Below are 60,948 nucleotides of genomic sequence, written 5' to 3'. Positions count from 1 at the left end.
GCTGTGCCTGATGTACCCCGGGGCACGGGTGGCCCTCCTGGCTGCCAGGGCACTGCTGGCTCAGATTCAACTTGCCAGTGACCAGGACCCCCAGGTCCCTTTCCACAGCACTGCTCTACAGCCTCTCACTTCCTAATCTACACACACAACCAGGATTGCCCCATCCTGGGGGCAGAATCTGGCACTTGCCCTTGTTAAACTTCATACAGCTGGAGACTGACCATCTCCAATTTGTCAAGGTCTCTGCAGGGTCTCTCTGCCCTCCAGGAAGTTAACAGTTCTTCCAATTTGCACAATTATTTGGAGAACAAATAAATTAACACTCTCCCTGCATCATCCCACAAAAGGTAAATGTGGCTGTTTAGCGAGACTGCACTCATGTATGTGTGTACATTGTCAGGGCCCTGAGGATATTCTCCCTTCACCTCTCCCAGGCTTTTGACTGCCAGACCTCTGGGCCTCCTTAGACAAAGGCTGCAGGTGTCTGGTTTTTAAATGAGCTGTTGGGAGAATCTGCTCTGCAGGGTCCCAGTGGGGCTCCCTGCTTAGCTTGGGAGTAGCTTTTAAGTGCATGGTCTCACTCTCAGTGCCCTCCTGCAGCTGACTTGCATCTGGCTGTTTTCCACCTTGACAGCCTCGGACTTGCCCCATTGCTGAGGACTCATCTGATGGCCAACCCTGTTTGCTGTCACAGGACCTGTCCTGCTCATCCTGCTGAGATGCCATGGGAAGATGCTGTTGTCAGGGAGGGTCCTGTCTGGCCTGCTTTGCCCTCACCCTTGGCTCCTGGCATACAAATAGGCATACACTTATCTTTCTACACAAAGTTACAAAGTGACACTTTTGTGCTGTTCTTAATTTCATTTTCTACCACCTTGTGTTGCCACTCAGGCTATCAGTGACTGTGGATCATTGACTTACCTGTGCTTACATACTAACTATGGAAACCTTCATTTTTAGATGCCGTGGGAGATAACAGGAAGGGGAAAAAAAATCCAAGTGGTCCTGGCCCTGTTTAAAATGAAACTGCAGTGGTGTTTTCACTAGCAAGCAAATTGGAAAAATATCTGCTCAAGAAATTGACACTGCACCCAATCAATTTGTGCTTTGAAGGTCTTGAATAATTCAGTTCCAACGAGCAGACTAATTCTGTTATCTATATTAAACTGCTTGTGAAAAACTTGAGAAACTGAAGTAATTTTTTTAAAAAATACACCAAAACAGAGAAACACAAAATTGTACTGGAGATAGCCACACTTCCAGACCAGATCCAGGCTTAGGGCATAGTACTTTGCAACATCTTAAAAACAGACAAAAGTAGGAATAATGAAAGATAGATACACTGAGTAAGAAAAGGTGCTACAAAGAAGTCATGCTGCATGTACAGAAACCAGGAAGTCTTCAAGGGCTGGGGTAAGATAATCAAATATATTTAGGTCAAGAACTACATAACCAGCGTGGTAAACAGATATTATTTCAGTCTGACAAGACACAGATAAAGATGACCTGTCATTGATTATTTTGATTTCTTTTGATTACAAGGATCAGAATTAATTACAAGAAGTCTTACAGCACCATGCACATGTGGTCTGTGCTGATGACACTCATAATTTTTTTAGAAAATAAAAATAGGCCAATTATAGGGGTAAAATTGAGTTAACTTTGCTGAGCAGTGCAAGGCTGCTACAGAAGCACAGGCCATGCTGCAGGCATGCAGACAATTGCAGCTGCAGCCATGGAAGGCAGAATCACCTTATATCTTATCACCTTCTTAGCTGAAGAAACACAGTTAGCAGAGGAATTAGAGCATTTCAGCAGTGCGTACTGCCACGATAAAAGGCACAAAATGTTCTGATTAGGTTGTTCTTACAGAAGTACCAAACTGGCTTCTGTGGGTTAATGGGTGAATAGAGCCTGACCTAGATATCAGTGTCAGGACTAGTGGGAATTATTCACAGGATTATCTGTGAAGTTTGCACTTGCCAGCTAAACAGAGCCAAGTCAGGTTTAGCTAAGTTGCAGTCATCACAGCTTTACGTAATGTAATGCTTTTCATGTCTTTACTAAGGTTATCTGCAGGGGGCTTAATCATCTTAAAGTATGAACTCTGTCTTGATGCTCCCAAATTCATGACAGCTTGCACAATTATTTGGAGAACAAAATAATTAACATCAACATATACTCTCAGCTGACTGATAATCTTTAATGTGATTTAATGTGTAGCTGAAAATGTGGACTGCAGACTAAAATATGTATGCAGGTACTGGTAGAATGAACAAAAGCAGATCTGTTGTTTTTTATTCTTTTCTTTTTGTAGAAATATCTTGATAGTAAAAGGCACCTGCAAGATAGAATAAATAAATGAATGCCCAACAAGACATTTTAGGTTGCCTTTGTGCATAATGAAAACCACACAGATTATTTTTCCCACTTCTTGTAACTGTCCACATTACATTCCTACCCACTATTCCTATCATATCCTAGCCAAAAGTATGTAGATGTGAGTGGTGCTGATGGGGGTAGCTGATGATTTTTTTTTGTTTCTTCCTCCCCCTGCTAATATTAATAAATCTAAATGCCTCTGCTTTTTCTTCTCCTCACCTTGCTTTTTTCTAGGCTTTGTGTTTCCTTCTGAAAGAATAACATCTTAAAATTGCATCATTAAGCACACAACTCTAGAAGGGAAAATTCTGACCAGAAGTGGGGTTTTCTTTTGACTGACGCTGCATGATCTTCAGTGTAAGGGAAAGATTTAGTGTGTAGTGTCCATGCTTCTGGATTTGGTCACATTTGTGTATTTAGAAGCTTTTAGCCACATCCTGGAAATTGCAGCAGAAAGGACTGCCTGGCGGGGTGGGTGTGGCCACAAGGAAAAAATGTAGGAATCCCAGCTCTTAGCAGTTCGAAGGAGAGACTCCATACTGACGCCACTGTAGTCAGGCCATGACCTCTTTCTGGTACAGAGCAGTCTTCCAGCTGGTATCATGCTAAAATCAAACAAAGCATCTGATATCCAAGCTCTTGAAAGTGGCAAGTCCATTAAAAATTCCAAAAGTAGTCATTTTCAAACTGAATGCCACTATGCCCTGAGACTGACACCTTTGCATTTTAATTATTTTCATGATTTTGCATTTTTTAAAGAATGTAGTCACTTTTTCTGAGATGGATTGAGTGTACTTATTTCCGTCAAATCTCAGTATTTTCTGCAGCAGAGTGGGCTGGCTGGTCCTTCCCAGGGGAGGCTATCTTGGCTCCGTGCTGGGGCTCTCACACAGAAGGGGCAGGACTGAAAGCTCTTGCTGACCCTCACAGGGACTCTGCCCTTGTGCTGCCTTGTAAGGATATCGCTCACCTAATGCTTTGCTCCAGTCAGAACCCAGGCTCAAAAGAGAAAACTCAAATTAAAGACCCTCCAGCCAGGGCTCCCGAGCAGAAGGAACCAGGAGGGAGGGCTGTCGCTGGCCTGCGCCTTCCCTTGGAAGCCCCTCACACCCTCGTCTGCACTTGCTCTAACTCCATTCTTGCCAGAGCCCACGAGAGCCATTGCCTTGGGCTCACAGAAGGGACTGGGGGGTTCGAAACCTCCGTTCTCCTTGGGAGTCCCTTCACCACCAAACAGGTGCCCCAGGCGCAATCCTCCTCCAGGGAGCACGGTTCTGCCCCCTCGTTTTCAGCCCCGGATCCTCTCCTCGCAGTCCCCGGAGCTTCTTTCCCGCGGACGGTGGCGAGACCACAGGGACCGTGTTTCCCTGTTCCTGTCGCAACCCCTGGACCGCCACCCCCACAGCCAGATGTCCCCGCGGGTCCGCCGGTGCCTCCCCATGTCCCGGCTCCCCGTCGACCGCCCAGCCCAGGCCATCCCCGCCCATCTCTGCTCCGCCTCCGCGGGGCGTGCAGGGGAGCGGCCGCCGTCCCATCGCTGCTTCCCGAGCGGCCGCCGCGGCAGCCCGCCCGCCCAGCCCGGTCACCGCCGGTCTCTGCAGGTGAGCGGCACGGAACCCGGGCTCCGGGGGTCGGACAGGGGGTGGCGGCGGCCGTGTGCCCGCCGTGTCCGGCTGATTCACCGCGGGCTGCCGCTCCCCTCCCCCTTCAGCCGGGACGCGCCCGCAGCGCGCCGCCGTCCGCCTTCCTTGGGGCTGAGGAAGGGCAGCATCGGCGGCAGCCGGACGGGCTCGCTTGGTCCGGTTTTAGCCTAATTATTGTTTCCATTAGGTCGAGCACGAAGTTCCGTGGTGCATGTGCGAGTGCGCTGGGCGCTGCTCCCTAAGCAGGGCTTGTCTTTGCTGGAGAAAAGGGTGGAAATGCAGGGAAGGGTGGTGGGCGCGGTGCTGGCGGGCGCTGGAGAGTCCTGGAAAGGCGCGGTGTCCTTGGCATCGTGCTCGCGGTTTGCCCCCGTTTGAGGGGTAGTGCCTTAGTGCTGCAGATAAGGGCGGGGATGGGGGCAGAGGAGCGGTGTGGCACAGGTACACCGGGAGATTCGCCGGGTCTGTGCCGCCGCCGAAACAAAGGTCACACTAGTGACCCGCAGCTTCGTGGGTTTGACTCGTAACCGGGAGGAGTTTCACGGCTGTGGAAGTGTGCCCGCGGCGTGGCAGCAGTGGTGGGTTTTCAAGTGCGGAAGCGAATTTATTGTGTGTGTGTCTAGAGAGAGAGAGCGCGCGACTAGTCTATATGTCTGTGTGCTTCCAGCCTGTGCAACCTATAAAAACCGCAGTCACTACAAACTGCTGGAACTACAAACACAGGAAGTGTAATATCTTGTTCAAGGCGTGACAGGTTTACTGCATGAGAATGCTAACTAGACTTCTTTTAAAAGCTAGATCAAGATTCTTGCAGCATCACGGAATTCCATTTTCTCACCCCATATTCCCGCAAGTTTGGTCTTTTGCGCTATGGTTTAAAATAGAAAACTCAACCTAAAACATTGCTTGGGCTGTGATCCAATTATAATAGATCTGTACTAGTGTTGGTGAAACTGTAACAGGAAGCACCTTTTTTGGGAAAAGTGCAAAGTAGGACCAAGACAAACGTCTCATTCTTCCTCTTAACCTGGCAGTTTGTCAGCACTTAGAGGACAATCTGCAGTCTAAAGGAAATTACAGTACAGAAAACTGCTCGTTTCCTTTCCACGTGTGTGTAGGGGAGTAGCACTGAAAATAGAGACCTGGTGCCTTCGTTCTTCTTTCCTTATGTTTTCCCGAGTATCTGACGCGTTCAGTTTCCAGCTCTGGTAACTCCTTTACACTTTTTCTGACCATCAGGACTGGATGGTACTTAAAATAAGTATTGTGGGCTAAGTACTCTGGAAAGCAGGTTCTTTTCCTGTTGTAAGCATATCGATATAAACTAACGATTGCCAGTTTACAATAGCACAGGTGGTGTTGTGTGGATCCCTGTTAGCCTACGAAATGTAACTTCACATGGTTACACAGGTATCGGGCTCTGTCACAGCTGTTGACTTAGTTTGAAAGGTAGGTTGATCTGAAAGCTCTTTGAAATTTTGGGATGTTTCAGCCCTGACTGAAGAGCTTCATCCAGGAAGAAATCACTATGCCTTGTTCAAGAAAAGTGTAACCTTGAACAGCTGAGGCTTTTTAGCGCTGAGAACCAGACTAGAAACCTCTCAGCTGCACGAGCTGAGCACACCCTTTTCCCCCTGCTCGCAGTGAGGTGCGCTTGGCTTCTCTCCCTGCTTGCGGTCCTTTTCTCTGGGAACTTTTGTTTGGCAGCGCCTTCCCGGCGCGCGCGGAAAGGCCTGGAGCGGCCGGGGACGCGCGGGCGGCGCGGGGCGGGGCCGCGGCGGCGCGACCTTTCACCCACTTCTCGGGCGCGGTCACGTGAGCGCGCTGGGGCCGGCGGCGGCTGGGGCGGCCCCGCGGCCGGGCCGGGCCGGTGTGGGATCCACGTCTTCCCCCGATATCCCGGGTGAAAGGCGGCTGAAGCAAGGGCTTGAATTAAAAAGACGAACAAATAACATCCCCACTCCCCGAAAAAATCCACAAATAAAACCCCCGCCAGTCAACAAAACTTCAAAGCTATGTATTTTTTTTTAGCATTCCAAACCCATTGTGTTTGTCCTGCAGCATGCTGTATCTTAGTCCTGAACTCCGCATGTTTGGAAAAACAGGATTCAAATGACTGAACCCTATTTCTTCAAGTCTGGGTTGACTTTAATGTGAATGTCAATTTCAATATTTTTGCAGATCTTTAGAACCGGTTCTTCAGTCTTTCAGCCTCGTACAGGCTGAAAGACCTTATTGAGGTCTTTCAACCTTGTGCAGTAAATGGTCATTGGACTACTGTGACTCATGTGGACTACTCAGTTTGCTTTTGATCACCACACATTGTTGTCCATCTTCCAGGATCTCCTAAATCCTAAAATGTGACATCTTTTATGTCTCGTATAAGTCCTGCTGTTCCAGAGACATTTGTTGTCATAGGGAAGATAATAATTCTTGCTTACTGCAAGAGCACAGAAGCTCATTAAGTTCAAAGGGCGAGAGAAGGGATAAACTTGTATAATCTAAATGCCTGGGTATGTCTTTTATAGCAGTTAAAAAGAAATACCCAGGTCTAAAGCCTAGTTTTTATGGAGTGGGGGAGGTTTCTACGTGGTACGGTAACTGTGCAGTGTTTTAGCAGAGTATGCTTCTCTCTTACTCAGTAAGATTATTCTGGATTTCTAGAAGGTCAAAGGATGTAGCTTGCTGGGATGTGGACAATATAACATGTATTGCAATAGAGGCTAGAATGATCTAAGAGGCCTAGGAACAATATAGTATGTCCTGTATAAGGAAAAAAACCCTAGGAATAAATCCAGTTGTAAAAGTTTCTGTTTTGATTTGGAGAATGTTGGTGGTTTGTGTTTGTTGGGGGCTTTAGGAGGTTGTTTGTTTATTTGTTGAAGTGTACATTTTGGAACCATCTTCTACAGGAGCATGCTGTTGGGAAGAGAAGAGAGATGATATGATCCAGTAACTGTAGGGATTAATATTCCTAAGGGTTAGCCTAGTAATTAATTAACAGATTGTTTGCAAATCTCCTGTACTTTGCCTGTTTCCAGATCAGGTGAGAAGACAACTTGCTAACCGTGGGCTTTCTCCTTGAAATGCTGGTGAAAACAGTCTGTTCTCTGAACCCCTCTCCAAGAAATCTTGATAGCATCTGTGCTGAGTCTAATGGGAGTTTAAAGCCTGCAGACAAACACTTGGTTAGATGTCTTAAACTGAAAGCTGAGCCTAGCATTGGAGTCTGGCCCCTAGCATTGGAGTCTGGCCCCTATTAACTTGCTTGTCCCAGCAGCTGGCAGTCACTGCTTGAGCCCTCAGCAATGACCGAGTGGGGAGCACATGATCTTTCTGTCACTCCACAGTTCCTCACCGCCTTGGACATGTGCAGTGTAAACAGTGTCATTCAGTGTAATGGAAAATAGTGTTTCAGAACCTGTCGGTGGCTATTTTCTCCATTGCCATCAGTTTTTCTGAAATGGTTCCAATCTGATCCAGCCCCTCTGAGCAGTTGAAAGCTGTGTGTGAATCAAAGCTCAAGCTGCTTTTCTTGACTTTCTGTTTGAGAGCTACAGCTGTGTGTTTGCCATTGCTACAGTGTAGTGTCTGTTAGGAGCTAGGAGCATTGGAATGAGTCTGCCTCTTGGTGTGTCCTGCATTATTCAGGATCCCAGGGGCAGTAAGCTTCTGGGACAGAAGGTCTGTGCGTGACAAATAGATCTCAAGCCTGCTTTTAGGGAAGACGGCTGTTGGGGTATGTTTATGTTGCATTCATTGGCCTGTTTGTCATTCTCTCTTTCCATCCATATAGACCCGTTGCTCCAGTTTACCGCCTAGAAAGGGAATAAGAAAATTGGCCCAAGACTCCAAAGGAGATATCTGCAGAGGGTAATGAATAAATTCACCCACAGGTGATCTTGGGAAACTGCTGAGGTCAGGACACAAGCTGTCAGTGGGACAGCAAGTTACTGAAAACTTCTAAGCTGTTCTAATTTCAGAGTCTCTCCTGGGGGTGAGATTTGCTGTGGGTCCCAGTATTGCTGTACTTGGGCAAATAGAAGTATTCAGTTCTCCACCTTGGCTTGAACTACAGCATTTGTTCTTCTTTTAGTTGTGAAAAATCCTTAAAGACATTTGCAATTCCAGGAGACCACACCTGTCAGGTGTAGGTGAGGGTGGGAAGGATTGGAGCCAATGATTAGCAATAATCAAATATGAGAACTTGTCCTAACAAAAGCATCATGAGAACACCTGTCAGGTTAACTTTGTTTTCATCAGGGCTATGTTAATTCATCTTTTAAAGGAGAGTGACTCTTTGATTTTTATTTCTATGCCATAGTCATTAGGTTCACCTGAGAAGCCTTGAGTGAATTTAATCCTTGTGGCTAATTTTTGCACAGATATGATTTGGCTTCACTCCTCTCATATTTCCCATAAAGATTTTGTGTCTGTAAAATATGATTAGTCATTGTAAGATAGCTGAGTTATTGGTAAGACTTGGAAGCAGCAAGTATCAGTGTCGTCCGATATCCTGAAGCATGATCAGACATTATTGAAGGTTAGTAGGCAAGGAAGCAATTTAGAAATAAAAAATCAAAAGGGAATAACTGCGTCTGGTTAATCTTTATAGTAAGTTCAGAAGTCAGCACCTTGTGGAATGTCACATGAGCTAAGTATAAGCTCAATAAACTGTTCTTTTTGAGGCTTTGGTATCTTGATACCTTTTTGCATAAGTGCAGTATACAGGAAGGTGTCATTACCTAAGAGAATTTCCAAGAAACAGATATAAGAGACCAGACAGTCTTTTTGTTCATATGTTTAAATGTTCCAGCTGCATATTCTATACTGTTCACTGAAGATTCTATATAACAAGACCTGAATTTCCTTTGAAAGGCATAGAACTCTAGACAAATTTGCTGTTTGTTTAGATTTCTCATAAACTGAATGCTTTTTCCATAGCTTTAGTTTTAATTTTGTTCAACTATGCATAAAAGGAGCACCACATGCACACAAGTAAAAGCATTTTTGGCATCCTTTTGTCATTCTCTGGTTAGCTGCCTTACCTTATCGATCCTCTTGCAGTAGGGCAGAATTTTGGCATTTATGTGAGTGACTGACTCCCCACCACTGTCTGACCCAGGAGTGGATGGGACCTTGAGTTACCGAGTCAGTGCTGGATGCTGCTGTACAGTGTACTTCAGTGCCGGAAATTATTTTATTTATAGCAAACTCCATGAAAAACCTTCATATACTTTACTGAAGTCACATCAGTTTTATTATTGATAATACAGTAGTTTTTAATTTGATAGGAGCAGTCAGTGTTTTCTCTAGGTAGGTGTATATACATGTAACATTGAATTTCAAGCTTATTTTTTTATTAGGAGCTTTCACAGTTTCCCACCATATCGCTGCAAAATACGTGGCACTCAAAGTCAGCTCCAGAAATCTACCTGCAGCCTTAAGACTGGCAGGCTTTCACTGGACAAGGTAGTGGTGTTTAAAATACCAACATGCATTTGAAAACCTTGTATAATGGCACATTGGTGCTTTTCAGCGAAGGCAGAGTTACTGGAATAACATTGAAAATCTGAGATGAATCATTTTCTAAACAGTTTTTCCTGCAAAGTCCAGCTTCTTTTATCCTCCAAACTACTCATACATTTTTGTCAATTGCAGAAAACTTGGCTCTTTTCGAATATTTGGCTGCTGCTACCAATTTGAATTTCAAGGTACGTTATTTATTTAAAGCAATTGAAGCACAAAATTTCTTGTTCAGGCCTTAGTGCTCTATAAGTTTATTTTTTACAGCAGGTGTCTTACGAAAACTCCTACATTAAATTTCTTAAAACATCTCTGCATGTTTGATGGTTCAAGCCCTTAATCCTCTTACTGGCTCTTCACTGGACTCTCTCCAGTAATTTCATTTCTCTCGTTGGGGAGCCCAGAACTGGGCAGAGTTTTTGAGATGGGGCCTCACCAGCACTGAGTAGAAGGGCAGAGTCACTTCCCTCAACCTGGTGGCAACAGTCCTCCTAGTGTCCCCAGGATTCTGTTAGAAACCTCTGCAGCCTTTGCTGCAAGGGCACCTTCTTAGCTCACATGCAGCTTGCTGAGCTTTGCTTTCCAGCCAGTCAGTCTGGTGTGTGCTGCTGTGTGGGGTTACTCCTCCCCACATGCGGGACTTTGCACTTCTCCTTGTTGAACTTCACAAGGTTTCAGCCTGCCTGTTGCTCCAGCCTGTCAAGGTCCATCTGGATGGCAGTGAAAACCTTTAGTTTCTCAGCCACTGCTCCCAGTTTCATTCCCTGTACTTGTAAATCCATGGGCAGTTTCAGTTTGGTGGTTTTTTCTCTGGTGGGTGGGGTTTTGGTTTTTTTTGCATCCACTTCTGGGATGACTGTGTATGTCAATTAAACCGTAGTAAGTGGCAAAGTGTGGAAATAAACGTGCTAAAAAGTTATTTGAGGATGTTGACACTGGCTTTGTAGTGCTTCACTATATATCATTTCATTGCAAGCACAGTCTAGGCCAAGTCAGCTGCCATAGTCTAGCCTGAATACTTTGTGTAGGTGGTACTGAGGGATTGGACTGACAGGACCATCAATAACAGAAATCCAAGTGAAATGTGTAATAATGCCTGAAGAGATTGGATAGACATCTCAGTGTTTGGAATTCTCTTTCTTTTGATTTAGTGCATGATACGAAATCAACACATTTGAGCATGAGAAGTTACTTAGTGATTTGTATAAAAAAAATGCATTAATAGTTTTGGCTTTCTGGGAGATAGAAAATGCAAATTTCTATAGTGATGGCTTACACCCCTGAGAGAAAATACTTGGTCACTGTCTCAGCACAAACACAGTGCTGATGTTCAAGTGTTTAAATACTGGCTTTGATTTCATTAAGTCTGTCCTCAGACTCTTAAAATTCAGTGATCTACCCTAAAGTGTCAAAATACGTTATCACTAAACATACAAAATAAACCTTTTGGGTGTCTGTTTTCTTTTAAAAGCTATAGCAAGCTCACCTCCTGAAGGGAGATCTGATGTGTGGACAGCTAAATACTAAATAAAACTTCTTCAATATTTTCAATATTTAAAGAGGTTTCAGAGTTAAAGCCTTTTACGAGAACTTCTGGGAACTCCCAAGAATTATTTTCCAGTTCTCTGGGGCTTCTTTTAACATTCAAACAGTAACTCTTACTGATTTGCATGTTAATAGAAATAGATTCCCTCCCCCTCGCTTTTCTCTTTTAAATAGACTGGTTTGGGGTCAGACCAAGACTTCGGGGTACTTGCTTAGTTTTCCAAAACCATTCTCCATTCAAGATGTCCACCTTTAAATGGAAATTTTAATATAGTTTTAAGTATGTTTACTAATTAGAATTCGGTTTCATGTACTTTCCTCTGATATTTTCCTCCACTTCCCATCTTGAAAGCTTCCTTAAGCAATGTCATTTTAAATAGTTTAGTGTCACACTTTTTTCCTCACTAGTCTGTATTTTAAACCAGAGTGCCAAGCTAAAATTTGAAGTTGTAAGTTTATTTTCAGAAAGGAATGAAGAGTTCTTTAGGGTCAAGTTTCAGTTGTGGTTTGTTGGTCTTTTGTTTTGGGTTGGGTTTTTTTTTGCTTCTAAGCTTGCCTAGTTGGAACTTTGCAGGAGTCAGAAGACAAAGCCTTTGTGATAAGATGCTTCTCATTGCTTTATTGGTGGTACCTTGTATGTGCCTGAAGTTATGAGGGCTTCCAGGTAATTCTGAGTTCAGAAATGCCATGATACAGGTAATTCTGAACTCAGAACTGCCATCATACCTATAATGCTGCAAATCTACCCACAATCTGTGAACACTCTTGGCCTGGGTGCCAAGGATGTCTGTTTGAGGGCTCTGACAGCATCAAACCTGTGTGTGGTGGTACATGGCCATGTTCTCAGAGACACTGAGATGGCAGCAGCCATTGCTTTTTGTAGAAAGCTGTCGATTTTTGGTTGTACAAGTAGAATAGTTGGAGAGAATTGTTTTGTGAGCTTGGTTTGGTTACTGACAGTCATATGTCCTATCATATATATATATGCATATAAAAGCTAACCTATGAATAGGTGTCAGAAACCTGTGAGGAGAGACTGAAACTAAATTATCCGCCTATCTAGAAAGGGGAGTCATAGAATTAAGTCTTTCATTGAGGTTTTAGGTGTTTGGGATCATGTGAATGAGACCTCTTCAGTTTTCCTCTGCAGTTGTTAATTTCCTTTGCAGGAGCTCTAGATGTGAAAATTGTGTTTAAGTAATATGTCTCTCTTCATTAGGTGTTTAGAATCCTGACAAGGAGAAATGGCAGGGGGTTTTCTATTCAAGAGGAAGAGTAAATGGGGGGAAAAAGTGAATTGCATAAGCCAAGCAATGTATGGGAAGCAGAAGACATCCTCTTAAAGCCGAGGATTTGCTTCTTTTTGAGGTGTAGGTGGTGACTTTACTCTTTTTAGCACTATCCATGTAAAGCATATGAAATCTACAAAAACATAAAAAGATTCATACTCAATAGCATTTCCAAGAGTAACTGCTTCAAGAATTAATACCTTGTTTTGTGCAGTGTACTGTAATGCAGTTAGCTTTTGTGTCATGGCTTGATGCTTTTTAAAACGCACATGGCAGTTCCTTCACTGTGCTTCAGAGAGACACTGCCAACCACAGGTAACTTCTTGCATGCCTGACTTAAATGGAAGCATCCTGCACATGGGACCTCTCTTAGCTTCAGATTTTCCAGAGCTGAAGCCCTTACCTGCTTCTGTGATTGTAGCAACATGTAAGCCCTAACACCGACTGTTGAGTGTCTGCAACCTGAAGTCATAAGGTGTCTGAGTTAAACCTCAGTCTTTGCAGTGTAAATGTCCTGAAACTGCAGAAATAATGTAACAGTCTGAGGATGCTTTATGCATAGTAGATGTAGCAGCATAGTTTTTCAGACCATCAGCACACAGGATTTTTAGTGTGCAATGTATTTTCTTGACTTAAAAGTGACATCCAGCCTAGCAGTGTTTGTTTATAACAATGAGTAAAAAATTGGACTTCGTTTAGTTTGGCTCAAGCAGAGGTATGAAAAAGGAAGCGGAGAAACATCTGCAGCTGTTACAGCATGTTTGAATTTAAGCAAAACCAGATAAGAGCAAGGAACAGGCAGTTTTCTTCTTTAAATAAAAGGAAAAAACTCGCAAACAATCAATAAACCAAACTTTAAGGGGTGTGTGTGTTTTTTTTAAAGATACATTATTATCACGAGAGAACACTGAAAAGAATGAAAATAGCCATTTCCGATCAGTTGTAGAAATTACTGTGCCGGGGTTTTTTTTTCCCCTTTGAGTAAGACTGCCAAGCTGCTAGGGAAGTCAAAAGCTGTTGTTCATGGCTCTCTGTTGGGAACGAGGTTAATTAGTGTATGCTGTGCACAAATATGCTGCAGACCCAAATGCCCGCAGTTAGAAGACGCTATTGTTTCGGTGCTGGCTGAGTGATTGATGTGGGTGCTGCCTTAGGAACAGTGGCAAGTCAAGTTTAAAAGTCCAAGGCTCCGCCTGTGCCCTTTTACCTACTTTGCTGGCGAGCACGTGGCAGCGCAGGAATGCAGCGAGGGGAAGCGTACCGCGGCTTATGATTAAATTGGCCTTTAAGGAGGGAAACAAGTGTTCAAAGAAGCGGGCTTCGGGAAGCCTTTGGTATTCCGCCATCATAATTCAGGGCAGTCTTAAAGGCTTATGGTTTTCTTAAGTAAAGAAAAGGAATATGAAAAGAAACAAGCTGTTTTATTGTTTCACATCTTAATGTCAAGCAGTACAGTCCTAGAACTGGACTGTATTTGTTTTCAGGGCTCGTTTGGTTGATTCAGGATTAATGCTTGCTGGATTAATATTTTTTTTCATTTGGGAGCGAGGAATATTTTCCTTAATGAAGCTTATTTATTTCTATGAGAATGCTAAATCTTAATTCATTAAAATGTCGGGGTTGACTATTAATGCTTAATGCTATTTATAATATTTTTCTGCCTTGGACTGTAAAAAAAGCATGTGCTTAAAAACGAAAGGGTTCCTGAAATTCTTTCCATTCAGAAACAAAGAGGAGGTCAAATACAAATTTCCAGGCTGAGAAGTCACAGGGTAGTTGAAGGGTAACAGAAACTAGTTGATCTTGTACTTAAGACACTGGCATTCCAGAATACAAAATTCCGTGAGCGAACTGAGCAGAACCTGCTGGCCCTTCTTGGGACAAATCCAGGTACCTGATTCTCTGTGTGCAGATCCAGTTAGGTTCGTTGTTTGTTCCGGTTTTATCATCCCAGTCTTAATAGGGCCACTAAACATATGATAAATTCTTAACTTTGAATGCTTTTTCAAACCCTGCAGAGTTCCAGTTAGACCCTGTATTACTGCTGCCTCTGCCTGTTTTATTGCTCACTTGTCAGCTAGTGATGAACAATTTAAATGAATGAATGGACAGCTGACTTGGACTTCCTCATACTTGCCTACAGCAGGGCCCATATAAGTAGTTATTAGTGACAGAGTCATTAAGTACTACAAATTGCAGTTGTTACTAGGGCACAAAGGGCTTGTGTTAAAGCTTTTGAAACTGGTGTTCAAAGCTGCGTTTCCTTCTTCCTATTTTTTCTTCCTTGTTATTTTAATCAGACACTGCACACACATAAATCAGTTGCGTACTATCTGTAGGATACTGTGAGCTTTAGCTGCCTTGATTCACCCAGCACACAGCTTCTAAAACTTGAGCAGTGGCTGGTAGATTTGCGAGATCTGTGAATTACTATTAGGCACTGTAGCAGTAGTTGTATTGCAGAGGTGGATCACTGTAGGCTGGTCCAGGGACAGGCACGTTAAATATTACAAAGAATCCATGCCTGTTGGTCAGCAACCTTAATAGAAGATGTGCAGCAGCACTTACCTCATTCATCTCTGCCAAATATTCCTCCTCTTTCTTTATTGTGTATTTATTTCCTAGGCCTACTGTTATTGCGGCATTCCCAGTGCTTATATTCCCTGGTTGTCTACTCGTACACCTTTGCACCCATGCTTTGTGTTTCAGATGACTTTGATATAGTAGAGTATTTACAGACTAGAGGAGCAGCACTACAGTCACAATAAAGTGCTTTTGAAATGCCCACCTAAATTGCACTGGTTGGTCCTCATGTGCTGTTCAACAGGGGATGACAATCTACCAGAATTTCATTACTAGCTTTAGGTTTGCAAACAAAATGTGAATTTTAGTATTTAGGATTTTAAAAGGGTAAAAGTTGTACTTTTTTTAATTTTAATTACATAGAAATGCCAGTGCAACCTTAGAACACTTGGTATTGATAATGTGTTTTGTACCAGTGAAAATCTTAATCTAAAACTTACCCTTGAATCCTGACCTACAGACGGGGTAATAAATTCCACTACCATTTAGTCACACTTCTAGGAGGATATTGTTTTTATGGCTATGCATGAAAGTTTTAGTAAGCTAATAAATCAAGTTGGACGAGAGACCGACTTTGGAATCATGATGGGCTCTTCAGGAATACATAGTTTGGACCATTTCAACATTATACATAGAGTCTGTCTGCAAAAATTTACATTCTAATTGTATGTGCTCCAACAACATTAGTCTGAATTAATGATTAGTAGGAGTAACTTCCAGGGTGTTCATGTACAAATGCTGGTTACAGAAACTAAGAAAAGCTATGGAATTTCCAACAAGTTTAACAAGGGGAAGTGCCAGATTCTGCATTTGGTTTGGGGTGCACCTTGGATGTGTGCACAGATGGGGAATGAGGTGCTGGAAAGCAGCACTGTAGAAAGGGACCTGGGGGTCCTGGTCACTGGCAAGTTGAATCTGAGCCAGCAGTGCCCTGGCAGCCAGGAGGGCCACCCGTGCCCCGGGGTACATCAGGCACAGCATGGCCAGCCGGGCAAGGGAGGGGATTGTCCTGCTCTGCTCTGCACTGGGGCAGCCTCACCTCGAGTGCTGGGGCAGTTTTGGGTGCCACAATATAAAAATGATATAAAGCTATTAGAAAGAGTCCAGAGGGTCTCTGGATGGTGAAGGGTCTAGAGGGGAAATGATACAAGGAGTAGCTGAGGTCACTTGGGCTGCTTGGCTTGGAGAAGAAGAGACTGAGGGGAGACCTCATTGCAGCCTGCAACTTCTTGTGAGGGAAGGAGGAGGGGCAGGCACTGATCTCTTCTCTGGTGGCCAGTGACAGGATCCGAGGGAACGGCCTGAAGCTCTTTTGGGGAAGTTTAGGTTAGATATTTGGAAAAGGTTCTTCACCTAGAGGATGGTTGAGCACTGGCACAGGCTCCCCAGGGATATGGTTGCAGCCCCAAGCCTGACAGAGTTCAAGAGGCATTTGCACAACACTCTCAGGCACATGGTGGGATTCTTGGGGCTACATTGGGTTTCCATTCCTGTTTTAACTTCCAGTTGTTTTTGTTTGAGTCTTTTATGGCTGCCCGGTATAATTGTCTTCTGTCTATATTGGCATGGTTGTTGATACTTGTTTGGGCAGTTAAACTGAGCTGCAATTCCATGAAATTTCACCATAATTTCAAATTTCTATGGGAAGGTAATTTTTCTGACAGTTGTAATTTGGTTTCCTCAACTCTGCATAGTTTTGATTTTCTTAGTTATTTGCCAGTCACAGCACGGAGCCACAGGGTCTATAGTCTCTTATTGCTTTGAGTAATCAGTTTGAAATTAGGATATGAAAAAAATTTTGGGAGAAGACATGGCCAGCAGCAGCTTTGTTCTTCCAGCTGAGGTGAAAACTTTAGATACATTTTGTTTCAAATAAAACATCTGAATTTTCTTCGAGAAGTAAGATGCTGTATACCTGTGATATGCTTTTCTAAATGCCATGGCTTTCACTTTCTGTTCTGCTCTGATTTTTTTATGTATTGCATGTATTAGGTGATATGCAGCTATCTGTGATGCTGCCAAAACACCCAAGTTATTCGAGTGTTTTGTTTCTGTTTGCAGCTGTTGTGGTTAGAAGAGGTGCCTTAATTAACCTTCAGGACACTCAGACTGAAGCACAAGCATAGCCTGTAAGGAAAAGGCAAGTACTGTACGTAAATTTTTCATATTTGGAGATCTTTGCCAAAATTATGGTGTAGAAAATATCTTGCTAGAAATGGGCTAGGTCCTGGTTCCTTTGGACAAGAAGGAAATACTTGTTTTTAACTTTGTTTTTTGGCAGAACTCTCTCTGAAAATGGCGGAAGCTCATCAGGCAGTAGCTTTTCAATTTACAGTAACTCCAGATGGGATTGACCTGCGTATGAGCCATGAGGCACTCAAACAGATTTACCTGTCTGGTGTCTATTCATGGAAGAAGAAGTTCATCAGATTCAAGGTATGCTAAACTAGTGAAGTCCACCAAACTTCAGGGTTATTTAATGTTTTATGAATTTACTGAACTTTGTTAGGGAAAATAGATTTTTTTTTTCTTTATGGTAAGTGAAGTTCCTCATTGTGAAAGACTTATGTGGGGTTTAGTGAGGACAAGGGGTACTGAGGAAGATAGCACTGGGTGATACTATGTAGACTGAAAGGGTGCATATTTTTGATTTTTTCTATGGAAGCAAGATGAAGCAGATGCAGAAATTAACAACAGCTTTAACTGACTCCATTCTCTTCAAAGTGTGCTGTGTAATTATGTAATATTTTAGCAGAAGTCAAAAATACAACTAGTTGTGACCTTTAGTGTCATACCTCTTAGAGGTACAAGGCTCCACTCTTTATTTAGGCTAAGTAGTATTGTTTCTGATGAGGTATTTGATGATGATTTGTTTGCTGTGAATTTATTGTTTTGTTCATGAGATTATAATTGTAAGTATCTGTTTCATTAGTAGCAAACTACATAACCTACAGGCTGTATTCCACATTTCTTTCAAAAACATAAACATGTTAACAGCAATCTTACTAAAATTTTCTTATAAAGCTATGACAAGGACCGTTTAAATTATATAAAACAAAATTAATTCTGGTTCTCAATGTCTTGTTCAGTAGAATATTTTTGCCATGTATTCATGCAGAAAGGTCTAACTCAGTGTAGGTTGAAATTATTGAAGTGTCATTTGTTTTAGAGTTGTTAGCTTCAGTATTTTTAGTAAGACTTGCAGCAGGATCAGTGATTTCTACAAGAGAATGTAAAAGTTCCTTTCATTGTTGATAACATTGTTACAATTTTCTGTAGTAATCAAACTTAAGCAAATCCATTCCCTACCTCCTGAGATAATCATATGTAAGAAAATGTTGGATAATCTTAAGTACTTGTTTATAACTAAATGACTTAAATGTGTTGATTTTTGTTTCTTTCCATGGTAATATGAAGTCAATCACTTTGGTATGAAAAAATTATGTGAAGGCTTTTCTTTCCAGAATGGAATTATCACTGGCGTTTATCCTGCGAGCCCATCTAGCTGGCTTATTGTAGTTGTGGGTGTGATGTCAACAATGTATGCCAAAATTGATCCTTCCTTAGGAATAATAGCTAAGATCAACCGAACACTTGATACAACGTAAGTAGGCTGAAAGGTTGCTGTTCCTCTAAAGGGAGATCCGTTTTATTTGCAGCTACTCTTAAAGTTCCTGTTAAAATGTATCCATTTTGGAACAGTATGTTTTTGACATGGTAAGCCAAATAAACAGATGTATGAGGATATGAAATAGGAAGGTGGTTGTGCCAGTATTGCTGCATTGTTTTCTGGGTATTTGGGAAGCACATTTAGGAACTTTTATGGCCTTTGATGTTGCTGCATGAAAAGGTGTTTGGAAAGGAATTTATGAAAGCAGGGTAAGCCGGCATAAAGCTTGTGTAAGGCCTGCCTGTAGTAGTTAGACTTCTGCTTGCAATACCAGCTTCTCTTTGGAACTTAAATGGACACTAACTGGCGTATGCTGGCTTTTGTTTTCAACAGTGGCTATATGTCAAACCAAACACAGAACATTGTGAGTGGAGTACTTTTTGGCACAGGGCTTTGGGTTGCCCTTATTGTCACAATGCGCTACTCCCTGAAAATGCTGCTCTCCTACCATGGTTGGATGTTCTCTGAGCATGGCAAGCTTACTGCTGGCACCAGGTTGTGGATGGTAAGGATATGTTGGCTTCGTTTCATCTTAACTTCTAACTGATCAGTATTCAAAGCCCTAAGAGAAAATTTTGTAGTTTTATTCCTTTCTTGTGTTTTTTGTGTCATGGGACAGGAGGCTGTTAGGTAGCTATTTCTACTGTCAGCTTCTAATGCTGTAAATAAACTATTCATTATGGTCTTCTAGAAAGAAGAGTAAACACTTCAAGAATAACTTCTAAATTTGCCAACACCTTGGGCCTGTGTGACTCAATACCTACTTTTTCTCTATGTGCAAGTACATCTTAAAGATCTTGGGCTGCAAGCACCAAAGAATCTTATCCTCTCAGAAAGTGCTCCCCTAATTCTTTGTTGTAGTGTTAGGGTTTCTAGTCATCCATTATAAAATTATTCTCATGCTTCAAGAAAATATTATTGAATGTCCTTTCAATTGATTTATTTGTATGCCTCCAAAATGGGTTAGGGAAGAAGCATAAGATGTAGGTAACATGTTACGCAGTTTTCAGATAAGGATAAGGTGAGAGTGGCATTTCTCCTGTGGGTTGTTGTGGTGCTTTGGAAAAGGATTCTTAGAGGATGTGATAGGTATAAAGTGAGAAAATGTAGGAGACGTAGGTGCTGCAAGAGATGAAGTGGGGTTTTACTACTTGGACTCAGTTGTTCCATCTCACTTATGCCCATATTGTTGTAGAAATAGCTTCATTTCTGTACTGTGCTAAAATTAGTCTCTGCAGCCTCAAAAACGAGCGGATGTACACTAAACTAAGCACAGGTCATGATTTACTATGGGAGATGTTCAAGGGCAGGTGTCCAGAATGGTGTACACTAAAATAGAGTTTAATGTTTATCTGTTACAAATGGAATTTCTAATTGGTGGTTTCTCCTGGAAGCGGTATCAGCCTCGTGACTCGAATTCATACAGTCCAGAGGCTCTGAATGGTAAGGCTCTTTCTGTCAATTGCTTGGAGCTGTAGCTGCCTTGGTTTTCGGCATGTCCTACCAGATAGATACTTTAAAGCTCTTAATATTGCCTTACCAACCTTAAAACAGTACGAACTGTAATGCTACTTACCATGCTTTGTTGCATATTGTATTTATAAATTTTGTCTATCATATATGTTGCATATGTATTTTACTGTGTATTATATATGTTTTAAAAATACAGAACATTAGAGGTGTTTGCCCAACAGTGTCTCATCTATACTTACTATGGAGGTCTATTTAACCAGACCCAACAAAAGAGAAGACTGGCTTCACTAGTGAAACAGCTCCGACTAGCTTAGCTTTCTAGTACTGTTTTCTCTTCAAATGGTCATGCAGATCAAAAACTTGAACTCTGATTTTAGTCACAGTACAAAGTATTTTTTCAGGCTGGTTGGAAGTCTGGTGGCACTTTTAATCAGCATATTTCACCTTGTAAAGTCAGATTTCTTGTATCCGTATTAAGGGGAAGATCCAAATATTAGTTGCTGTTTTAAAAAATTAATTTAAAAGTGGTAATAATGCGTGAACAAATGCAACGTACGTTAGAATGACATTATTTGTCATGTCTGTGTATGAAATCAGAGATGTAACAAAATGTGTGTGTCTGTCAGATCACTTTATTGGTCTCAAGCTATTGTAAGTTCTCTATTACAAGTTTTCTTAAGAGATACTGTGAAATGTGTTTGCTGGTTTTTTTGCAGTTGAGCAAGTACTCTCTGAAAAGGCTAATTTTAGCCTTTTATGGCTTAAGAGTTCTGGAATAAAATTGTCTCTAAGTACGAAATTAGATTTCCTGATGAAAAGCTGAGCTTTTTCTTTCCCGCCCGTTTTCAAAATTATCTTGTCCTGAAGCACAACTAGATTTCATTGGGCAGATCACTGTGGCTTCTGATGGCTCTGATACAGATTCATTTGCAGGGAGGTCTTTGTTGCTGGTAATACTGTGCAATTCTTAGTTGTTTTTGTGCTGCCTAAAATTATCTTCTCTAGCTGTGCTGACCCAGGAAACTGAGAGGGAGGAAAAACTCTGCCTTCTAACAGTTTTGGTAGGAGTTTTCAGAATTTAGTAGTGAAATGACATCCCCTGTTTTATTTTGTCTTGTCTGTTGGCTTGTGTATACTATCCTGTGTATTGGACCAAGATTACACTTTGACAATAAAAGTTCCACTGGATTGTTTGTATAACACTTGACCTTACTTTCATGCTGAAATAAGGTGGCAGTATCAAAATCCTTTTGTGAGTAGCCTGGAAGTTGCATGGTCTAGAATTCCAGCTTAGTGTGTGCTGCAGCTGAGAAGTGGTGGTAGACAGAAATGCTGCTTCTGTTTTCACTCTCCTATGGAACAGGATAATATCTGAAGCTAAGTTGTCTCTGGCTTTTTTGTTTTGTTGCTGGGGGTTTTGTAACACAAGCACTGAGTATAACACTGGCATGCTTGCACAATTTGGTATGTTCAAATCATGCAGTAGACTACCTGACATTGATTCATGCTTGAATTAACCACAGCCCTATTATTGATGTTGAGCTGTAACTTTGGAAAACAATAGACCATGATACCAAAGCATAAGTATTACTTTTAAAGAGTACTGTAGTTATCTAGAAACTTTAGGTGAGTCACAGGCTTGATAATGATTGTGTTTTGAAGCACAATTCAGATATGTTTGTAGTATCTACTGTGTAGTATAGTAAAAGATCAACTGGTAGACTTGGTCTTTTTAATCTTTCCAGAGGGAATGTATGAAGAAGTGCTAAGTAACTGTCCTTATATTGAGATCAAGGTGTGCAATACATGAACAGCAATCTTGTCTGTGACAGGAAAATGACTGGGAAGTCAGGAATGACCATGCCTATCTTGCTCTTCCACTGACATGTTGTTTAACTTTTAGGAAGTTAGTTTCTGTCAAGGCCTTTTTTAACTTGTGAAACAGTCATAAATATGGTAGCTTCCTAAACCTAGTACAGTATAATTTACCAGTGCAAAGGACTGTGAGTTACATTACACATTTAATCTGTCATTTTTCTTTTGTTGAACCTAATAATTTGATGTGTGTATTTTGGTTTTGCTTTTCTTCAGGCCCTTGTAAAACTCTTCTCAGGGCGTAAGCCCATGTTGTACAGTTTCCAGACATCTTTACCACGATTGCCAGTTCCAGCTGTTAAAGACACAGTTAACAGGGTATGTACATTCATCAATTTATTTTCTTCAGTAACACAGAATCCATACTTAGATGCCTTTTGGGGTGTTTTTGCCATGTCTCATGAAATACTGCATCGTGGTACTAATATAGTGTAACAGGTTCAAACTTCTGCATGGAGATTAAAATGAAGGCTGTGACAAACCAGTGAAACTGGTGACAGTTTGAAGCCAGTGTGATTCACACTGGATGACATGGTGCCTGTTGTTGTAAGGCTGTGCCACAAAGTGTAATATCCAGGGTTTTTGAAGCACAGCACTTTTGTGATCCTCCACAGGCTGTACAGTGTGTGTTATTAAATGGTGTGTTATGACACAAAACCTTGTAGTAAAGTGTGCAAATGTGACAGTATGTCACAGAAACTGAAGGTTTGATTTTTAGAGAAGAAAATCTCTGCTACTGGAGAAGCAGCAGGTCTTATCCTTTGAAAAGGAAAATATCTAGAAAAGTTACCTCTTCCACTTGTGTTTTGCTGACAAATGTCTGAAAAAATAGTTTATTTTTTGAAGTTTGAATATAGTATTTGCAGCCTTATGGATTTAGACTGGATAATCTTTGTTTACTGTTAGAGTGCTTTATGTAGGAATGGTGAGAAGCTATGTATTAATTCCTCTACTGATGCTGATTCTTTTCCTGTGTTCCAGTATCTGGAGTCAGTTCGACCACTTATGGATGATGAAGAGTTCAAAAGAATGGAGGGTCTTGCCAAAGATTTTGCATTTAATTTGGGACCAAGGCTTCAATGGTATTTGAAGCTAAAATCCTGGTGGGCCACCAATTATGTGAGTAGATAAATAGAAGGCTCAGTTGTTCAAATTACATCATTTGTTCCCTGGGGCTCTTTTTGGCTTAAGTTCTATTATTTCTGAAATGTAAAAGCAGGAAATTGAAACTGCTTAATATTTTTTTAAGTACTTGTGATTTTGCACATAAATAATTTGTGTGATTTGGTAAACAGTGTGGTGAGCAAAGGTGAATGAAACTTGAAAAAATGAATCCTTATTTTGCATTTTGTTGTTCTGGAGCATTTTGCTGTTAGGATTGCTTCTGGGGTTTGTTTATTTGCCTTTTGAGCTTGATACCTCAATAATGGGCCTGACTACCTAGGTAGTTTAGAAGAATGATTTAGAACAATTTTTTAATATAAAGCAGCTGAGGTATATGTAAGAAAAGTAAAGAATTGTAGCAATACAGTGTTTGGCCTATCTTTTCTTTTTTTTCTTTTTTTTTCCTACCAAAAAGAAAATCCAACCCCCAACATCATAGTGAGACCTGTAATGCAATTCCTTCTTGATATATTATCTGCCATAATAGTGCCCAGGTAGCCTAATCTGTCCTGGCAAAGGCTGTAAAGCATTCAGGAGACATTTTAAATATTAAATATATTATAAATATAATATATTTAAACATTCAGGACATTTTAAATATTATGTGGAGATCATGACTTCTTTGGAACCTTATCAGCAAGATATAGCTGAATTTAATTTAGTTCTCTCACCCCTTTTTTTCCTTGTTTTCCCTGAAGCTTGATAGAAAATAGCGGGGCGGGGGGTTGTTGTCTGTTTTAAGTAGGGAGGCAGGGTAGCAGTTTCCTTCCTGCTTCTGTGTGGAATGTTGTCTTGTGGAGCCATCAACATGGAAGACATAAACTGTGGAGATCATGGGATTTGACTGCTTTTGTTTTTCCTTCCTGCTGCAGGTTAGTGATTGGTGGGAAGAATATATCTACCTTAGAGGACGTGGACCGATTATGGTTAATAGTAACTATTTTGCAATGGTAGGTGAATCCTATAAACATTTCTGGCAGCTCTTGCTTCTTGGCATTGTTCTGCTTAGAAATCTGTTGCCACTGAGTATGCAACCTTCATTTTTCTTCTAGTATAACCTGCAGCCAGTATCTTCAGGTACCTTCAAGTATGTCACGTGCTTGAAGTACTTCAAGTACACCTATCTTAACAACCCTAGCACAGCTGCCACTTTGGCAAACTCATGCAGTAATGACTTAAACAGTTTTGTCTTTACTGTAAAAAGCAATCTTTCAAAAGCTCCATGTAAAACTTCATGGGTAACACAGTTGAAGGAGGTGTGTGCTCATACTAGTAAATGCCTGTACAGGAAGTAAAATTGTAAAAGACTCTAAAATAAAAAGGAAAAAATAAATATGATGGTCTCGGATCAAGTTTTATGTAGCATTGTCTTTTCTACTCAAATGATTAGTAATGTTTAAGGAGATTGTGACTGCTGAAGAAAAGTTTCATCAGCTCACTGTATTTGTGCACTTTATATATTTTAAAGCCTTCTCTGTATTGTCCAGAATAAACTTTTAAGAATGTGGATGAGAAGTACAATCAGGGTTTGTTCTTTAAATGTAGTCTGGTAATCATTAGCTTATGATTCTCCTCTACTTTATAGGACTTCCTTTCTTTGTATCCCACAACTCTGCAGGCAGCTAGAGCTGGTAATGTTATCCATGCCACCCTGCTCTATCGGAAAAAACTGGACAGACAAGAAATCAAGCCAGTATGTATATCAGTTTAAATGGCTGTTTGATCTTTTTCCAGCACAGTCTATGAGAAGTTGATCAGTTTTCAGAATGGGAGAGGAGTGGAATTGTCTTACTGTTACTAATTTTTGTGGTCCCAATCACCTCGGCTGTCACTTGAATTGCACATGGGCAGAAACTACCAACTATGAAAAATACAGAATTGGCTGGATACAATACAGGAAGGTTGGGTTAAAGGACTGGAGGCCACTTGACACCAAGAGGGGGCCAGTGGGAGCTTAAGATGATGATAAAATCCTGTGTTGCACTAATTTCTGGGTAGCAAAGATAGGCAAGCTAAATCCCGTTTGAGCTTCTGTTCTGTCCAGTGGCTGTGTATTGTAGCAAACAATTAAGTAGTTTTAATCGAGGTTGTGGAAGGGATGTGATTAGTTGTACAGAACTCCGAATCTGAGAAATGTGAACTTTTGTTCCTACACAACCATAAACAGCTTAAAAGGATTAATTGAGGGGTAATGCATGTTGCATGTGTAAGTTTTGCATCCAGACCAGCCATGGAGAGCACTTTGGATTTCAGATGCTAGCTAGCTTCAGTCTTCCCTCAGGAAGGGTGAGCTTTTGGTAGGAGGGGAAAAAATCATGCTACTGGAATGTCCATGGAATCCTTCAAATGTACTTCAAGGAAAGATGGTGAGCAAGGAGGAAAAAGCTCTACACTGCATTAATGCATTATAAATCTCATTATTCTGAAGCCTGTGTTTAACCAGATCTAGGGGTTTTTTCTTTACTTCTTAATTTTCCAATCGTATATGCAAAATGACATTTGAATGTATGTTTGCATCACAGATTCTTCTGATGGGATCTACTGTTCCACTCTGCTCAGCTCAGTGGGAAAGGATGTTTAATACTTCCCGTATCCCGGGAGAGGAATCAGGTAAGCAAGGCCAGCCAAGGAGAATGAGCACCTTGATTGAGTTAAGGGCTTAGTGTCTTTTCTACTAAAAATCTGGTTTCCAGATAAAGATCTGAGTGGCACAAGTGTACATCAATACTGTGTTCCAAGACTCAAGATGTAATGGATTGCTGTAGAGTGCCTGGATGTTTTTCATTTTAAGAAGATTTGGAAGCTTTTTCAGTGGTCTTTCTCCTTTACTTAAAAAACGAACTTCAAGATACTGTTGTCTGCCCTGTTTTTTAATTTATAAATAACGTTTACTTTTCTCCATTTTCCCAAGCTTAAGATGCTTTTTGAGGTCTTAATATTAAAAGTGGCATTTTTTGTTGCCTTTTTTTTGTTTTTCCTAAGTTTTGTCACTGTAAAAAGAGTCAGATTGCATCTAGAAGGACTTACCATTTGTGATCAGCAGGTGGAAGAAAACATTGCTATTCATTTTCTTTCTCTTTGAGAACTTCACAGCAGATTTTAGTGGAGACTTGTGCTCTTGTGTTTTTCTACAAAAGCTTAAGCTGTATCTAGGCTTCTCTGATCATGTCATATGCTGAAGAGCCTCTTAGAGCAGATGTCACATGTTTATCCAACAGTGCATCATTGTGGCAGGATCACAGTGAAATACAAGCAGGAGTTATTGTTCAGTCACCTCCATTGGGAGTGCATGGACAGGCTGTCACTTGAAGACAGGATATGTTTGGTTTACTTTCTGTGAGACCTGTAACTCACTCTAAGCTTTCAAACTGCCTTTGAGCATGTTACTCCCACTCAACTACAGAATTCAAAACAAAGAGTTTTTGAACACTGGGATGTGCCCACTCTTCCCTGCTGAAGGGCTGATGTTTGCTGTGCTGTATGAAGTTGGATAAGGGGGAGAAGTGGCATTGGGTAGTGGATAAAGCAGGAGGTGCACGTGTCAGATAAGGACTTTGCTAGATTGTTGAGGAATTTTATTTCAGCTGTGCCTCAGCCAGCTTTATCTGCAAAGTGAAGAAAAGAACATTCTTGGTGTGATTACTCCCTGTCATAACCAGTAGCTTAAATGGGTGAGCAGTTTTATAAATCTCTGTTGGAAAACTGTAGTCTATGAGCTACTATTATTTAGAATACTTCAATACTTGACGTACTGAGAGTGCAACCCTTGCCCCTTCCCTGTCCTCAATAAAATAAAAGGTATAAACAATTTACATTTGGCGTTGTATTTGGTGTTCTTTCAGTCTAAAATGAGTTTTGCACAAAAATGTAGAAGTGGCTCATTCTAACTAACACCTGATTAAAATACATCCTCTGTATCTTAGTTCTCCTCAGTTCTCCTGTTTAAAGTCTTTCAAATTAACTGTCAGTATGATAATAATCTTATTTTCCTCCTAAGCATGTCACATTTCTTATTACACTTTTTCAATTTTTCTTTGTTTCTGTTTTTCTGAAGGAAAAACAATTGTGTCATTCTGTATATGTCTGAGTTGCAAAACCATTTTTCACACATTGTCATGAGCAGCTTCATTCCTTGTACCCCGTTTTCAATTATTTTATATATATTATATTCCTAAAGAAAAAAAAGGGAAAAAAATTTTTGACATGTGTTCATATTAACTGGTGGTAAAATCTTCATGAACATTTTATCCTATCACTTGAGCAGTGGTTAAATATTCATTATTTTTAACACAACACACTGTGGAGTGAACCACTTCACCTGTGGTTTGATACAATGCCTTCATGATTAAATTCAGGCTTATCCCAGTTAAGCCATATAGATAGGAAAATGAGGAAAAAAATGTGGCCTAGTCTTCTACTTCACATAGCATTACACATTTTGGCTATGTATGTAGTATTCACTCTGCATCTGCCAGGACAAATGTAAACAAAAGCTGATGGTATAAATTTGGGATTTCTTAAGACTCTTCACGAGTTGTCTAGCACCTGAATGCAAAAGATTTAAAAATACCTTTCCTCATACTCATCTAGCATGTTCTTTTGCTGACTGCTTCACCAGACTACACAACTAGTGCTTGTTTTTCAGATACAGAAATCCAGCTTTAGTTGCTTAATACTGGCCTCCAGTGTGCAAACTGGTGGTGCTATATATGCAAATGATTGTCAGATCTGGGTATTTGACTGATTCATGCTTTGTAATGAAATAACATGGGATGCTGAAATAAGTTGTGGTACATGCAATGGGCATTTGATGTCATTGAGTGCATTAGTGTTTTGAGACTTCAGCTTTGTGTTCATGTGAGTGATTGCAATTCTAGATACCCTCCAGCATGTGAAAGACAGCAAACACATTGTTGTGTATCACAAGGGCCGGTACTTCAAAGTGTGGCTGTACCATGATGGCAGATTGTTGAGACCCCGAGAAATTGAACAGCAAATACAGAGAATTCTTGATGATGATTCAGAACCTCAGCCTGGTGAAGAGAAACTTGCAGCTCTTACTGCAGGAGATAGGTATGGTGGCTATTATTTTTTAAATAAGTTTAGCATTTAGAAGTTGTTGCATAACACAGTCATTGAACTTTGGATTTGGAGTTTTAAAATAGTCTGCAGTCAGTTGTGTATACCTTGGTCACTGATTTTGTATATTGGTGATGTGTAACAGTGTTTCAGTCATTTGTAACCATGTGGAGTTAAAGAAATTTTGCAGTGGCAACCCTATATGTGGATTATTGTTTTTACTGTTGTCTTCTTCCTTGTAATAGATACTTTCTTTTGTTTAGTTTTAAGTGTAGATGATCCATGCTTTAGGTATTGCATGTGCAGAGATGTTCAGTTTCTGAGAATGAGGTTTTGCACGTGTGATGATGAGTTGAATTGGTTCCTAGGTTTACATTGTACAAGTACTGTCAGAGCTGTTCACAGCTCCCATAGTTTGAATGCAATGAAAGTAATTGTGTCAAATACCACAGAAGTAGGAGGAATGTCTCATAGTGATTTTAAGTGTAATAAAACATAGCCAAATTTATGTAATCTGGCTATAAACCAAATTTTTTTTTTACAGAGTACCATGGGCTAAGGCTCGTCAGGCTTATTTTAGCCGTGGAAAGAACAAACAGTCCCTAGATGCTGTTGAAAAAGCAGCATTTTTTGTGACATTGGATGACATCGAGCAGGGGTACAGGAAAGAAGATCCAGTGAGGTCACTGGATGCATATGCCAAATCACTGATACATGGCAGATGTTACGACAGGTGCAGTATCGACTCCGTGGAAAATACTTCCTCTTTTTTTTTTTTTTTTTTTTTTTTTTTTTAAGAATTTGGCTAATACATATGAATTAGTGATGAGTTATAAGTTTATAAATTCCATAGAATCACAGAGGGGTTTGGGTTGGAAAGGACCTTCAAAGATCATCTAGTTCCAACCCCCTTTGCAACAGAAAGGGGACAACTTCCACGACATCAGGCTGCTCAAAGCCCAGTCCAACCTGACCTTGAACATTTGCAATGACAAGGCATCCACAAATTCTCTGGACAATCTGTTCCAGTGTCTCACAAGCCCATTGTAAAAAATATTTCTCCGTTATAACACATCTAAATTTACCCTCTTTCAGTTTGTGTCTGTAGCCCTGTGTCCTGTCACTATGAGCCATGCTAAAAAGCCTTTCTCAGATTTTCTTATAAAGACTCTTTATATGTTGAAAGGCTGCAAGAACGTGTTCTCAGAGACTTCTCCAGACTGAGCAGTAAGTCGGACTCTCGGCCTTTCTTCATGGGAGAAGTATTCCAGCACTCTTGCCATTTTCATGACTCCCTTCTGACCCAGTCTAACAGCTCCATGTCTTTCTTGTGCTGAGAACCCCAGAGCTGGACACAGCTCTCCAGGTGGGATCTCACCAGAGTGGAGTAGAGGGGCAGAATCCCCTCTCTCGCCTGCTGGCCACACTGCTTCTTAAACAGCCCAGGGCATGATTGACTTTCTGGACTGCAAGTGCACATTGCCAGCTCATGACGAATTTTTCATTCCCAGGTCCTCTGTGTCACTGTTGGGGTGGTCATGACACACACAGACAGTGCCTCTTTCAAGGGCCAAAAAGCCATTTATTAAACAAAGCAGCCTCTTTTATACACTTCTTGTACGTTACCATTCGTGTTACATATTCACTACAATAGACTCACTGGCTATTACTAACTTCAACATACTACCATTGGCTACCTATAGCATCAGCATTCAGGCTTTCAGAAAAGTAACAGGTGCAGATCTGTTGCTGTTTTCTCCTTCTACTGTTTAACTTTCATGCTTCTGTTGATACTACATTCTCATGGGTAAAAACTAATTGTTTTTCATCTCACGGACTTTTCTCACAGTCCTTCTCTAGCCAAAGTAACAGGCCTGAGCTATGATTTTACAAAGGCAACAAGGCCTTCATTTTATAAGTTTTTGCTTAAACTGCTAAAGAGCTGCTAAATCCATTCATCCATCAGTCTGTTGATGCTGGGCATTGTCTTGACCCAGGTGCAAGGCCTTGTAGTTGGCCTTGTTGAACTTCATGAGGTTTAGGTTTCTGTCTATTTAGTTAAATGTTCTTAAATAAAAAAGGACAAGAACTACTGCGTTTGAATGTGAATTTTAGAGAGAGAGGAAATTACAATATAGAAGTGCTTTTGAAATGTACAAAACCATTAAAAAACCTTGATTTCTTTTGTAGGTGGTTTGATAAGACATTCACTCTTATAGTATTCAAAAATGGCAGAATTGGTCTGAATGCAGAGCACTCCTGGGCAGATGCTCCTATTGTTGGACACCTGTGGGAGGTGAGTGTTTGGTACCAAGAGCTAATGCAGATGATAATGTGATGTGGTCTTGAAGCAGCCCTGAAGGTCAGCAGCTCCTTTCAATCCCTTGCATGCACGTTGCTGATGAGTGACTAGGGGCCTATGTCTACAGCAACTGTAGAATTTGAAGAAGAACCCAAACCTTTGCTTAAAGAGGCTGCCTTTTTTGAGGGACAGCATTTTAGTGAGCTTAGCTGTTTCCACAGGAAAGTGATACAGCTCCCCATCTAACTTTTCTATGTTTTAAATCCATGGATTGCTGCCTCTTTGATATGGCATTGTATTTTTGTATACACATGCTCCTAAAGCTCTTAAGCTTTCTTGTGCTTACTTTCAAAATTTAAAAAATTGTACAGAGTTTAACTTTTTCTCTGAGCATTGTTTGATAAGCTGCAGATTGATATGCTGTTGACATTATCTCTTGTATTTATTTGCAATGAATAAATGCACTTTGCCAGGTCTGTTCATATGCTTAGTTTAATACTTGAAATCCTATTTGATTTTTTTCCTTTTTCTTTTCGAAGCTTAAACCTATAAACAATTATGTGACTCAAATCAATTAAAACTGTTTCAAAAGCATTAGTTAATTTTAGTTTCATATGTATTTGTGCAAATGGGTCTTAGGTCTAAACTGGTCCCCCAAGTAATTTCCTAGTTCTATTATAGAAGTGTTTCCATGTGTGTAAGAACAAAAAAAAGCCTCATTGCATTCTCCACCCAGGGAAAAAAAAAGACCAAACTGATTTGAGAGTGACTTGACAATGCAGTGTAGACTATCTCAGTGAAAGAGGGTTACTTTTTTTGCTTTTAATGAATGATAGTGTATTTTTTAGTTCATATATCTGTACTTAATATTAGTTGGTACATTTTCTGCTAAGAATAAGGATGACTGAAACAAAATAAGATTTTATTTTCTATAAAGTTATCTGTTGTTAGCTTTTTACAGATTGTCTATTTTTAAAATAGAATGGACTAAGCTTTATTTCATAGTTGTCATGTTCTGACCACTAAGTGAAATGAGAAAATGAAATTAAAATAAGAGATTAGAAATAAATCATCAAGCTTTTTCTTTCCATATTGAGCAGATTCAAATCTTTTGGTAATTCTTTTTGTTTGTTTGTGGGTTTGTTGTTTCTGGATTTTTTTTTTTTTAACATTGAGGATGCTTGATATCTTGTAAGACAGAGCCTTTTATGTCTGTTCAAGTTGTGTTGTTCATCTTGGAAACATTCTTCTTTCCCACCCAAGAGCTCTAGAGCACATGTAAAATAAACTGCAATTTTGAAAGGGATACTAATCTGAAAAATAATTGAATTCTTGCAGGGATTTGCACTTACTTTAAAATAAATTACTTCTTGATGAGTAAGTTTTGACAGATAACAAACTTGAAGAAATTCTCTAGAATCTAAATTGAACAAAGATTGTGAAATCTAAGTCTGTTTATCTGTTTAGTTTTCTACTTAGTTTGAGGTGGGTTTTGAATCGAAAAAGTTTTGATTAAATCAGTAGCATCTAACAGAATGCACCAGTGTAATTGAAAAAGTGTTTGGTGCACATCTGATGTTCTTCCCACTCAGAACACAAGTAAAAATACCTTAAAATGAAAGGTAAAACTGAGGGCTTCACATGCAGTTGTTTTCAGTATTTGGAAATAGGTTGTATGTTGTATTTCACTGTGTAGTGAAAATAGGTTATATTGATTTCACTATGAAATCCTAATTCCACAGCAATAAGTAATGTGTTGCAGTTCTGAAGAAGTATCATTCTTTGCAGAATGTGATGGCAACTGAGTATCTTGAACTGGGCTATTCAGCAGATGGCCATTGCAAAGGAGATACCAATCCAAATATTCCTATTCCTACTAAACTGCAGTGGGAAATTCCAGAAGAAGTAAGTACAGAAGATTTAGTGGTTTGAGGAAGAAACTTCTCTTTTCCCCAGTGGTCAAATCATTTATGTAATTATTGATAACCCTATAAATCAGCTTTAAATTCCTCTGAGTCCTGTAGGTTGTGTACTTCATCAGTAGCCATTAGTCAGTTTGCTTCAAAAGTCAGGGGGTTTTAATACCAGTCTTTAAAAATTCTGACTGGGAAGTGACAACATTTTACTAGAAGCCTTCTTGGTTGCCTGTATGTCAAAAATAAGTGGCCACCTAAATAGTGACTGTATTAAAAGAAACTTTTATTTGCTGGGGTTTCATTACTGTTGTCACAACAAATACTCTTGTTTAACAGTTCCTTTAGAATAGCTATCTTTTTTTTTGTGTGTTCATAGTTCTGTATACATGCCTAATAAGATTTGATTTTTTAAGTTGGTTTTTTTTGCCTGAGTTCAAGAAAAACTGCCACCTCCTATTTGGATTTTAATTTTGAATAAAAAGGTAATGGTTGGTGATATATTTAATTAAGCATTGGCAGCTTGGAAGCCACGCTACTCTTGCCATTCTATAACTGTAGGTCATTCTTTTATATTCTCCTGATCCGAACAGTTTTAATGCTGGTGGTTTTTTTTAAGTGTTATTTTTGGATGTGTACTGGCTTAAAACATTTTCATTGGCTTTTTGAATTTTATCTTTCTAGCAAAGATAGCTTCTCTTCTTTCTCTAAAGGGAGATTATTTAGGTAATGATGTTCCTGGCATGCATAAAGGCAGCATTTCCTGTTTATCAGTTAAAAATACTTGATCTTTTTCAACAGTTCTCTCAAATGCCGTGAATGCATGTGTGTATACATACAGGTGTTTGTTTGTTTGTTTTAAGTGCCAAGAAGTGATTGAGAAGTCTCTGAGCACTGCCGTAGCTCTAGCAGATGATGTGGACTTCTGTTCATTTTATTTTGATGCTTTTGGGAAAGGACTAATAAAGAAAGTGAAAACCAGCCCTGATGCCTTTGTGCAGCTTGCCCTGCAGCTTGCTCACTATCGGGTAAGAAAAGACTGTTTCTGGCTTACAGAACCTCATTAAGCTGGGCATAACATGTTTGTGACTAAAACATGTGACTGTGCACAGTAATCTTGCACTGCTTGTACATGGTTATTAAAGACATTCGGTGGAAATTGATACAAACTCTAAACAGATTACTAGCTGGAAAACAATTCTCCAAAGGTTCACATATTGATACTAAATGTTTTCTCTTCTGCTTAGTTGGTCTATCCCTAGGCATTTTGGACTTGAAATAAGATATGAAACTTCGAGTTAGCTGTGTTCATAATGTAAACAATGTTAAATTTGTCTTTTAGTTTAGAGTCACACATAATGCAGTTGTCATGGACACTCCCTAAGAAGATTAACAAGAAATGCCTACCTGTGTTTTCTTCTGTTAGTTCACCTTCTCTGTAGTGTGTTGTAAAAAAGACCAGTGTAATAACATTCAGCTTCTCTTATAAACTGAAGAAGGTTGAATATGAAATGCAGAGAGTAGTCCTTGCTAGTCTGGTTGTTCTGTTAGTGTTTATCAAACCCTGCTTCTGTTCTTACTTTTGCCTTTATTATCTTCAGGTAAGTGGGCTAATGGTGGACTACTGAAAACTTAATGTTGAGTTTAATTTGTGGAATGATTCATAGCCTGTGTGCTTAGCTTGGACTGTTGATTAAGAAAGAAGGGGGCCAAGTCTGGCTTAACCTTAATGTTCTTGTTTATCCCTTTTACAAGGATATGGGAAAATTTTCTTTAACATATGAAGCGTCTATGACACGCTTGTTCCGAGAAGGCAGGACCGAGACGGTTCGTTCGTGCACTGTTGAGTCCTCTCGTTTTGTTCAAGCCATGGAAGATGCAACTGAAAGTGTAAGGTCATGGTGTTGGTGCCTTATACAATTGGGAGAGTAGGTTTGGATTGGATATTAGGAATAAATTCTTTGCTGTGAGGGTGGTGAGGCACTGGGACAGTTGCCCTAAAGAAGCTGTGGCTCTCCCATTCCTGTCAGTGTTCAAGGCCAGGCTGGATGGGGCTCTGAGCAACCTGGTCTAGTGTAAGGTGTCCCTGCCCACGGCAAGGGGGGTTGGAACAAGATGATCTTTAAGGTCCCTTCCAACCCAGCCAACCTGTGATTCTGTGATAATTTATAAGTCACATGAGTTACCACTAGACAACCGTATAAGTCCGCAAATAGTTTTTAAGCGTTTAGAGTTATGCCTTTTTTTAGGAAAAAAGAGCAGCATAAGGTAATTGTCCACATTTTTCTGTCAATGCATCAGAAATTCTAGGTCATACCAAAAGAGAATGGCAGAAAATAACCAAATATACCATTATTTACCGTTCCTGAATTCCAGGAAACAGTGGTTACTTGTGAAATTTTTGTGAGTTGTAAAACTCAAACGTAGATTTGTAGAACAACTAATCTCATACCAATTTAGCTTTCCTTTCTGACGGGGAAGCAAGAATAATTCACATGAAGGAAGTAGTTGTTCTTGTGTGTTGATTTTGATCACCAGCATTTTTGGACCTCTGTAGCTTCAGTGTTGGCAGTTTGCCTTCTAAAATAGCTCTGGCAGCTTGAGTTTTTCTTAAATCACATTGAGATTTGCTCTCTGTAACTCTTTAAGATCAGTGTCTTTAGAAACCATAAATAATGCAGCAAACTTGAGTTGTAATCATGTTAGATTGTGGGGTTAGATCACACTTAAAATACAAATTAGTTTTCTTTATGCAGTTTGCTGGCACTTGCTGATACCTGAAATTGAGTACATGAGGTTGAAAAGCCAGAGGATGCTATGTGGGGTCAGTTGTCTTGTACTTGACCTTTAAGTGCTCAATGCTTGAGAATAATTGCTGTAACTTAGTTTCTGCACCTCCATCATTAATGCAGTTCACTTAACTGAGTTTTCTTAATCTGTTTTTTATTTGTTAGACTGAAAATAAGCTGAAGTTGTTTCGGCTGGCAGCTGCCAAACATCAGCACTTGTATCGCCTTGCCATGACTGGGGCTGGCATCGACCGCCACCTCTTCTGCCTTTATATTGTGTCCAAGTACCTCGCTGTAGATTCTCCTTTCCTCAAGGAAGTAGGTGACTTTTATTGGTAACTCTTTGTTACAGTAAATAGTCCTTGGGTTAGGTAGTGTTCTTAGCAGTGGTATCTGCTCAAGATACAACTCTGGTTTTCCTAAGAAAAAAGGTAAAATTTCAGGTAGTGTTGTTCAACATCTGCTGATAAATTAAGTTAGTTTCATTTTCCTTTATGTATACCTTTGTTGATAGTCCTAGAAGAATGCTTTCAGTGAGCTTTTTAACATAATACATGTTACTTGGAATTGCAAGAAAGATATAGTCAGTATTAAAAAACGATTCTTGGTTGTGGGTTTTGCATATTTTCAAGGGAGTGGAACAGAGGCTGTGTGTTTTCTCTGAGAATTTTCTTGTAAAACTGACAAATTCAGTTTCTTTTAAGTTACTATGAGTTAAGCTGTATGTGGCATTAATGTCACTATTACTGTGACAAACTCTTTATTACTTAAACTAGATTTTAAGGTTGGATTTTATAAAAATAATTACACTGCACTTGTTCATTTTTTCTGATTAATAAAAAATGTGTTCCACCTTGCTGCAAAATTAAGCTGCTCACATTTGTCTGCTTGCTCTCCTAAATGTGGCTAAGTCAAGAATAAAACAACTTTCTACAGTTTCCAAATTTCCAAGATATATGTGTGTTGTTAGAGATTTTACAAGCTTCTAACTTGATGTAGGATCTTACTGGGGTTTAAATATGACTAATAATGATCCTGTTAAAACAAGACCTGTTGTGTGGAAGTTGCTAGGCTATAGACCAGATAATCTTGTTTGAAGTAGCATTTCTATCCAAATTCTATTTTATTCTCTTTGAGGAATTGACATCACCTCCTCATATGTTAATGGTTTCCGTACCAGGACAAGTTTAACTATTTCATTTAAGCTTTTTAATTGTTCTTTCCAATGAAATGGGAGTTATCCTTAATATTGCTTTATGAAGTGTTTTCTAACACTTCATAAAGCAATATTACACTTGTCATTATAACACTTGTTATCTTGACTAGTTTTGGAGAAAGTTGCATGTTCTTAAACAGTGTTTCATATTTGTTTGCATCTCTTTCATATCTAATAAAGGTTTTGTCAGAACCTTGGAGGCTGTCAACGAGTCAGACACCACAGCAGCACGTTGACCTGAAGAAGAACCCAGAGATGTTAGCCTCTGGTGGAGGGTTTGGACCGGTATGTTTCCTAAATAGAAGTCCCCACTAAAAAAGAGTTTTATTTTCAAGAAGCCAGTCTAAAAAATTCAGATCTGTGATGCCTCATTGCTGCATATCAGAGGTGCAGCTCATGCTTTTAAATGCATGTATGTAATGCTTTCCCATGATGTGGATGTGCTCAGGAAAATCTGCATCGCCTTTTTCTGGTATCCCACTACAAGAATGGATCATTCTTAAGGAAGTACACAGTTCTGAAATGTGCTACAGGGCTCCATAGCAGAGAGATCTGATGAAGTTGGAGTTTTTATCACATTGCCTGTGCCCAGATCTTCTGTACATCAGGCTGTTACTACAGTGACAAATGCCATATTACTTGAACTAGATTTTAAGGTTGGGGTTTGTAGAAGTTGACTTCTACTTGACTTGTTCTTTATATTTCCTGCTTGATTAATAGATGTGTTCATACATTCCTCCAGACTGAGCTGCTCACATTGTTCTGCTTGCCCTCCTAAGTGGCCAAATCAAGAATACAGCTGTGTTCTTGGCTTCTGTAGACTTTCAAGAAACCAGTGTATTGTTAGAGATTTGACAAGCTGCTTACTTGCTGTAATATTCTACTGGTATTTGAACTTGGTCATTGATGAGAATATTGGTGTCAACAAGATCTCTTAAGCAGCCTTTATGGGGCTATTATACCAGACTAATATGTTTTCCAAAATAATTTCTGTTGAAAGAACAGTGAGAGGGGTCACAGGACTGCTCTTCACCACACAGAAATTAGGGTGATGAGTCCAGTGTATTTTGGCTGGTTTGTCAAGCTGGAAGATGGTGGGAGGAGGGGTGGGGGGGTATCTTAAGTTGTTATTATTTATTTATTCATGTTTCTGATACAGCTGTCAGTGGTTTTTGAAGTTGGAATGAGTTTGACTTGCAGTATCAAGGAAGCCTAGCTACAGCCATACTGCTCATTCCTGAGAAACTGGCTTCCCATAGCAGATTATGAAGTCAGTATTCCAAATGCCCAAAAGGCAATAGGAGAGGGGTTTGGCTGCAGGAATTTCTAACACTGTTTTCCTTTTGTTTCTGTTTACAAAAACTGTGCTTTGGTTTGCAGAAGTAGCCCAGAGATGCAGTACATCACCTTTCCATGCATGTGTTTTTTGTTGGTTTTGAAGGGGTTTTTTAAGCATTCTGTAGAATTTACCTGTGTAGCACTAACAGTGAGAATACTGTCAGGCTGCTTGGCAGCAGTGGTAGCCAAGACATGGAAGGCTGTGATCCTTTGAGTTAGGAGAGACATGAAGAGGGGTGACATCAGGATAATCTGCATTTACCAGGCATAGTTTGAATATCAGACTGAAACTTGGGACAGTTAATGCTGCTAATGTTGAAATTGGACCAGACCTCTGCTCATGATACAGGTGTTCAGAATCACATGTTTGCTGTAGAGTCAGATGAAAACTTGCCTTTGGCAAGTTTTCATAATACAAGGCTTTTATATTGTGTTTGTTTATATCAGCAGAATGATCCCAGGAAAATGATTGTTTAGGTATACAGCTGAACTATTTTATTCCTTGCTGCTTAAGCACTGAAGTTGTATAGCTGCTTAGGACCAGGCCTTGATAAGAGAAGCTCTTTGAATAAGTATTTTATTCCAAAATATTAAAGGTGGGAAATATTACAGACAAATATTCAGAAAATGGTAATTCCATGCCTTTCAGATGAGACTAGAACTATTCCTTAAGTGGAACCAATCTTCAGAAATTGTGCATTAAATGTAGAAGTTGAAGTTTGACTTGAGGAAATTGCAACTGATTTTAAGAACTGCAACAACTTCTTAGTTGTGCATAAGTCGATTGAGAATGAAGGAGAAAGAAAAAGTTTAAAATGTGTTTTTCTCTTCTTTCTTCCCCTAGGTGGCTGATGATGGGTATGGTGTTTCTTACATTATCTTGGGTGAAAATTCCATTCATTTCCACATCTCCAGCAAAGTATCTTGTTCTGAAACGGTAAGAGTCAGTCCTTTCCTATGGTTTAATAAATCTGTTCTGATCTGTGCTTATAGAACTGTTCTACTCATTGTCTAAAAAATACAGTAGAACTTGCAACACACTGTTACAATGTGTTTTTTCTTTCTCAATATATGCTGTTTTGCTGGAGTTTTTGTCTCCACTTGTATAAGTTTAATAGCTCATGACCCAAGGATACCGTATTCTATTTCACTTATGCTTTCAAGCATAAAGAAAACATGTGTCCCAGGATTATCTTTACACATGTAGTTCCCTGCAACTCATGTAAAATGATCATATGTGTCCCCTAAACAGAAAGATGGGCATCTCTTGGTTTTTCTCATTACAGTTCTGATTGGTGTCTCAGGCTGCAGCTGTAAAGACAGAGTAAAATGTATGCTCCCTATTTAAGCCTTCCTGCTTTAAATAAACCTGAAAGAAACTGACCCATAAGTTATAATCTGTACTTAAGGAACATAACGAATCAAAAATTTATTAAAATAACACCCATTATTAGAGTGTAGTAGACGTCATATGTTGAATATCCTGCTGTTGTGGAAGCCTGCTTTGAGTTCAATTTATCCTTTATACTTTTATACTTTAAAACATATACTTTACTAAGCATGCTGAGTTTGTTCAGGGTTACATAGCTGATCAAGTTTTCCTCTTTTGACCTTAACTTGTCCTGGAGATCATGGCGCCTGGTTAATCATTAAAGATCAGGAAATGCAACTTTGTTTTGTTCATAGTTGAAATTGTTCTTCAGATGCCTGTTAGCTTGTACTTTAAATTTCTCTCTGTTCTTTTTACTTATTAGTGAAGTCAAAGGTCCATACAGAAAAGGCAGCATTTCATGAGTGAGGTCTTGATATTAGTAGGGTCATTGTAGTAGATCCTGTAATGTAGCTAATAATTTATATTGGTAATCTTAATTTCTTTTTTGTACCATTCATCTAGCACTTGGAATAAACAGAACAAGTGCCCATCTTATTTACACTTAGGAAACTGTTCCTTTCATTTTCAATATTTTTTTCAGTGGCAAATGATTCAGCATTTCTGATAGGAACTCAAATAAAAAACATTCTTCTGTTCTTTCAGTACTTCTTGGTCATCAGTCATACACTCACTTTGTTTTCTGAAGATGAGCTTTTGCAAAATCTTGTAGGAAAAGCAATATCAAAACCCAGTGATTTTAAAGTAGCAGAAAGCTATTCATCCATCTGATTTCAGAAGGATATGATCTCATTTCCGGCTGAAGGAAAGTAAATGCATAATGAAGAACGCATTGGTCAGTAATAGCATAAATCTGGATTAATCTGTATAGCGTTAAAATTTCTGGTATTCCAATTTCCCATTGTGTGGTAAAATACATGCCTGAATTCCATAAGCTCCAAAATTAAAAAATACTAAGTTTTTTAACTTTTTTAAAAAGTTTCTTCTTTTGCCTGAAAAATAGCTGTTGGTGGACAGTACGAGTATTTGGTTTTGGTTTCTGTTTCTTTTTAAAGGATTCTCATCGCTTTGGAAAGAACATCCAGAAAGCAATGGTTGACATCATGGGTTTATTTAACCTTGGTAAAAACTGTACAAAGTGAGCTGCTTTCTTGGTGCCAAGCAACCTCCTGTTGGTGGGATGAGAAGTCTTCTGCACATTGAACAAGAGCAAGGTTTGTCAAAGAGTAGCTGGAGAAGAAACTGAGTCAACACCTTCTTGATCACCTATTAAAACCTTAGCAGTATATTAAATGTGTCTCTTTTGTTGTGGTTTGTTGGTTAGGTGTTTTTAGTCAGTAGTATGGAAGAGCTTATTTCCACAAAGGATTACTTTTAAAATCTCCTGTGTTTCTAGGGATGAAGCATGAAGTCATGTATATTCTAACTTCTGCAGTTTTCTCTTAATTTGTATACACTTTCTCTTTTTTTTTTACTTTAGTTTACTTTTTTCCAGAATCAAAGGGATAAAACACACTGACTTAAATACTAGAAAAAGTTAGATTTTCTGTGTGTTAATAGCAGAATGTTCTTCAATGTATCTGCTGTTTTATGTAAATGAGTGACAAAATTTGTGGCCATTTGCCTTGTTTGGTTTCATTTTAGAGCTAAATACTGTAAAACATGCCAAAAAATCCCTGCTGTAACCCACCTTAACACACTAAATTGTAGAAATATTATGGTTTTTGAAAAGAAAAAAAAAAAAAGAAATCCAACCATTGGACAGCAAAATGTGTCCCCTCATTATCAGGTATCACATTTTTCTTACTGCTTACAAGCATGTTTGTGACGTTGATTTTATTTCTGTGTAAATAAATGGACCTGTGTGCTTGTTGATGCAAGTGCCTTAGAAAAATGAAGATCCTTAACCCAGGAGAAAGGCATATGCTGGGAGTTGTTTCAGTGGTGAAAGAGGTGAAGTTGTAGTAATGCAGATCTGGTTTTCAAATTACAAATTAGAATGAAGTGGCATAAGCAGACGTGAATACGTTGCCAAATGGTGCAGTCAGGTTTAAAGCTGTAATGAAATTCTCCTGTCTTAAATAGCAAAGGTCAGTCCTTAGGCAGTGCAGGACTAACTTTGTTTTGGGTTAACAGATATTCATGTGTTTGCTTTGGTGAAGGGAATTGGTGGTCACTCGAGTTTCTGGGTCCCGGGAAATGTGAATTGGGTTGAATGCAATGTGTTGGATAGCCTGCAAAGCAAGGCTGCCTGTGTAGGCTGATCGATTGCAGTTTGCCTGCTTCCAGCCTGGAGGGGCCACTACTGCATTGCCAACCATCTGCATGAGAAGGGCAAACTGCTAAAGCCATGGGAAATAGCTCCAGAGTGGGAAAATCATGGCCTTCTCAAGCCCCTCCTGGGAGATGCTCTTGGTCAGGCAGTTTCTAAAGGATACCGGGAGGGATGGGAAAGCTGTTTCACTCAGAAAGGAGCACAATGTTTCCAAGTGCAGAAACAAAATGGCTGCTACCAAATGGAGTAATTTTTGCATGATGCTTCTCTTCCCCAGGCTTTATAGGTGGGGTAGCTTTGTTTTACATCCTGCAGTGCAGTAAAGTGTACTTGTTAGCACAACCACTTTCTATTTTCTACTATTTTATATAAGGTACATGATGGCTACTAATACAGTGAATGATACTCCTGAGCTATGCTGAGTTTAAAAGACCCTTGGAGTGGGTATAAAACTTCCCATTAGACTTTGAATGTTTTCTGGCCAGTATTTCTAACTTTCTATGCTTCTTCATGTTTATTTTTACTCTCATCTAGCTATTAAAATGCCTGGGTATGTATGCTTGAGGTGGGAACCTTCAAAAATCCAAGATGCGTACTTAAGCGACTGCATGCTTACATAAATGTAGGAACCCTCACAGGTATTGATCAAAGACACTCATTATTTGATTAGGGTCCAGTATGTAGGAAAGGACACTTTGAAATAAGCCTTACTGCATCTGGCAGGCCTGGCACTTATCAAGCTACTGCAACCATTTTATAGTGATCTATTTTTGGAGCTGCAAAAATAATGCACTGAGTGTTTTGGGGGTTGTTTTTGGTGTTGGTTTTTTTTTTTTTTTTTTTTAATTGACCACTGACCAGTCTGTGTTTAAATTAACATAAGTGCATATTAGCTTGTAGGATTTTCTTTAAAAGAAAAATGGTTTAGATTTGACTCTCAGGTCTTAAGTGTTTCTAGTCTAGTTGTAGTTAGTGCAGTTATCAATGCAATTTTACATTCTTGGAGAGTAAGTATAATTGGCACAGAAAGCTGGTTTTTATTGTAAATGTTTAAAACATTTTGTGGTGTTAAATGTATCTTTTTAAATTTTGGAATAGATGTAATTCCTAAAGAGATAATATTTTGTTTCTTTTTCTTTAAAATGTCAGCAGCATGTGAATAAAGTATGCTTTTTGGATGTAAATCTTAGAAATCCACAGTGAATGTAGGTTATTAATAATTTAAATCTTGATGTTCAATATTGTGTACATACAGTAAAACTGCTTGGGGTGTCTCTTTTGCTCAAAGCCATAGAAATGTAACTGAAATTACCTAGCTTTGAATGAACCTTCTAGTACAGTGTATTTTATTGTAAAGTAAAATGTTCATATTCCAGTAAAACTACTAATTTGATATTAAAACCTTGAATCATTAATTCTCAATTAGTAATTTAGGAAATCAAACTTAGGGTTGAGGAGGTGGTTAAAAGTCAGGTTGGATGAAAATAAATGTTTCTGTTTATTAAATAGCAGTGTGGAATTGGTGGAATATGCCTCAAATGGGCATTTTCTGAATTTATTATTTCATGGCAGAAATTAGGAAAGCATTAAGTCCATTTACAGGGTACCATTGTTCAGGATTAATACCATTCCCAGCTGAATATTCTTTTAAGGTTTGAGTGTTTTGAGGGACTAAGGAAGTGTGTGCCTGACCTTGAAAATCATCCTTCTAATTCAGCTTTTGTACCAATTGTCTTCTCATGTAAAATATATTAATTTAAGCTAGCAGATTTTTTTTTATCCTGTTTAGTTACTTGACATCTATTGTTGGTTACTTACACTTTGTCTCTATTTTCTACTTCCTTCTGTGACTTCAAAAAATGAAATAAAAATTCACAATTACCACTACTTAGTACAATGTTTAATATCTTTTCTATTTTCTTCCCAGCTCCGTGTAGTTTCTTGAAATTCAGGACTTGTGAAACCATTGCTGTTAAATCCAGTTAGGAGCAGTAGCAGTGAACTATTCCGTTAGTTTTAGCAGTGATTTAAACGTCTTCTAGTTAATAGGGAATGTGTTAATGAATGATTACAACTAAGAGGAATTAAAGCTCCCAAAAGAAGCTGAACATATGGATTCACCCTTGTCTGCCATCAAATTGTGTTCACTTTCTTTTTTCTGTAGTGATGCCACATAAAAACGTCAGTGTTCTGACTTGAGGCATTTTTTCTCCAGAAGGAACAGTCATACAGATAATAAAGATGTGATCAGGTGGAACAGGTGCTTTCTTCAAAGTTGAAGATAATGAAAGTTTGTTAGTCTCTGTACCAGGAGCTAAAAAAATGAGATTTAGAAAATTCTTTCTGACCAGCTTGCTTCCTCATATCCTTATAGGTATGACACTAAATATGAATGTTTCCTTCATTTGCCCTTCTTCTTGAAGGTATTAGAATGAAGTTCTGGTCAGGTTAAAAATACTTTTTTTGAAATAAAACTGATTGCTTGTTTCTGTGTTGCTTGCTTACCTTCCTAAACTGCTCGGAAGCACATATATAAAGAGCAAGCACAGCACACACAGGTGGAAAGCAAATTTTCAAGTTCAAACAACTTAAATTCTAACTTGAAACTAGAAAAGCAAGCTACAGTTGGTTTCTGTCTTTGTTCCATTTTCTGTTTGGTTGGTTTATTTTTGAAAACACAAATGTAGGTATTAAGTGTGATGCTATTATAGTTGTAAATACACCTAAACCAGAGCTGTGCACTGAAAAGAAAAAAACAGAAATAATATTCTAAGTATGTAACAGTAGCTGGTAATGCTGAATGGGCCACAGCATTTAATTGCCTTATTATGCCATGAAAATGTATATAGCTTCCCATTTTCAAGGTCACTACGTCATGTTTTTTGTTTAGTCATTTGGCTTTTAAAAATGAATAATTTAATACATAGTTATAAGTAAAAATTTCTTTTCTTCAGGTGTTCATATCATTCCTATCTCCAGCTGCAAGTAAGAATAAATATTCTTGTTTTGAAGACATCAAACACCCAAACTGGAGTCTGTTTCTCCCAGCAAGTCCGTTGCAAAAGAATATTAATATTTCTTTCACAAGAATGTAATGCTATAGTGACATCAAAATCTTTTATTGATACTGCAAGGGAATTCTTGGTTAAAACACTGATCTCTCTAAACAAGACATGCTTCATTTTAAGTACTAGAATCTTTTCAGTGATACCTGTGGTTTACCTCAGACTGGTGCTTCTGTGGATGATTAAATAGTAAGTGTGCAGGTAAGGTTTGATGATAATTGGAAGAATCTGTTCAACCCCTGAATGTCTAAAATGGGCTTTTTTTTCTAAGTGCCAGAGCGTAAAAGGTGCTTTCAAACAGTGTCCTGTCTGATCTGCTCACAAAAGAGAGGCAAAGAAAAATGTTGCTCCATAGATTTCCTACATTGTGGTGCAAGGCAAAATAGCATCTGGAATTTTTGCCTGTTTCTGGTCCTCAAGGCTCAAGTCTGGTTGGCTCCTGTCTTTCCTTTGCATATTCTGATTCCAGTTCAGGACAGTTAGGAAGGGGTCTTCTCCTAAGGCCACCTGAACCCAAACTGCCAAGTGGGACTGCACCAAATAATACCTGGGAAGCTGATTAATTAGTATTTGAGCCTTCTTCCCATGTGCAGTGTACATAAAGGAACAGGTCTGTGGATTCAAATCTGCCTCTAACATCAGCATTCCCTGCCTATGGAGAGATGTTCTTTGCAACTTAATCTCTTAAAATTCTTGAGTTTTTCAGATATGAATTCCATAGGTATGTGCAAGATGAGTTACAGAAATTCAGGTTTTTCATGAAAGATGTTTCTGAAAGGCACTGGAATTTTGTAAACAGGATTTTTAAGGTTGCCTATTCAGTAGCCAAAGTGTGTATTGAGAGCAGCAAGGCTTACTCTGGAAGTGTGACTTGGGAACATGACACTGTAATCATAGAATCATAGAATATGCTGAGTTGGAAGGGACCCCTCAGGATCATCAAGTCCAACTCCTGGCCCTGCACAGGCCACCCCAAGAGTCACACCATGTGCCTGACAACGTTGTCCAAACACTTCTTGAACTCTGTCAGGCTTGGTGCTGTGACCACTTCCCTGGGGAGCCTGGTCCAGTGCCCAGCTACCTCTGGGGAAGGAGCTTTTTCCCAGTATCCAACCTAAACCTCCCCTGACAGAGTTTCATGATGTTCCCTCAAGTTCTATCACTGGTCACCACAGAGAAGAGATCAGTGTCTGTCCCTGCTCTTCCCCTCATGAGAAAGTTGTAACTGCAATGAGGTCTCCCCTCAGTCTCCTCCAGGCTGAGCAGACCAAGTGGTCTCAGCTGCTCCTTGTATGGCTTCCCCTCAAGGCCCTTCACCATCCTCATGGCCTTCCTTTGGACACTCTCTAACAGCTTTGTATCATTTTTATATTGTGGCGCCCAAAACTGCCCCAGCACTCGAGGTGAGGCTGCCCCAGTGCAGAGCAGAGCAGGACAATCCCCTCCCTTGCCCGGCTGGCCATGCTGTGTCTGATGTACCCCGGGGCACGGGTGGCCCTCCTGGCTGCCAGGGCACTGATGGCTCAGATTTAATTTCCATTAATGAGTTGATGGATTGGCAAGGTAGGTGAAAGATTGGTTTTCAGTAAGTACAAGTGGCTCCACATCTGTGGTAGAATGCCACAGCACACAGTTGTTCATTTTGGAACAATCTGATTTATGGTACAGCTGAATTTGCAGTCCAGTTTCAGATGACTTCTTCTTACTTAGAGTAATTCCCAATTATCCTCAGTCAATTTATATAATTCAAGATTAGGTCTTTTTTGACATACGTCGTTGTGACTATTGCCTAACTTCTTCAGGGCCATTTAGAAATAAGAGGGTGCCTCCTGGTGTTGAAAATACTGAATGCCATTGTTACTGTGAAGTATGTTACTGTTTATTGTCATTCTTTAGGAATATTTTTACTTGAAATACAAGCAAAAATCATTCTGCCATTGACAAATTAACTTCACAGTGTTAAATCTGAATAAAATCCTTGCTTTATAAAGCATTATTTATGTAGAAAAATTAGAAAATGTATTGTGTCTCTTTGGGATTTAAAGTAGATTTTAAAGCACGCCTGTTAAAACTTAAAACTTTCTATTCCAGGCTGAGGTAAGAGAGGCAGTTACTATTGTTACTGAGAATCACTAAGACACAGCAATTCTTCGGAGTACAGATGTTTATGAGTCTGACTGCAAGTTATTAGCATTGCACAGTGTAGCAGAGGAATCCAGATGTTCACACAGAAATCATTCCAACCCACTGGTAATTACATGCTGTAACTGATAGCAAAATTATATGCTAGAGAAAATGAACTAATTTGTACCACGCTAGCATGGAAAGTCACACTTAGTAAGTGTCATATCAAGAATAATAAGGTGGTTCCTTGCACTCACAATCTGAATTTTATCTAGCTATACTGCTACATATCTATATCTATATAGTGCTGTTTTATATATAAAATATAATTTTATGAAATTATAAAATATATAAAATATATATTCTATTTAACAGCTGGAAACAAAACAAACAAACCTATGTGAAGATTGCTTTATCCGAAGCAAAACTCTAGATTTATCAATCACAATTAAATAAATGAAATGAGCAGTTACAATGGCATGTTAGGGAGCTACAGTTCGAGATCTCAACAGGTGCTTCCAAAAATTAAGGGTGAAAAAGCAAACATCTTAATGCACAATGATGCTTTTTTTTTTTTTTTGAGACGTTCCAGTCTGTGATTATGAAGCTTTATAGGATAGGTGGTACTCGTATGAAAATCTTTATATGCTTGGAATTACAGTTTATTAGATTAAAACTAATCATTAGTTACTCATTCCAAGTTATCTGCCAGCTGGAAGTAGGTACTCAAATACTGTGTATAAACAGTTGTGGCACACAGAACATAAAATCAGTTCATTTAATTCCTGAGTATCGTGACCAAAGTAATTATCTTCAGTCAGGTACAAGAAAAACGAAAATTTTCTCTGGATAATTTGAAATGCTATAGATACAATTTTTTTTTCTTTTTCTAGATAATGTACTGCCAGATATTATATCATAGATTGTTGATTTGCAGCTGCATGTGTTTGTGTTCTTAAGCAGCAACAGGGCAGATGAGCCAAAGGTAATGGAGACACCACCACTTATTATTTCAGTTTATTTTTTAACTGAAAAATTTCTAGACACCCCGGGGACATAAGAGGGATGGAGATGTTAAAATTATTGCAAGTTTTAATACAGATTTCTTTCCATATAAAGCACATTTGGCACAAGCCACTGAATACTTTTGCATTTACCCTCGTTTGCCACCAAGGGACACTGTTTGTCTATAAATGAAGAGCAGCCTTGACGGCTATGGGATTTTCGTTAATCCTGGGATTCTGGATGCCTCAGTAGTACTTAGAAAATTATGTGAACTTGAAATGCCATCAAGTTGTTTAAAAAAAAACTGGTTTTTGAGGTCCTAAAGTTACTGCTATTTAGATGGAGTAGCAAGTTTTCATCTAAGCAGCAACAAAATGTTTGAGTTTTAATGTACATAAGTGTTTCTTTACCTAAATATAGCTTCCTCAAAATATTTTTTACATGCTTTATTTCATTATTTAATATTATGTTTTTATATGGTCTTTCATTTTGACGGAAGTTGAAACACAAAGCCTTTTCATATTAAGCACCATACAAGCACAGCACTCTTAACAGCGACAGGTGCTGAGTGTGGACATCTCTCAGCAAATGCTCCAAGTATGGAGCCTGTTTGCTTTTGTTTGTCAGAAGCCATCAGAAGGATAAAATAGATATATTCTAGTTAAAGGTCATGTTCCTCTTTAAAATTCAAATTGTCATTTATTTGCTGTAATGGAAGGGAATAAAAACCTGAGGAGCAGCGTGCTGAAATATGTTCTTTAGTTTTTATTTGCTTGAGCTTTTTTATGTTCTACTCATCTTCACAGCAAGTACAAGAATTAAGACAAATTAAAAGTTTCTAGGGACTATTCTCTTCAGCTTTTGATTTGTCCTTTGGTTCCCTTTTTTCTTCTTCTTCTTTCCTTAGATGAGATGGAATTAAATACAAGTTCAAGACTCATCTTGTAATCTTACAACGTTAAGTACAACATACCTTCCTTTTCCTCTTTTTAAGATGGGTTGTTAAGGCTGTGTTACTGGAAAGTAACAATTGTACATATTTTCTAAGTGGTTTAGCTAGCATTCAGTATACTTTCTGCATATAAGGGTTTCTGGTTTCAACAATTGCTAGAAGTAACACCAGAATTAAAAATACCGTTTTCTATAAGAAAAATACATTTATTTCACTTGTGAACCTTTAAATTTGGTATTATATAGATTATGCTATTTCTGAGAACCCTTGTAAGACTCTTTTGGGGTGAAGAAAAGCACATTGACGTTTACCAAAAAGAGGAGAATATTTTCTTCCATTAGGATTTTTTTACACATTTTTCTTCTAATTCAGGTTTCTTAGTATCAATGCAATTGTGCAGTTCATTTGCCCCAAAAACATTTCATTATCTCACTGAATTGATGTGTTTCTAAATCTAATTAGCATGTGTTTATTTTTAACACTAATGATTTCCTTTAATAATACTTAATTGCAGATCATTTTTAAATAAGAGGCAGACTTGTTAGGTAGCAGCAATTTAAAAAAAAAAGATAAACCCAGTATTTATTGTTTCAAAAACTATAGAATAATTTCCTTGTATTTTTAAATGCTTTTTCTCTTTTTTTTTTTTTTCCAACCTGTGTAGCTTACCTTTTGTTTTAGTGGCTACAAATTCCAAGAAACCACGTTAATTGGACAAAATCTCAATACCTTATATTGTAAGTAAGACTTTAACAACGTTTAATGGGTACTAATAGCAGTGTGTAGTTGAAAGGACAAACATACAGGACACATACTTTAAGAAAAACATTATGTTTGTTATGTTAAAAATTATTCATCTGATATTGAGCTAGAAAGATCCACAGTTGATGCAGATTTGTGTCACACAAGCTCAGAATTTCCTGCAGGGGTGTAGATGACTGCATATAATCCATATAATGACAGCATGAAAACTAAGAAGTGGATCTGGAAGCATATCTGGAGGCTCCTATGTAGAATGCAAATGCTGTATACTAAGATAAAATTTCACTGTCTTGCTGCTGCTTTTGTGCATGAATAATACACACAGAGATGTATACATTAAATTAAATTTGATTCTTTAATGGACTAGGTGTATTTTACCAAATGTAAAATTGATAGAGAGAAGCTCTGGGTCTAGATTTGAATGTGATTAAATTACACAGTAACAAACCTTTTTCTGCAGTAGAAACTGAGCATTCTGCCTAAAAGTAGAACTTAAATTTCAAAACTTAATTTAAACAAGTTTAAAAAATTTTAATGTTATTTTACATGGTTAGTCATACATACTGTGATTGCTTTCCCAATGGTGATTTTTGCACCAACTGCAGTAATTGTTACAGCAATTGAGTTCATGACATCGAGTGATTAAAAGCCAGTAAAGTAGAAAAAAGAAAAATATACAGTATGCACTGGTATCAGCTTCATGTATAAAAAACACAGTAATTTTTTTTCCATTAGTTACAGTATTTGAAATATGTTATTTTTAGCCTAAACAAAGCTGAGTGTTGCTTCTGCATTATTCTTACATAAAGAAATTTAAGGATGTCATTCATTCCCTTTATAGAATTTTGGATTAAAACTAGTCATGTGATGACTGAAGGATAATTTTTATTCTTTGAAGGAAGTATTCTACCCCAAATTTAATTTCAGAAAGTTTTTTACTTGAACGAAAAGACAGTATCCCAAAGTCAGACAATAATTAAAGGACATGAGGCAGGATCTGACTGTTGCATGCAGATGGAGTAAGAGTCTTGTTGTTTAACCTTTCCCTGTCTGCACCCATTGAGCAGAACTGATATAGTTTAATTATGGAGTGAGAAAACAGTCTTCCACGTGATAAATTAGGAAAAACTCAGAAACAATCTGTTAGAAGCAGAAGCTACTCAGTGTAGAAGAGAAATACACTCCCTAAAATTCCCAGCATGATTGAGTTTCAGTAGGATTATTACCAGTAAACAAGAAATTAGGGTTAGGACTAGTGACATAAACATGGATTAAATGTAGAAATTAGGAATATAAATTAAAAATGAAATGTAAAATTACTGGGAGGAGTAGAAAAAGAGAAATACCTTTTAAGATGAACTTAGAATTCTTGAAAAACTGAATTTCATGTAATACACTCTCATCATCAGATGCATCTTTATTTGAGAACACACAGCAGGGGACAATGCCATAATATAAAGTGTCAAGTTATTAAGTTCAAAAGAGAGATGAGCTCAAATGATGATGGGGAAAAAAAATAGGAATTTTGACTAGTCAAGAGGTAGGAAAAGAGTAAATAGGAAATAATAAATAATAAAGAGGGAAAAAATTAATAAAGAGGAAATAATAATAAAGGGGATAAATAATAATAATAAAGAGAAAAAAATCACAGGGAAAATTTAAAAGAAATAATACAGAGAATTAGAATGCAATCCATTCCATGAGATATTTACACAAAAATTGAAAGCTGCTATGAGCTGCCCTCCCTATTAGTTAGGTTTGGAGTTAATCCCTGCTTGATTAGACCAGGTGTCATCAAATTTAGTCAACTATGCTTAAGGTTCTTTGGGACTAATATTTCCCTTTCAATGTAGAGATTGTAAAAAATTGTAGCTCATTCTGACAGGAAACCCCTTCTCTTTTTGCACTACATGGTCCACTTGAAAAGCTGACATACCTGGACAGAAAAAGAAAAGGGTAAAAGTCAAAAGGGCCCAAGTTTTACTAAAAAGCAGAATGCAGAGGAACATGAAAGGAAATGGAGATATGAGAGACACACCTCAGGAAGAGTGTCAGCTGGAATAGAGTAGCAAGATTTGAGAAGCAGCTTCTAATTCTGTATTAGTTCTGCACTGGTTTGAGGCAAGGGGAGGCGAAAAGAAAGATGTGAATTAAATTGTGAACCATTGGCTACCACTATTTGTTCATATCATACAGCTATGAAAAAGCTTTATACTATTCTAGGGAACATTAGAAAGTATATTTTTAGTAGAGAAAGGAAGATGTTTGTAGTATTTTATAAAATGCTGGTAAATCTCCGTTTGGAGTACTGTGTACAGTTCTGGTCATCTGTGCTCACAAAAAAGAAACTTGATTTGGAACAGATGCAGTCCTCAGAACCTCCTGGGACAAATGAGAGAATGGAATATGTGTCTTTAATGGAGAGAACAGAGGAGTTTGATTTAGTCTAGGCAAATTAAGTCTGAGAAGATATATGCTTCCTCTTTATAACTGAATTCAGGAGATCGATATTGAAGAGGACTAGAAGCTGTTAAAAGGTTACATATCACTTAAATTTAGAATGGAAAGTATGTTTTCTTAACTGTTCAAGGAGAAAGGTTCTGAAATGTTCTTCCAGAGAGGATAGTGTGAGCCAGGAACCTAAACTATTTAAAAATTGAGCTTCAAAAATTGTGTAATTAAAACAAATTTCCTGGAGACAATAAATCTCTGGTATAAAGTTTGGGTATCTATACATATTGGTATATTCAGGGGATTCTGAAAGGAAAGACAGTAGATTATACCATTTTTCCTTGCATGAATCTCATACTTCAGGACTTTTACTAGTCACCCATGGCATCCAAAAAAATACTTCTCCTCATTGATATGTCATTCTTAGAACCACTAAGTACTGAACACTAACAGATGCTGAGGCAAAATGCAGGTAGTGTGTGTTCACCTTCCTGGTGAATAGTCCTGTTGAATAGTTGAATAGTCCTGTTTGAATGCTTAAGCTTGAATTGGCCAAACGCTCTTCTGGATCATGAAAGAATTTTCAACTACAAAATAGGAGTGGTTTTTTTGTTTGTTTCTTTCTGTTTTGTTTTGTTTTCTTTGATGATTCTCTGTGAGGATTATCTTTTTTTAATGTTCTGCCAATTTAAAGTCTTAATTGATGCTGATGCTCTCACTTTCCAGTTCTTTCTGTGGCATGGTACTGGTTTTAATCTCTTGATCCATGTGTGAAATAGACAAAAAAGTGCTGGCAAGTGTTTGGGGAATATGAAGCCAGAGTTCTGTGCTTTGTTCCAAATAGAGACAGATGTTGCTTATTGTCAATAAGGGACTGGGTTTGAAGATGAAACCCTGTGTGCCTGAATTCCACAGCAGTGAACTGCAGAGTACCTGGACAAGCAGAGCAGAACAGCTCTGCTTATTGTAATAAGATCTATTGTAATCTACACTCTGCTTGTTGCCAGATGAGTCCATAGCAATGAGGGAAATGTGATGCCAAAGCAGGAATTCCAACCAGTGAGCGAGGAGCAGCAGGGGATGTAACCAGGCACGGATCTATCTGTGAAGCAGCTTGGGAAGGAGCAGGGTCTGAGTTTAATGCAGCTCTGGAGTGAAGGGAGGAGGCCACCAGCAAGGCTTCCTCAGGCTCTTTCTCACACAAGTCTGACCCAAGGCTGCAGGGATGCCTTTTCAGAGTGGGCTTCTGGCACAGGCAGCCAGGCCCCAGGAGGAGGGAAGGAAGTTTCAGGGTCTGTTGATGCCTTGGAGTCCTGAGAGTATGGTCAGAACCACAGGTTTGTTGTGCTGCTCCAGCTTCTGCTGATGAGGCTGAAACATGTAAAGCAGTTGCACTTTTTTCTCCTTCCCTAATAAACAGCTCATCCCTATTTTATACTTCTAACTACCTGTTTTATTAGGCTTTGTATTTAGTTCAGAGTTTGTTTTCTTTTTTGTTGTTGTTTGAAGGGTTGGGGGGCAGGGTGTTGCATCCTGGCTTGATAGTTTTACCCTTTTGTCAGTGACCCTAGTCAGTTTTTTCATTCTTCACTCAAAGGGAGCTCAGGATAGTCCCTTTCAGTATTTTTAATCTAGAAAGTTTCTCCTTTAACTGTTGTTTTAATATAGCCCCACATTGGCCAGCTTCTGTTACCTGCAGTATCTGATTCTTTCTCACAACCTGTTGTGTTAACCCTGGCCAGGTCTGGCCTTCTGTATACATACCTTTGTAATTAATATTGCTGAAAGTGATGAATTTTGTACTTGATATAAAATTATTATATTCATCTCATTCTATTATACTGCACTATTAGGGGGAGCAGTCATTTCTTACTGAATGACAAAACTCTACTCTCATTTAATCCCCATGTTTAGGTGATTTTGGTTTATGTTTTTCAGTTGCAGGAATAAGCAAAAAAAGGGAAAGAAAGGATTACCATGGCTGCTGTAGTGACAGTTCTGTGTGTGTTTGGTACTCTGGGTGTGTCTGTGTTTGTGTTCCTGCAGTAAAGCCGTGGTAAGTCAGCTCATCCTTTAGAGCTCCTTGTGATCAGTTGATCTTTACCCAAATGCTCTTCATTCCATCTGTTGCAGTGTGGCAACCTGCTGTGGCGTATTTTATGCTGTTCATTCATTATGGTGCTTTTTTACAATCACAGTCAATGACTAATTAAGCTCTGTCAGGCCTTCTGAGAGGTGCTAATAAGTTTAAAAATTTATTTGTTATTTGCACACAACAGACAGGGGTTTGTGGCTAAGGAGCCAAGGAGGCACTTTAAAGAACTGAGTTCCCTTTTGCACTGTGTCACTGCTTCTGGGCTGGTCTTGAGATACTCACTGAATTTCCATGGCTTTGACTCAGGAAAATATTTGAGTGAATGCTGAATAATAAAGTCAGTCATGTTGTTAAGGGCCTTCTTGAGTTAGGACTCTCTGAAGTGGGCAAACAGGCCCCTACCTCCACCTAGTTTTCCATTTATGAATCTGTAACTCATCCAAAGTCTCTCCATTTACTTCAGCAAGCTCTGAGTTGGGCCTTTAAAAGAATAAGGAATACCAGATCCTGACCAGGTACCTTGCAGAAAGGCACCTGAGCCCAGCTGGGGTCTCAGAATATAAATATTCAGAACTAGAATATAAATTATATGTTTGGAAAAAGGTGTGTAGTTAATTTGCAAAACCCAGTAGCTATCCTGTAACTATGTGCCAAAATAATGCTTTCATAAATCTTCATTACAGAGTGGATATTTGCCATTCAGTATTACCCACTTCAGAGACCAAATGTGACTCATTATTAAATTACTTCAATCTGTGCTGATGTAGAAGCACCCCTGACACATCTCTTTGTGAGCCATTTCTTCAGAGTAATTGCATTAGTAATAGCCGATTACACAGCAATCTTATGTTCCTACAAAATTAAGGTAATTACTGTAGCTAAAAACACATCCCTCTGTATTCTGTCCTAGCAAGGAAGCTGGTAAAAGGCAGTGTAATGCTTCAATTCTTTGTAACAAGAGAAACATTAGGGTATAATTACATTATTGATGCGGCGTAGGAGAAGTTTTCATATTTGAAAGGAGCATGGAAACAAAATAAGAGTTTGAAGCTATAAAATCTTAGTCTATAAAGGGAAAAAAAAAAGATCGTTTGCATTTAGATGCCTTAATAAGTATGGAGGAAAAGTATTTGAAATACCTGAATGAGTTTGTGTTCTGTACTTTGAAAATATTACGTCTGTCTTTGAAGTAGATTTTATTATGCAAAAGTGCATTTTTCTTTGAACCAGATTCCAGAGAAACTGATACGGTTATACTTTTATACAAACTAAATAGGTATTAATTCTTTAATTTAATTGCAAACCTCCTGAATGGTAGGGTCAGATTCTAATTAGACTGCATGCTATAGAATTTGATTTGTATTTAATTTTCACCTCTCTTTATGTCTTTGAGGGAAACTTGACATTTCACATTTTCTTTAATACAATATTAGAAGTTTAATATAACAGCTGAGGGAGAACAGACAGGACATTCCCTGTAAATGTAGCTAAGTAATTAAAACTTGAATATTCTAGAAGAGATATTGAAAAATTAATCTCTTCAGAGACATTATGCAGTGGCAAAATTCATAGACAGAGGATACCACTAGGTCATGAGAGTGGCAGCTTGTGTTTGGGTGGGGGCTGATGAGAGTCTGTTGCATGATAGAAGTTCTCCTTGCAGATTTTCTTTCTGTTGGATCAAAGTGCTGTGGTTGAATTGCTGATGGCCCTCAAGTAGAGAAGAAATGTTCAGTTCTTGCAATGTATGATATGCAAAACTCATGAAATTAACACGGTGCTCAAAACTGTTTTGATTACAAAGACAAATCCCAGAAACTAAATATGGATTGTTCAACTGACACAGCAGAATATGAGAATGTGTCAGGTTAAATTAAATTCCTTTTATGTAAGTATCTTAGCAACTCTGCTATATATTTTGCATTTATTAGGAATATTCATGGTGAATGAAGGGGCTCTTTTAAAACTTTTACAAATTAGAAATCTTACGGGATCAGAGTAACAACTTCAGAAACGTTTTTTGCAGGAAGAGAAATTCTGGAAGAAAATACTGTGTTTTTCTGTTACACACCAACAGCACTGGGGACAATGGACAGCATCTACAGCAGGAAGCTATCCAAAGCCACATTTTTAAAGATAATGTGATAACTTGCACAGGCTGTGTTGTAAAAGATATTTGTCATCTGTTATGTTGTGGGATACAATGTTTACATGGAGACACCTCACTCACTTCAGCAGCCAAGCATGTGGGAGTGATAGGCCCAGGAACAGAGAGAAGCTTCATACAATCATGGTGTTGAATGAATATTGTTGCATCATAGGACAGGTTTTGGAAGGAAGTGCTTTGAGGACAGCAAAGACATGTTTATCTGATATTTTGAATACTGGTACTTCCCACAGACAATTTTGGAAATGATAAGGGGAACTGTAAGCTTTTCATTTACTTACACTGTCTCATGCATAATGTAAGGAGAAGAAAAGATGAGTCATATTAGTAAGCCTTTAGCTTTCATAACTCTCAGATGTAACTTCGATGAGGTAAAATGAAGTTTCATCCTGGAACAAATTGATTTAACACTTTCAGGTCTTCAAAGAAACTTACACTGTGATTTCACAGTCGTTACATTCAGTTGACTTTTTAAATTATTAATTTTCAGCATTAGGAGAGGTCTGCAGCAAACAGCAGGGAAACTTTGTTTAATTAAAAGCAGCTTATGTATGTATATTGTTCTATTAATCTTTTGATGTTCAGAATGTTCATTGGTATTGAACTCAGGTTGTTTTAGTCTAAAGCCCAAATCAGAAAAAAACCAAAAATGCATGTATTTCCTGGGCATTCTGCAGAGAGCAATGCTTGGTATCTGTGATTAATTTTCCTAACCTATTATTGCTGCACTGAGAATAAGAACTTTCCTCTGACATAAGCAGGTGTTGGGTTTGGGTCCTACATCTGTACAGCAGCTGCTGCAGATGTACAGCTGTTTATTTTACAAGCCTGGATTATTGTTCCTGCTAAGCCTTGAAAGCATCTACTTATCTAGTCCCATAGCAGGAGATGAAACCCAAAACATTCTGTGATTCTATGATACTTACACTACTTCACCTTAGCTAGTCAGGGCTGTTTCTGTTCTCTGCTGTTGCAGTTCTTTTGGGTGTGGGAAATGCATTAAACTGTTTTCAGCCTTTTCTCTACTTCAGATATACAGAAAATCACAAAACTTCTAACTTGGTGGGGTTTTTTTTCCAACAAATAATTGAATTCTTAGAATACCAATGGTTTTGGAAAGAGAACAGCACAGTGTTCTTAGTGAATTATGCTCTTAGAGGACCCAGATTGGCACTGGCAGCAGAGACAGAATAATTCTGACCACTTTGAAAAATCCTGACCTCCCTCTGTTATCCTGTAGATTTAAATCAGCATACCAAACCAAGGAATGGATTCTCTTGGGTGTGAATAATCCCATGTAGTTAGAATAATTTACACCCTCAGAAGAGTATTTTACTTTTAAAGTGATAAAAAGCAGTGGATCTGTAGCTAGTATACTGGTAAATTATGTAGAGTTTTTCTTTTGAAATTGCTTTTGAAAAGCAAAACTCCTCTAGAATAAGCCTGTAATATTGTCCATCACTATCAGAGGCACATCTTCTGCCATCTAGTATAATGGGAGTAAGAAACAAACAATTCAGGAAAACTATTCCATCAGCACAGCACCCAGTTCAAGGCAACAGGTGTTAGACTACCTGCTGTTGGACTGCACTAGTTTTCTGCCAGCACAGAGGATTCAAAAGTGTGGAGAAGATATAACTTGCTGCAATTCCATAAAGTTTTTCTGACACCTGGGGGACAACTGTGGAAGAATCATTTACTCCTTATCCTGGCATTTACTGTTCCAGTGAGAAAGAAGCAGCTGGAAAACGGCATTATTAACATCTTAATTCTAGCCAAAGATTCTCCTGCTTTGATGAATAATCCCATGGCTGGTTAAATTCACCTCAGGATTAATGTATATCTGTCTTCAAAGTATTTTGATTTCAAGTTGAACCGCTCCAAGATCATTGTAGTAATGTCTTAATCTAGAATAAAACTTCTTAGGCAAGCCTGGCCTTTGAAAAACCAGAGGATATCTAGTATTACAGGGATGATTCCTGGATCATCACTCACTCCTTTAAATTGTCCCTGAGATATTGTACATAAATCTTAAAAGTCAACAGTAGGTCAGATATAATCCATGGTCTCCAGAGCAAATGCTACCTGAATAATATCTGGAGTAGGTGTAGCATTCTCTGTTAAGTGACTTATTAATTCAAATGTCTTGGTTTCAAGGATATTTGTAGAGGGGCTGCCCACTCAGTGACATTCTGTTTTCAAGCAGCAGCAAACTTCACATTCCACTCAATCGTTACTCACAAGCACTTGTCTTTTTTCAGTTATTGTAATAATATAAGAATCTTCTTAATATAAGAAGAAGATTGCATGCCACGTAGGTTCCTCTAAGAAGTGTCAGTAAAAAATAAACTACCTATTCTCTACATAGCCTTAAAAATCCTCAGAACTGGTGTTTAAAACCCTGCAATAAGGTGCATAGTTCTGTTTCCTGGTAAAAGAACAGGTAATTATGTTTGTCTGTTTCTGAAAGCTTGACTACAAGCAGAAACATAAGATAAAAGGTAGGGTTTAGCTGCATGCTAATGGTAATCTTACCATTCTAACACATCTGCTGCCACTCCCTTCTGTCATTCAAATACTGGCCAAGTGTTTAACCTGTAAAATAGTTGAAGATCATAAAATTTATAAATCTCATTTCAGTTGGTCACGGTCCTTTCCAGCCCTCTGTCTCACACTGTTTGTGTGCAGATTTGTTCGTAAAAATTAGGTATAAAATACTAACCTACTATTGTGATTGACGCTAGAAAATTATGTGCCAGGCTCTGTTATATCAGAGTAATTAATGATAGGTGACTCCAGGAGATCTGGAAATAATCTGTACCTGAAAGAAAAAGAATCACAACACAGAAGTTGACTAACTGTCAAGCATCCTCAGAAGGTGGTGCTAACATGTGATCATCTTCTTTGGCCCTTTCTTCTACTACAGCAAAGAATGGGCTATAGGAAGGGGTTTTTTGAAAAAGGTCTCCTTTCTTAACTGATTCCATTTATTACCTGTGCAGTTTTCTGTCACATTATCATTTTCAGTTTCTGTAAGTTCAAGTTCTATCTGCATTCATTGCAGCCATAATTTATGTTTATATTGTCCCCTAGCTTGTTATATAAAAATACATTCTTCCACTTTTTTTATTTCTATTCCTGTTTCGGGACTTTGATAGTTTGATTGCAAAAGCAATGCCTGTATGCATTTCAGTGATTACTCGAATGGTGGAATTCATTTGCAAAGTAGCTTGTTCCTGTTAAAAGTCACCCCATTGTTCACATAGGACCAATAAAGGTAATTGTGCTGTTATTGTTATGATTTCTAGATTTAATAATGATGAGAAGAAAAAAACCCAAGAAGTTATTTAACATATTGATCTTACATAACTCTTAAAATTGAAGTGTGTTTCAACCACAAAAGAATAATTGCTCTTTGTATAACTATATATGCGATATATATGTATAACTATATATGAGTTATATTAAAATATGCTTTGTTCAGTGTTTCCCAGGGGATCTCATCCACTAATTCTTTAAACAGCTGGAATTCACTGTTAAGTTCGGGATCCTGACTTTACTGTTTGCCAGGCCTGTGTTCCTCAAGATCACAACTAGAGCCTGCTGACTACAGCCCAAGCTGCCTCCACTGAGCTCATCTCCATTTGTGAGCACCAGGTCGACTTCTCCTCTGGTTGGTTCATCCAATGCCTGGAGCAGGAAATTGTCCATTACATGCTCCAGGAGTCTTGTGGATTGCTTACAGGCAGCTGTACAGCAGAAAGGCATCAGTTAAATCAGCAATGAGCAGGCATTGCACAACTTCTTCTCTGTTGTAGATTGTAGAAAATCTACACCTTCAAAGAGGTGTGTGGACTATCACCTGGCATTCCTTCCTGCCCAGAATGGGATTAAATTTAGCAGGTGGATCTCACCTCTCTGTGCTGACTGTGACCTGCATTCTGGACAAGAACCTAAACACTGGTTGAGGTAGAACACATTTATTCTTTGCACAAGTTTCTGTTGTTTACTGAGGATCAGATTATGCACACTATGTTTAATGTTTTGATCAAATGTTTACTTTTTGTTTGAGGGGATAAATTAAAAGTTCTGGTTTAGGACATAGCTGAAATAACTCTGCAACAGAGGGGTACCCCAGGTAAGCACAGACTACTAAACACTGCACTTGTTATGGAGATCAAAGGGATACATTACCCTAAACTGGGTTCTTCCACCCAGTGTGCAAGAAATCAATCCACACCTGGGGTCGAAGTGTGTGTGATTTATTTACAGCTCTGCACAGAAAGAGGAGTTAGGTGGCAAATCCACAAAGCTACACACGAGGCACACAGAAGCAGGCACCCTTAGGGGTTACAATCTTTTAAGGTACTAGCATATCTCACTTGAGTCACTGTTTGGCTATGTTCCTATTGGCTCATCCTTTCCCTACTTCAGTTTCAAGGCATCAGATCCCAAGAAGTCACGGCATATGTTCAGTCTTTTGACTGAAAAGTCTATGATCTTTTTGTGGTCAGGGGGGTGCCTGAACAAGGAGTGTGGTTTTTTACTATTATAATGAGCAAAAGTTCACTGCTAGGGCAAGTTCTCACCACAGAACCAGTCAAAACTGGAGAGCTGTAACTCATCACAAAGCATCCTGGATAAGAAGGGTATTACCTATTTTTGGTTTCCCCTTTCAAGGGTCTAGGCCATCAGTTTTGTCTCCTACATTCCTGTGGTTTTTGCTTCCATAATTTAATTGCTATGTTCTTTAGCTTCTTTTTGGAAGTTTGCTCCTGTTATTCAGCAGCACCCCTCCCATAAGTGACTACTTTAAGGTATCCCTTTGCTTTATTTACAGACTCCTGTGCTGCACCAATGTGGATCACACTGAGAATG

At 38.8% G+C, this 60,948-nt stretch overlaps 1 protein-coding gene and 1 long non-coding RNA gene across 5 annotated transcripts in view; both read left to right on the top strand.

The window, feature by feature from the left end:
• The first annotated feature begins 3,891 nt into the window (after window positions 1-3,891).
• CPT1A (carnitine palmitoyltransferase 1A) lies at window positions 3,892-43,336 on the top strand. Of its 3 annotated transcripts, none has more exons than XM_042038386.1 (20): window positions 3,892-3,983; window positions 17,027-17,105; window positions 17,247-17,401; window positions 18,430-18,569; window positions 18,969-19,140; window positions 22,200-22,301; window positions 22,965-23,102; window positions 24,020-24,097; window positions 24,733-24,840; window positions 25,670-25,757; window positions 28,025-28,220; window positions 28,771-28,959; window positions 30,417-30,522; window positions 32,317-32,433; window positions 33,305-33,469; window positions 34,197-34,331; window positions 35,396-35,548; window positions 36,627-36,731; window positions 38,629-38,721; window positions 40,230-43,336. In XM_042038386.1, exons 3-20 carry the CDS (start codon window positions 17,261-17,263, stop codon window positions 40,314-40,316), a joined length of 2,313 nt encoding a protein of 770 aa, XP_041894320.1. In that variant the 5' UTR covers window positions 3,892-3,983; window positions 17,027-17,105; window positions 17,247-17,260; the 3' UTR covers window positions 40,317-43,336. The 3 variants fall into 3 exon arrangements, with proteins under 3 accessions (XP_041894320.1, XP_041894321.1, XP_041894322.1); XM_042038387.1 differs by having other exon boundaries at window positions 17,027-17,114; XM_042038388.1 differs by lacking the exon at window positions 3,892-3,983 and adding an exon at window positions 9,684-9,736.
• Window positions 43,337-45,927: 2,591 nt separating this feature from the next.
• LOC121669439 overlaps window positions 45,928-60,948 on the top strand; it is an 18,321-nt gene continuing 3,300 nt past the window's right edge. The window contains exons 1-4 of one of the 2 annotated variants that reach the window (XR_006017767.1): window positions 45,928-49,332; window positions 53,747-53,864; window positions 55,930-60,039; window positions 60,911-60,948. The exon at window positions 60,911-60,948 is cut by the window's right edge and continues 50 nt beyond it. This is a non-coding gene — a long non-coding RNA (uncharacterized LOC121669439). Of the gene's footprint in view, window positions 49,333-53,746; window positions 60,040-60,910 lie in introns of both variants that reach the window. The other variant, XR_006017765.1, reaches the window with a different exon arrangement.

This window comes from Corvus kubaryi, unplaced genomic scaffold (genome assembly GCF_017639235.1).
Source record: "Corvus kubaryi isolate FWS band 111438036 unplaced genomic scaffold, C.kubaryi_AGA036_p1.0 37392, whole genome shotgun sequence".
Lineage (NCBI taxonomy): Eukaryota > Metazoa > Chordata > Aves > Passeriformes > Corvidae > Corvus > Corvus kubaryi.
The sequence above is the reverse complement of the archived record's forward strand: the minus strand, read 5'-3'. Positions and strand labels throughout refer to the sequence as shown.

Coding starts and splice junctions, on each gene's coding strand:
- CPT1A (XM_042038386.1), top strand. CDS start 17,261: ATGGCGGAAGCTCATCAGGCAGTAGCTTTTCAATTTACAGTAACTCCA. Junction 24,098..24,732: donor ATAGTAACTATTTTGCAATG/GTAGGTGAATCC, acceptor TCTACTTTATAG/GACTTCCTTTCTTTGTATCC. Junction 38,722..40,229: donor AAGTATCTTGTTCTGAAACG/GTAAGAGTCAGT, acceptor TTCTTTTTAAAG/GATTCTCATCGCTTTGGAAA.